General features: G+C 41.0%; 2 protein-coding genes across 8 annotated transcripts in view; both read left to right on the forward strand.

The window, feature by feature from the left end:
* The first annotated feature begins 18,751 nt into the window (after positions 1–18,751).
* lama4 (laminin, alpha 4) lies at positions 18,752–52,506 on the forward strand. Of its 2 annotated transcripts, none has more exons than XM_034579955.1 (40): positions 18,752–19,229; positions 25,037–25,138; positions 25,262–25,389; positions 25,483–25,563; positions 28,467–28,681; positions 29,213–29,313; positions 30,527–30,707; positions 31,186–31,269; positions 31,395–31,546; positions 32,128–32,238; positions 32,549–32,660; positions 32,777–32,941; positions 34,488–34,684; positions 37,915–38,028; positions 38,455–38,603; positions 39,526–39,667; positions 39,760–39,853; positions 39,934–40,050; positions 40,447–40,632; positions 40,811–40,950; positions 41,335–41,499; positions 42,713–42,858; positions 43,982–44,144; positions 44,245–44,378; positions 44,626–44,797; positions 44,999–45,130; positions 45,217–45,359; positions 46,024–46,153; positions 46,394–46,531; positions 46,744–46,877; positions 47,480–47,644; positions 47,909–48,062; positions 48,171–48,364; positions 48,487–48,676; positions 48,788–48,943; positions 49,652–49,811; positions 50,496–50,623; positions 50,712–50,805; positions 51,718–51,837; positions 51,913–52,506. In XM_034579955.1, exons 1-40 carry the CDS (start codon positions 19,122–19,124, stop codon positions 52,056–52,058), a joined length of 5,643 nt encoding a protein of 1,880 aa, XP_034435846.1. In that variant the 5' UTR covers positions 18,752–19,121; the 3' UTR covers positions 52,059–52,506. The 2 variants fall into 2 exon arrangements, with proteins under 2 accessions (XP_034435846.1, XP_034435847.1); XM_034579956.1 differs by having other exon boundaries at positions 18,950–19,229; positions 34,488–34,681; positions 37,912–38,028.
* Positions 52,507–65,219: 12,713 nt separating this feature from the next.
* tube1 (tubulin, epsilon 1) overlaps positions 65,220–72,089 on the forward strand; it is a 13,119-nt gene continuing 6,249 nt past the window's right edge. For all 6 annotated transcript variants that reach the window (XM_034580438.1, XM_034580435.1, XM_034580436.1 and 3 more), the window contains exons 1-9: positions 65,220–65,407; positions 65,572–65,645; positions 67,239–67,291; positions 67,379–67,427; positions 67,975–68,090; positions 68,895–69,016; positions 69,502–69,689; positions 69,780–69,952; positions 70,809–70,949. In XM_034580438.1, the coding sequence (XP_034436329.1) occupies positions 65,383–65,407; positions 65,572–65,645; positions 67,239–67,291; positions 67,379–67,427; positions 67,975–68,090; positions 68,895–69,016; positions 69,502–69,689; positions 69,780–69,952; positions 70,809–70,949 (941 nt within the window). In that variant the 5' untranslated portion in view covers positions 65,220–65,382. The remainder of the gene's footprint in view (positions 65,408–65,571; positions 65,646–67,238; positions 67,292–67,378; positions 67,428–67,974; positions 68,091–68,894; positions 69,017–69,501; positions 69,690–69,779; positions 69,953–70,808; positions 70,950–72,089) is intronic.

The following is a 72,089-nucleotide window of genomic DNA, read 5'->3' on the forward strand; positions in this document are numbered from 1 at the left end:
CCTGACTGACCACAGTTGTCTCCTCCCACTCTTTGTTGCTCCAAAGACTCCTACATCTTCGGAGCAACAGCACACTTGGGCTCATTTCTTTGAGCAGCTAGTCCTCCCTTTGCTGTCCCCTCGTAGGGGTGATCAGCATTCAGATATGAACAGCGAGGATGTGGCCTTGAATGTGGGACAGTTACCACCATCGCTCTCCTTTGCTCTCTGTAGCACACTTGAGGATAATAACCTAAGAACTCTCGCTAGGAGCCAGACAAGTATCCAGTTTATACGAGCACACTTATAAAATAACCTTGTTATAGTGCCACAGAGCTCATGAATTGATGGAGCAGGACTCCTTCATACAGTCTAAACTCAAGTGCAACATGGTGGTGGTTGTGCACAGTTAATGCCACAGTAATGTCATCCACAGCATTATTAATTCTTTAAAGGAGATAATGTTTCATTGTCTGTTGGTTTGTTTTAGTTGGTTTGTTTGTCAGCAGCAACATTTTAATCAGTTTCCCAGGAAATAATGCCTGGATCTTGATGAAAATGAATGTTGAGTACAGGTATATGCCTGACTGAGTGCCATCCTAGTTGGATTCAGGTGTTGTAACACAAAACACACTCTACTTAAATTACAATATATTAACTTATCCCCCAATAAAAAATAGATTTCCATGGCTTTCGCCATTCATGAAAATGCCAGCAGTCACATCACAACTCGTGATCTCCAAGGTCGAAAAGAGCCAGACCCATTATATCAAATGATTACATACTGTTTGTGGCAGCAGTATGTCAAATGTTGCCTTATCTGCCAATAAACCCAAAGAAGAAAAGCAAGGTTGGAGGAACATGAAGAAGTTAAGTGTCATGTCATCATTCTTCTAATTTTACGAATTTGTAATTTCCCAACTGCTTCAAACTGAAAAAGGTCCTTAATCATTCAAATGTCACAGAGAGTGGTATTTATTACACAAGTCTAACGAAGAGATTGTTCATGTGAAAACGAGGCAAAGGTGTTTGTAGTTAAAGGGAAACTGGGGGAGAGAGGAGAGGTGGGTGGAACAGAGGGGAGAGAAGAGAGAGAAAGGGAGGTTGAAGAGAGAGGCCATGTTTAAGCTCTATCAGACTGGTTGTTATAATGAAAATAATAATCGTGATACTTATAGATGTAATGGTATTATAAATGACAGCAGCACCTGAATGCTGTCCACAACAAAATGCTTAATATGTTTTACTGTGCTTGTATGGAAAGTGTTTTATCTTTGTGCATCTTCTTACTAAGTATGGATGCATTCACAGAGACTGAAAGATGAATAAGGCTATCAGTGTTTCAGGTAACAATAGGCTCCCCCTTGCCTCTTCATTTAAATTATTGCAGTTCGTAATTTTTAGCAGACAACTCTCCTAACCTGCACGCTGAAAAATTTAATGCTGAGTCCTGACCAAGACTTAAAAAATCCAGATCCTTCTGAGCCATTGCAGCAGGTCAATTTGAAATGTTAATACCAGCACACACAACAGGGACAGACCACAACAGGTGTCTTTAAATGGTTTTAAATCCAGCAAGTTGGTTTTAAACACAGGGCTCCCCAGGGTTGTGTTTTATCCCCCATTCTGTCCTCTGTCTACAATAATAACATCTCCTGTAGCCCTGGCCCTGTTGGCTCACCTGACTGACATTCATGCTCCGGCTCAATACCAGCCAACAGAGACTCACTGGAGCTTAACATCCTGGTATAACTCCCTCACTATCAAACAAAAAACAAAACACACATACACTTGCAGTCAATTTGTTATGGGTCTATGCAGCACGCTGTTATACCCACGGTGCTTTTGGCTGTTTGTTGTTTATGCCACCCATGGTCTTCAACACATTTGGCAAGACTGATAAAATGAAATGAATATTTTAAAATCTCATTATTTTCATAGTACTTGTTTTCAAGTCAACCTTTCCTCTACCCACTCACCTTGAAAAGTAATAGAATACAGATTAGACAGGACATTAGATGTGCATCCGAGGGAACTGTACACACGTCCACTTTCATTACCGCTGGGAGCTCCGGTCATGTTCAGACAATGAGTCAGAGTTTACCACAAGGTAAAAGCTCTCGCTCTGATATTTGAGATGGACATTTGTCTTCAGTGTGGGGTCAGTGACCCGGTGGAGGTTGATTTACAGCTCAGGGAACGTGGAGAGGCAGGCATGATAGTTGACATATGAGACTGATTGAACATTACAGCCTAATCACATGAGGGTGGCCAGGCCCAATCAAATGCTCTTACACCCCCACTGTCATCTATCTGTGTTCGACGAATAGAATACAGATATACAGTGTATGCACAGTTGTCCAGGATCCTTATAGAATTTCAGTTGCCTCTGTGTATCCACTGTCATTACCCCTTGGCAGCATACACCTTAGCATCTTATCATTACCTTTACATGTTTCCAGAGGGACAGCACAACAATCTTAAAGGACCAGTAGTAGGTACATGTAAGGGGGTCAAACATCTACCAAGAGTACAAATAGAGTTTTCCAGTGTATCTCTATAGGCCTTTACTGTCATGGTAATTTTTATTAATTTCATAATCCTAACTTAACCTCTGAATTCCCAAAGAATCTGCTGTATGCTTTAATAATTTGTATGCATCCTGAATAAACATTTAAAAATCTATTCTTGGCAGCACCCAGCACTTAAAGATCCCAAATTGATATATTCCTTCCTCAAGAATCATATACACATCTTTACAGTTCTCATGGATCCAGAGCACACAGCCGTTCAGAATCTTGACAATTATACCTTGAAAGCACCAGCCCTAACCCACTGTTATCTTTCATAGCTGTATTATTCAGATGAAGACAGAATATAACATACATTTGGAGGGCTCTAAAATCTAAAATACACATTAACATTTATTTGGTTGGTTGGTTGGTAGGTACTGTATGTATTTGGATGGATGGATGGATGGATGGATGAATGAATAGATAGATAGATAGATAGATAGATAGATAGATAGATAGATAGATAGAAGGATAGATAGATAGATAGATAGATAGATAGATAGATAGATAGATAGATAGATAGATAAAAGGATAGATAGATAGATAGATAGATAGATAGATAGATAGATAGATAGATAGATAGATAAAAGGATAGATAGATAGATAGATAGATAGATAGATAGATAGATAGATAGATAGATAGAAGGATAGATAGATAGATAGATAGATAGATAGATAGATAGATAGATAGATAGATAGATAGATAGATAAAAGGATAGATAGATAGATAGAAGGATAGACAGATAGAAGGATAGATAGATAGATAGATAGAAGGATAGATAGAAGGATAAAAGGATAGATAGATAGATAGAAGGATAGATAGAAGGATAGATAGATATATAGAAGGATAGATAGATAGATAAAATGATAGATAGATAGATAGAAGGATAGACAGATAGAAGGATAGATAGATAGACAGATAGAAGGATAGATAGAAGGATAAAAGGATAGATAGATAGATAGAAGGATAGATAGAAGGATAGATAGATATATAGAAGGATAGATAGATAGATAAAAGGATAGATAGATAGATAGAAGGATAGATAGATAGATAGATAGATAGATAGATAGATAGATAGATAGATAGATAGATAGATAGATAGATAGATAGATACAAGGATAGATAGATAGATAGATAGATAGATAGATAGATAGATAGATAGATAGATAGATAGAAGGATAGATAGAAGGATAGATAGATATATAGAAGGATAGATAGATAGATAAAAGGATAGATAGATAGATAGAAGGATAGATAGATAGATAGATAGATAGATAGATAGATAGATAGATAAAAGGATAGATAGATAGATAGATAGATAGATAGATAGATAGATAGATAGATAGATAGATAGATTTTACTCATTTAGCTGCATAATGGGACATACACTACAGCCATTTGGGGTCCACAGTGAACTTCTACAGTCCTCTGAGGTCCACATGAAGTGTAGAGGAACACATCTGTTGTGTTGTTATTGTGCTGTCTATAGAGGTAGAGCAGTCTGCTGCAGATCAGGTTATCCATTTTGATGCCTAAACAAAAAGAGGCACTGCAGAGAAAAATGATCCTCACAAATCAAATCTCTGAAAACACAATATTTATAATTCCTAGTTTGAATACACTCCACTGGCTGGATTTGTAGATTTGTGAATTGTATTTTCTGCAACACAGTATTTTTTCAGAGGGAGGCTGGCAGGGGTCCCATTGTGCAGCAACTGGGATACAAAAGAGGAAGAAAGCCTCGTTCCTTGCCAGGGGGCCCTGGGTTCACACTGCAGTCGGTTCATCCGCTTCAATCTGAGGGCAACACTGCCCTCTAGAGTGTCTGCTGCTCTAGGTGCACCTCCACACAAAAGGGAGGGAGGCCGAATACCAGCTTGCTCTGTGCTGCCATAGTGAGGCACTGACAGTTCTGGGGGGACGTCTGCTGATGATGACAAATCAGATTGTTTATCCCAACTGGGTCTGATTTAGTGCTTTGTTTTCCTGTGCAAATGTTGACTGAGCAGCAGCAACAGCGGCTGTGTCTGCATGTTGGAGAGGCATGTAGGCCTATAGTGTGTGTGTGTGTGTGTGTGTGTGTGTGTGTGTGTGTGCGTGCGTGTGTGCATGTGTGTGTGTGTGTGTGTGTGTGTGTGTGTGTGTGGCTGTCCATGCAGATACCCTTTTCTGCTCATTAGATGCTCATCAGAGACCTCTGAGGTTAATTGTTAATTAAGGATGTGATGACACACTGAAATAATTTCAAGCTGATTTTCTCTGATTGGGTGCCAGTTGTAAACTCATTAAGCTGATTAATTGTATGTGTTGACAACTTTCACTGTGTTTCTTCACACTCAGTAAATAACTTCAATCTTATTAAGTGTTCAGACTTAAACACTCGGAGGATTGAGGAGGTTTGGGACTTTGACCCTGGATGTAGCCTTTATTCTATAGGTCCATGAGAACTGTGAAGGTGCCTTGTTTCATTGCAGATTCTCTTCTTTTGGTCATTTTAAAGACGAGCGGTGGATTGTTGAACCCAGATTGTTGCACTCATGTGACTTGGCTGGCAGATATTTTCCTCTAATTTTGAGGAAATGAGAGTCTCGGAGCAAACATTTATGTTTTTCAAAACAGCTTTTTTGTCTGTGAAGTAGAAAATGTTCCGATGTGGTTTTCAAATGACAGTGATGTTTACATGCATAGTTTACCCTTGCTTGTGTTTGCACTGTAGTTTAGTGGCACTTGATATTGTTGTGGATGATGCATCATCTCTCATCTCATGTGTAACAGTGTTTGGACTTTGTATGAGGTCACCAAAATCCCTCTGTCAACAGGATATATTCTGTCTGTATAGAAACTACAAAAAAAATGGCATCACAGTGTGTGGACAATAAGCTTTAAAGTTCAACAATGTTCAAAACAGGGATAATGTCATAATGTTGACTGCCAAGAAAAACAAGACCTGTACTATGGAGCTGTAAAAGGTAATTACACTGCCTCCTCCCTTCCCCCACTGAGGGCGTCTGATCACAGTGTGGTCTAGCTTCGCCCTGTCTGTCAGAGACTACTGATATAGAGCATGAAGACACAGACAGAGTCAACAGACAAATATAGTGAGAGAATTCAATTCAATTCTATTTGTACAGCGCAAATCACAACACACATAGTAAGGTAGAGACCTTACAACTTTAAAGAGAAACCAAACAGTTCCCACAACGAGCAAGCACTTGGCAAATGTAATGAAAACTACCTCTGGCAGAACCAGACTCAATGTGGGCAGCCATCTGCCTCGACTGGTTTGGGTGAGTGGGGAAAACTGGGGAGAGAGGAGAGGTGGGTGGAACAGAGGGGAGAGAAGAGAGAGAAAGGGAGGTTGAAGAGAGAGGCCATGTTTAAGCTCTATCAGACTGGTTGTTATAATGAAAATAATAATCGTGATAATTATAGATGTAATGGTATTATAACTGATAGCAGCACCTGAATGCTGTCCACAACAAAATGCTTAATATGTTTTACTGTGCTTGTATGGAAAGTGTTTTATCTTTGTGCATCTTCTTACTAAGTATGGATGCATTCACAGAGACTGAAAGATGAATAAGGCTATCAGTGTTTCAGGTAACAATAGGCTCCCCCTTGCCTCTTCATTTAAATTATTGCGGTTCGTAATTTTTAGCAGACAACTCTCCTAACCTGCACGATTAAAAATGTAATACTGAGTCCTGACCAAGACTTAAAAAATCCGGATCCTTCTGAGCCTTTAGCCTTCTGACTTTCTTTTTTTGTACATTGAGGAGTACACTTAGGTGATTATAAAAGATTATTGACAGCATCCATTGCAGCAGGTCAATTTTAAATGTTAATACCAGCACACACAACAGGGACAGACCACAACAGGTGTCTTTAAATGGTTTTAAATCCAGTAAATTGGTTTTAAACACAGGGCTCCCCAGGGTTGTGTTTTATCCCCCATTCTCTCCTCTGTCTACAATAATAACATCTCCCGTAGCCCTGGCCTTGTTGGCTCACCTGACTGACATTCATGCTCCGGCTCAATACCAGCGAACAGAGAACAACATTGAGAAAACTCACTGGAGCTTAACACCCTGGTATAACTCCCTCACTATCAAACAAAAAACATTCACATATAACCAATCAGGCCAGGGAAATATTCTGTTCTCCTCAAACTCCACTATCTGATCTGTATAGCTGCTCAGTGATCAGGAAAGTCCCCCTGTCCCCCCACAGAAACATCTAATCCTTCATGCCATCCACAATAACCATCCTGAACTAACAGATACAGACACAGCACGCCAACCTGTTGTCACGTATGTATCTTTTGTACTTGTTCTTTTATAGTCCTTCTCATATGTCAGTACCATGTGGTTTTTATGTGTTTTGAATTTGAATTGTGTATAAGCCCTGTCGAAGAAGAATTTCTCTCAGTGATGGTTGCAAATCCCTGGCACCGTTTTTGGGGGGGGGTAGATGAGGGGTAGATACATCAGCACAATCAACATGTTATTATCTTTTCCTTATAGGGAAATAGAGTCCTGTGGTCGGAAATGATTCAAGTACTAAGAATCAGATTTTTAGTGACAGATTTTACAAATAATTTCTGATTTATGATACCTGGATTAATGTATTTATGTGATAACTTCTTCTTGTTGTCTATGCAGCATCTTCCAGGCAGCATCTTCAGCCACTGAACTTGCATGTGTGGGTGAATGTTCCGGTTGTTTTACAGAGAGATTAGTGTGTCAGACAGGGTGTGATGCTGCCTGGGATTATAGGTGGGCAGACTGACAGTCCTCTGGAGAGTGCTGCTCTCATGTGTGCGGTGTTGGTGAGTCAGATACTGCTGTGACACAATCCTATTGATTTATGACAGAGAGACACCAGGTCTCTTCTGATTCTCTGTTTCTCTCATAGCACAAGTCTCCATTCACTTACACTCACTATATATTATTGGCATAAACCGAATATGAGCAGCAGTTAATAATAGAATGTATGTTGTACTGTAAAACACAGTTTAGCAAAGACATCCAAAAGTTGTATTAATAATTAGTATTAAATCATATCCTTTAAGATGGATGATTATTAATATCTAGTAGTATTTACTAATAATTAATATGAATTGAGCAAAAGTGCAAAAACAATTGTCTGTCTCTCCAATTTCCAGCATGTTATCAGGAGTATGTTTTTAATGGTACAAAGGGGAATTAACTGCAGCAAGTCACTTTACAAGTGCAATAGTACAGTGATACAGCTTTTTAGATGAACATATATAATATATAATATATATGTATATATAATACACAGAATATAATTATCTGTGGTTCCCTTTAGCTAGTACCATAAAACAACATTAGAATAAGGGGTCAAGTCCTTCTTGAATGATGGGAGTTCCTGCAAATGGTCCATAACCAGACTCAAACCCCTTTTGCTGTTGTGATTAACCCTTCAACTTTGATATAAACTGTTTAATGTATGAGGAACATACATGATCCTCCTTAATACATGTACTATGCCATTGTACATGTCATGTGTATATATGTGTAGGCTTCTGTAGCTGAACAGTAATATAAAGACCACATTAGAGTGCCTCAGTGACAAACGGAGCTGTGTGAATCAATTGTTGGACGTTAACCCTCCTGCAGTTCCTGGTACTACACAGGAAACAGATGCCACTGAAAAGTCAGTCATCATAAAGCTGGTTAACACCATAAAAATATTTAGTGTTCTCTTTCTTTTCTGAAGCAAAGGGCAATTACAGATGCCTCTTTTGTAGTTGAATGGCCATAGTGAATACAGCAGTGTATAAAGCCCTATGAGACAAATCGTGATTTGTGAATATGAGCTATACAAATAAAATCTGATTGGTTGATTGATAAACTATATTACTATATATGATATATGAATATATAGACATAAGTACAAATAAGCCTCGCAAATTGCAATTAGTTGATATGAGGTGTTAGTTATTGAGAGGTGCTGGTTGGTGAATATTGCAAACTTTTCTCCCTCTGCTTTTTGTCTCTATGCAAAATTCCTGCTAATTACCCCTTGCTTCATATTTACTGTAGTTATGAAGGTGGTCTCAGTCTTCTCAGGTAGTTCCCAACAAAAGTGAATAAGTATAATGAAATAGTAGAACTATTCCTTTAACAATCTAAAATAAAAATAAAAATGCACATTGTAATACAATATCACTGTGTGAGTTTATTCAAGTTGCATTGATATTGTAGATTCCGTTGCTTACGTTTGTCCCTTTAGAAACTTACAAAACAAAGTTCTGTAGCCTAAAATAATATTTGCCAGTGGGCCAGGCACTCATTAACTCGTTAAAGTTCTGCCTTATTATTGCATTTTAATTCTCTGTCATCTGATCTGTTCCGTTGTGAGGTCCAAGCAGCTGACGTTCACCTCCTTAGTTATTTCTTGGCCTGATGTTCTGGTATTTCCTTCAGTTGTCTTGGGAGGAGCCAAGACTCAGACCAGATGATGAACTCGTCTTACTTTCAGGAAAACGTACAGCATCGCACAAGAGCTGACAACATTCACACGAGTGATTTGTAGCACTCTGATCTGTCGGGGAGTTTCAGTTTTTGGCTAAGACAGCTTGTGTGAGTGGAGATTCAAACATTCTATTTTCCCACGTCCCAAGTGGGACATTTTTTTAATCACTCTCTATCTTTCTCTCTCTCTCTCTCACACACACACACACACACACACACACACACACACACACACACACACACACACACACACACACACACCCCTCCTCCTTCTATCTGTTTCGAATCAACACCCACTGCTGAGAGCTTGATACACTTCCCCTGAAGAGACAACTCACAAACCTTTGACATAAAATGTTATGTGCTTGTAGTGTTTAGTACCAAAGGAAAATAACAACTGGTCCCATTGCAGGGCCCTCCCTTACCACACCCAATTCATAAAGTGTAGTGCATCACTCTGACACGTTCACAACAGCAACCAATCTTGCGGAGGGTTCAGGTGAGGGGTGGCGCAGCAGAAAGAGACAGGACGTAACGTTTTAATTCTGCTACGGAGATCTCGTGTTTTTGTTTACAGCACACGTAATAAGCTCTCTTGACATCTTCGTTGGCGTCTTCTATGTGTATGGCACCGCTTTTTCATCCGGAGACATTTGTTGTCTTCCCTTGCTTGTGATGAATCCTGCGGAGGATCTCCTGCTGCGATTTATACTAAGAGGTTAGGAAGCGAAAATCCGCACAAATTCAGGACGCTCTCACTGGGACATTTGCGTTCACACCATAGGATGAAGACGTAAAGAGAGTTTGTTGTGAGGATAGCCGACACCGGTGTCGATGGGGTGTCAACAAAACCATGTGATCTCTGCAGCGGACTTATTACGTGATGTACAGCCTCTGTATATTTTGATGCAGAATAATAAGCAGAAAAACTAAGTAAACATACCTTAGTTAAGTAGATACATAGTCTGTCAGTGTCTTTCAAAATAATATAATTAAATCTAATAAAAGGATAGTGCTGCGGAGAATGTGTGTTTTCCAGCTAAAATACAAAGCAATAAAATATAAATAGATATTTAGTTTTTTTTACATATAAATATTTGATTTTCATCATTTTGATTGTGGACCAAACATCAGCCACAGCGCTGGTTGTCTGTTTATTCAAAGTTTATTAAAAAAGAAATCACAACAGTCACAAAAAGTGCTCTTCAATCGGCCTTTGAATAAACATGTGTGTAGCTGATAAGAAGAACAGTTCTTGAGATATACAAGTCACATACTGACAGAGCTTTCTGGAATCACTAGACAGAGGAAAGGTCGCTGTTATTGATAGATTGTTCTTTTTCATTTTCTAACACATACAGGTAGATGGAGGGTGAGGAGGGGAGGGGAGGGAAGAGGGTGAGGAGGGTAGGGGGTTAAGGTGTAAGGTAGTGGGGGGAGCTGGGATGAGGGGATGATTGACAGGGCAGAGGGAGAGAAAGGATGGGAGAGGAGATTAGGAGGGTTTGAAGTTGAAGAGTAAACAAGGGAACCTCCTCCTCGTCGTCCCCTCATTCTCCTCCTTCTCTCTCTTCTTCCTTTCTTTCTTTTTCATCTTCTCCTCCTTCTTCCTTTCTTTCTTCTCCATCTTCTCCTCCTTCTCGCTCTTCTTCCTTTCTTTCTTCTCCTCTTTCTCCTTCTTGACCCTCTCCTTGTAGCTGTCGGTCTTCAAGACCTGTTCCTGAAAACACAGAGACAACATAAGTTTCACTCTTTTCTTTTTCAAAGTCTGAATCGGAAACAAATCAACAATCCAATATTATTCAATCAGAATGAGTTGGTGTAACGTACCTGAAGCACAATGTTCTGCTGGATCAGGAGTTTTATGGCGTCCTCCAGCTTGATTTCCCTTTCTAGGGACTCCTCGTGCTCGGTGGACCACCTTTCATCTAAGTCTCTCGTTTTTTTTTGCAGCTCCTCTATTTCCTCGGACCTGCCCTCACTTTTGAGCTTGTAGTGCTGCAGCTTGTCCTGCTGGAGCTTCAGGTCTGCATTCAGGGAGACGACCTCTTCCTCTTTTACTTTAAAACTCATGTTCATGTTTCTGAGCTCCTTCTCCAGCTCCTTCTTTTTGACTTTTTCAGACTCCACAAGCTGAATCAAGCTGGTCAGGTCGTTTTTGGACTTCAACAGATGTGAGGCAGAAGACTCCAACTTCTCGACCATCTTCTTCCTCTCTTCTCCCCAGGAAATATTTTTCATGGTGATCTGCTTTTTGAGAGCAGTGTTTTCAGCCCTCAGCTTCTCCAGCCGTTGGTTTTCAGCCTCCAGGTCTTTCACCCGGGCATTTTCAGCCTTCAGCAAGGCATTTTCAGCCTCCAGTCGGCCATTTAGTACCTCCAGCTCCTTCAGCCAGGCGTTTTCAGCCTCTAGCTCCTCCAGACGGGCACTTTCAGCCTCCAGCTCCTTCAGCCAGGCGTTTTCAGCCTCTAGCTCCTCCAGACGGGCGCTTTCAGCCTCCAGCTCCTTCAGACGGGTGTTTTCAGCCGCCAGCTCCTGGTTCTCCCTCTGCGAGTCCTGGAGGGCTCGGCGGAGCCTTTTCTTCATGCTGCACTTGTGTTGCTCATCTCCTGAGCTTTTGATCCTCTCCATGTCGATTAACAGGTGCTGCAGTGTAACAAGAAGGTTTCTGTAGAGTACTTTCTTCTGTAGCTGTGTACAAAAGTTTTTGTAGAGTATTCTCTTGTCTTGTGATGGTCGAAAGTCACTGGAGAGAAGTTTCTCGTGTGTCTGACGTTGGCTCACGGTCGTCGTGTCTGGTTCCACTGACAAATGTTTCTCTTAAATAGGTGAGCTAATTTGCTATGATCTGTTTCATTCTACAACACTAGTATGACTTTGAAGTTGATCAAAGGAGGATTCCTATCAAAGGAGGATTCCTTTGATCAACTTCAAAGTCATACTTTAATCACAGATGAAGACCATAGACTGTATATATAGATGGACGTAGGGTCCGTGACGTCACCCGTTGGTTTCTGAAGAGTGAAAATGAGGCTAGTAGTAGGCGTTCACCCGGCGCCATCTTGTCGGTGCTGACTCCTCCTAGTTCCTGGCTAACCAATAAATGGGCAAAGAGGAGGAGCGCGAGTGAAGACTGACAGCTGAGCCACGCCCGCAGAGCTCAACGTTACCTGGTTAGCTCAGGCTAAGGAGCTAGGCTACATGCTATCCACGGCCGCAAACCGGCTGGCGCTGCGGTGTTGTTGCTTCAGGATGGTCGCGATCTTTACAACGAACTCACTAGAGGTAAGTAACCTTGAAACTACACAACAACAAAACCTATTGCTTTATCTATTATCATAATCATATGCTTACATGCCTCAAGTGGTTTTTAATATGTAATTGTTATAAAAGGTACCGTTTATTTAACATGTGTAATTAACAGATTGAAGCAAATTAACTACACTACTACAGAGTTGTGTGTTTGGTTGTGACTTGATTTTAATTTTAATAAGTTAATAAGTTAATATCAATACGCTACATGTGTAAGTTGCATGTGATAGTAACTATGTTTCACAAATGTTCTGACACAGGCTAGTATAACCACCATTACTATTGCCACCTTGTTTATTTAGCCTGTTATGGAATTTACAGTGAATTAGACAGTTTAGATAAGATTATAATCTCCACACACCACTGTTGGTTCTCATATTTATTATATAATTATGTTTTCACACTGAGAGAAGTGGAGAGACTTGATGTGGACTGTTATAAACAGCTCTGTGGGAGATTATCACCTTGAATATTACAGATGAGGTAGAAAGACATTTTATCTATTTGTACAATGTCTTTCAGTACATTACATTTCATTTAGTTGATGCTTTTATCCAAAGCAACTTACAATATGTGCATTTAACCATGAGGGTACAAACCCAGAGCCCAGTACATTGGTTCTGTCTGAAATCTGTGGTGCTTCCAGCTGCTGAACACAGAATAAACTGTAAGAACCAGTCTTTGCTGGAACATACACAACATAAAACATACTTTTATAGTGAGTTTCTTCTTTTCATTAGATGAAGCACTGCAGCACCTGATGTCCTCAGCATCCACTGTGGCAGCAGCAACATGGTGGAGATCGGCAGCTTCAGGCTGGTCAACATGAGGACGACCTGCACCAGCTTCATCTGCACAACACTTCATGTTTTCCTCCCTTAACTAAAGATGGCCTGCAACTGTTTAGAGTTGGCAGTCATTGCTAAGTGTCATGGATAATAGAGTTAATTTCTATATTCATTATGGTTGGTTAAAAAAATGAACACTTATCAGAACAATGTTTATCTTTTACTTTCTGATTTGATACACTTTAGATAAAAACCCAGTGTTTTATTTTTCTTCTTTGCCATAAGAGACAGAACACAGTCAGCACAGCTGTGTCCTTCAGGCTCATCCGTCCCTAATAAAATGACAGGAAACATAAAAGTATGGCATTATTGTAGAGGAAGTGTTACTTATGAACAAAGTTTGTATCCTTATTTTCTGTGGATATTCAACTATGTATTTGAATATGGTTTTGGATTAAACAGTGCACTACCAAGACAATGAATGTACAGTATGGAGTTCTTCCACATTAATAGTATTGCATATATCATTTAATACATTATGTATTATGTGCAATACTTTGCTTTGATTGTTTGTAAGTTATGAAAACAGGTCTGTACCTGGAGTCAGTGTTGAAGTGATGACTCTCAGTGTTCAGTCTGGTTGGATTCCAGTTGTGTCTCATGTTGGACATCCACAGGTGCAGGCTGTCTGAGTCACCTAGAGGAACATTCAACACTAATACACAGATATGTAAAGTCATACATGTGCCAGGTTAACTCCTTAACAGACTTTTACATGGTAAAAATAAAAGTTTATTACTTCAAAGTTCATCAGATCATAATCATTTCAGCTTAGGAAATAGGTGGTGGACATCAGCCTCAGGTTCTCTATGTGACTGTCTATTCTAGTAAAGTTACACTTCCTATAATTTATTTATGTGACAAAAAAATACATTATTCTGCATGTCCACTTATTTAACACAATAATTCAGTAAAGTCTGCCTAAGATTAACGATGTAAAAACTGAATGTAGCCGACAGGTTTAGTTTTCACTAACACGTTACAACACATCAACACCAATACTCTGAATAAAGAGCTTTAGGAGACGTAATGCTACTTTAAACAGCTGCTCTTAAAAATGGAGTCGCAAGCTAACGGTGACGTCACCTGTCCATCAAGTGATAATTATTCACAATATCAAACCTCTATATAATTTAAACGAGTGAGTTAGAAAAAAATTCACCCCCCTCAGAGTTGTCATGAAGGAAGAACTTAGTGATTGAGACTAAAACCGTTTTTTGAACCAGGCTGTAAACAGGTTTAATTCTGCTCTAAAGTCGGGCTTTTTAACATGGGAGTCAATGGGAATTGACTCCTTGGAGCCAGCCTCAAGTGGCCACCCAGTGAACTGCAGCTTTTTGCACTTCCGTATTGGCCTCATCGCTCAGCCCGGGATGTTGCCCCTTGGGTGTAATACAACAGAATTCTTCTTTAATTGAAAGAAAGTAAGAAATCCTGGTGGATCAGGGATCAGGGATCATGGATAAATGTTTTTTTTTTTGGGGGGGGGGGGGGGGGGGGGGGGGGGGGGGTAGTTTTTCCTCACTGTTCGCACTGTTTAAAGCGATATGAGACAAATTGTGATTTGTGAATATAGACTATCAAATAAGGTTTGATTGATTGATTGATTGAGGTATGTGAGCTATATTTCTGAAGAGGGTATGTTAATGTAAATGATTCCATTCCTACATGTCATATTTATAACTTTATACATATATAATATTAACTTATATCTAATGTCAAAAGCTAACATTAATTTTTCTTTTCAAAGTTGTACTTCTGCTCTTCCCAGGGAGCTTTCCGCCCTGCTACAGTGTGTAGCATTAAAGAGAGGAGGTGTTTGTTGTGATAGAGGTTATAGTTTTCTCTGGTATGTGTGGAGAGTGTAAGGAGACACTGCCCACCAAGGGGAGAAGACTAAACTCCTAGACTTTCTGACCTCCAGGGCCCACTCAGGGTAGGTCTCTCTCCCCTGAGCTACAGCACTCATGAGTTTGGAGTCTTTTTTTTTTTTAAAGTGAGCATACATAAATGTGATTATTTCTGTTCCTACCATTTGGATAAAGAAGTTCTGTAATTCAAAAGGTGTTTCCCAATTTTTTGGTCAGCGAAATGTGATGGATTGTTTTGATAATAATTTTACAGTTAACATTTGTTTATTGTCTTCCACATACAGTAAGTCTGGGTGACCATAGAGGTGGTTTAAACCCTATTAGATCATATCTCATGTTTCTGGACCCGTCTGCCTTTTTTTTTTGTATTATCACTGTGTTCCCAAATCTTAGGAACAACTTTAGTGCAATGGCAACAATTTCACTGAAAGAATAATGACCAGAACTACAAATACAAGACCAAACCTGTAATATACTGACATTAGCCTGATGATAATATGAATATTGTCAGGCAAACTAAAGCGAATACATTTGTGTGTGTAACTCTGTGGTTGTGATAAGGTTTTGCTGTGCTCTACTTTTGTCAGATCTTGTAATGCTCACTCTTCATCACTGCAGTTGGATCTCTACCTGTTGTTTTTGGCTCAGATTGCAGTGTTGCCCTGTGCCATGCCTGCTGTATCACTCAGCTGCCAGTTTCAGCAGTGGCCTTAGATCACATGAATGGTTTTAACTGAATGGGTTTGCAAAGAAGACCACCCAAGACATCCTCATCCCTTTGTGGAGAAGTTAAGAAGACCATGCTGCTGTTGTGAAACCTCGTCACGCTGAATAAGGCCCTGGTCATTGAGTGATTGCTGGTGTTTTTACTGTGCCTGTGCTGAGAATAACAAATGTGCAGCGAGCCAAACATGGAGAAGTAAAACGTCCTCTCCCTCTCAGTGAGCTGGTTAAGTAAACAGATTGTGGTTCAGCAAAGCCTTACATCTGTGTATTGGTGGCTAGTGCAGTCCTATTGCCAGTTACATTGCCTGAAGGTGTTTTAGAAAGGCTGAAATTAAGTATTTAAGTCTGCAGTTACTGCAAAAACAGCCATTTAACTCTGTTATGGTAGCACTGTCTTTTCACAAGCAAATAGATGGGGAACAGTATGAAGGCAAAATTAGAGATACAGGATGGATGTTGATGCATGATTTTAGCAATCCCTACATTACTCCCTGAAGTGTTGAGACAGGATTACCTTTTGTTGTGAAAGAACCACAGCTAATGCTGGTCAGACCCCTTCTCTTCTATAACATAATACTGAGTTTAGGGGCTGCCTGTCACTACCTCTTTTATGAAATATGTCTGTGTCATTTAATGCTAATCAAACTTTCTAGGTATTCATAATATCTTTGTTTTTCCCAGATGAGAGATGTGAAATATCATCTCATCTCCACAGCGAATAAAGTTATCTAACAATAATTAAAATATGCTCACTGTACCCACTGATCAATGGACAGGCTCCAGGAGGCTAACGTTAGCAAGTAGGGTGAACTACCTGCCACTTTCCAATGGAAGCTAGTTAGCCTGGTCTTTAGCTTTCCACGTGGAATACAAACTTAACCAACTTGTCAAAATGTCAAATGTTATTAAGAGATGTCTTTTACTGTTATTGTCACATAACCAGTAGGGTTGTTTGAAAATGGGGACAATGTCTTCTGGGGTATTCAGTTGAAATTCAGAAAAGTCCAGATGAAGATAATTTCCTCAAATTTAAGGAAATTCTTCAGACATCATAATGTCTAACTAGTGTTAGGATTCAGTGCATATTCATTATTTGTATTAATGAAATATTTACATTGATATATTAGATGTATCAACGTCTGTGCGTAGTCAACAAATGAAGTCAATTTAAAGAAAGTATGACGCAAAAGTAATATTTATTGTCCTCAAATTAAAAATAAATTGCTCTTTTTTCATGTCAAATAAAAGATAGGTGCATGTTATGGAGTTATAAAAGAAAGTTTTTTTAGTGTTGATCATAAATAGTATTTCTATTTTTTTCTAGTAAAACTAAAGAAATATAAAGTACAAATGATGTTTGCCTCTTCTTCCTTTTGAATCGGGGCTGGAATGGTGTTGTGTTATTTCCCATTGATGCTTTTAACAATCACAACGGTCTCAGGACATATAAGACATATAGTTTTGGACCTGGTCGTCTGAAGAATGAACATGTAAGAGTCTGTCCAGTTTTGATTAGAAACTGTGTTTTCAGCGTTGTCTCTTTATAGAACACGCTATGTGAGGTTCATTTTCCTACTTTTCTCTGACTCACTTTTCACTGTCTATTCTCTCTCCTCTTGTCTCTCCACTTCCGGTCAGAGTGCTCATCAGAATTCACAGATTTAAATGGCTGAGTGGTATCACATGAGTTGATTTACAAAGCATGCCATTGGTCGGTGAGTTTCCTGGGCTGCTAAACCAGTGCTGTGAAGGCCAAACTAGCTGTTCAAATAGAAACGCTCCGTCAAAATCTGACAATTCTTAATAATGTATTGGTTATAGGTCCAGAGAAGATGGCATCTGTGTCCAGATCTGTCCTAGAGGATATATAAGGCTATGACCTGCTCCCAGTAGCATACCATGGAAATTGACAGTTACCGTGTTGCTGTATCAACACCACTTCTCAGATAACATGAGAAATGCTTTCCCCAGCAGCTTTCCTCAGGGGCTTGGACTTACATGCTCTTCCAACAAATATGCCTAACTTTGTTTATCCTTTTTTTAATTGGAAAACATAGCTGCAGTAACATCATATTTGATATTTACTGACACACAAATTTAAGATTGGTATTTCATTTCAATTTCGAATGTTTGGAATAATAAATACAGCCTGAAGTCTTGTTTTGCGCTAGTGTGGATCACATCTCTGCCATAGATAACTGGAATGTGACAACCTGTTTATTAGTCACTTGAGACATATAACTTCCTCATGGTCCCATGGGCTGGGACAACATAACTTGGATGTATTTGGAGCTGTGATCATTGTGGAGCAAAGAAAAGTGTGACATGTCTGCACAGGGTCATGAGTTTCAACAACTTCCAATCGGCCTTCACTGTGTCCAGCGAATTCATATGTTAGGAAACAGTATCTGACAAGACTTTGTCTGTGCTGGAAGTGTGACAGTCAGGCTCTTCCTTTTAAGAGTCTCACATAATGGCCATAAATTCAGCAGCTTTTGATGATCTGACCTTGGAAAACAAACAAAAGCTCATGTCTGAGGCTGCGAGGTGGAGGGGGAGCCGGGATAGCACCTGTTTTTTCTCTGCCTGTGGAGAAGAGAGTGAGTGCTGAAGCTTTAAACCCACTGCCCACCATGGCCGAGCAGAGTGTGTGTGTGTGTGTGTGTGTGTGTGTGTGTGTGTGTGTGTGTGTGTGTGTGTGTGTGTGTGTGTGTGTGTGTGTGTTTGTGTGTGAGGGGGGGACAGAGGGAGGGGGTGTAGCCTGTTGAGCCCAAGGTGAAAGGGTACCACAGACCTGCAAATGGAGACGAGGACCTAACACTCAATCTGACTTTGCCAGTCAAGGGGGGGTGGGGTGTGGGGTGGGCAGGGGAGGGGGTGTTGGTCCGGGTGCCGTTTGGATGTGTGCACTGTCTGCCAGAGACAGAAGCCCTCTGTTGCTCAATTGACTCTATGTCATTCTTTCTCTCTCTTCTCTCCCCCTCTCGCTCTTTCCCTCAGTTTCCAGCCTTCCCATCTGTTTGTGATTTAGGCTCAGGCTCAGGGGAGAGGCAAGTCCGCTAGGGGAGAGGAATCAGGGCAGGGAGGGAGGGAGGGAGTGAAAGAGAGGAAGTCCACACAAGTTTGTTTTACAGGACGCAGCTCGGGCCGGGACTAGGCACAGTGCCGCATCTGGAGGTCGGAGCAGCAGGAAAGTGAAGGCAACGGGTGCAGCCGAGCAAGAGGAGCTGCCCAGAGGTTTTCCTACGGCCAGGACACACTGACAGAGACAGGAAAGGGGGATCAGTGGTCCACTGGGCAAACACACAAATATGGCTGCTAAATCTCTGTCCTGCCTTTGCCTTCTTTGCATCCTCTCAGTGATTGCCTATCCAGCTTCTGCCGCCGGGCTCGGGGAACAGCAACAGTTACTCCTGAAAGTAAGACAGATTTGGTTTTCTCTTTTTGGCTGCTACACGCTGCATGCTAGTACGGCTATATTTAGTCTGTACATATACAGAATGTTATGGGGCTGATGATCATGTACACCAATGATTATGTGAAAAGTGTCAAGGATGATTTGGGAGTGGTTATCTGGGTGAATTTCACAATGTTCCTGACCTGTGTTCATCCATGTGTGTGTTTGTGTTATCAGAGGTACCCCAAGGCTGAAGCTTAGATAGGCTCTGAGTTTACTGTCTGCACCACTGTCATGCCCCTCCCTGACAGTTCCTTAATGGAAACCAGCTGCCAAATGTTGAGCAACACCCCAGAGAGAAGACGAGACTGAGAGAGAGCACAATAGACATTGAGGGCATGAGAAGCACAACAGAACAGTTGGCGCAGAGGCCAATGTTTCCTTGGTTTAGTATAGCTCAAATAGTTTGAGAGGTCTATCCATAAAATCTCCTGACAATTTTCATTTCATACAATTTAACTTGTTACATCTTTTTCAGATTGTGGGTTTATCCGTCTGCTTTTAAGTTAGAACCGGAAATCAATCAAATCAAACCCGTCTTTGCGAGTGTTTATGACCAAAGAGCCATAGAAGATATTTTCAATACTCTATTTACCTCCCCATGGTGCTTTAATTGTTGCTTGTAATAATTTTTTACTTAAATGATTGTAATTGCATCCCCATGCACAAAAAATAAAATAACAGGAAGTGATGCATACATGTACTGGACATTATGCTGAAGACAAAAGCCACTGCATAAACATGATTCCAAGACATTATCTTAACTACATGTATAGACAGGGCTCAACACTACCTTGTAGGTTGACAATGTTGATTGTCATCTTCAACCATTTATGGTTTGTTAAATTATTAATCCTCTCATCCTCCCACTGTCTGTTTAACTGCACTATAAACTGAAACAAAACTTCTTCTTTTTTTTGTTATATTTGTTCACATTCCAAACAATACTCTGGAACAAGTATCTGTTAAACGAATGTGATGGTCTCCTGATCAACCAGAATTGTAATCCAGTATAATTTAAATTTATTTTGGGTGATTGGGTGTGCGCACAAAGGTTATTGACTAGAGTTTCTAATGGTTTTTATATTTTATTTGATTTCTGGAGATAATCTTGCAACTCCCCCTTGGTGTCTTGCAACCCCCCCCAGGGTTCAAACATTGTAAAACATATTATTTGTACATGTGCAAGCTGCTTGTCACTGGAAATAAATGGATAAAGTTGTAGTTTATAAGTGGCCTGACATCTTGAAATCTTCTTTAATGCTGTGACTGTCATTATGTGGTTGCTGTGGATGCTTTTGAAGTTAATGTTCATCTACTTGGCCCATGGAACTGCACAGAAAAGCCCAAACTTGAAAGTAACCTTTCTCTGGAGTAATCTGTACAAAAAGATATTCTCTGGAAAAGGGCTGTGGGTCAAAAATGTCAAAGAGAATGTGGAGGGATACATTCCCAAAGCTTGGCAGTGCTAAAACAGTGGAACTATTTATCGAAGCACATGTTTATTTCTTAACATCTGAGCTTTTTGTGTGGCTGGTCCCCTGAGAGCAGGCCTCACCCCTGCAGCCAGACTGTCTGAGAAGTTATTGAGATGGGATGAGATTCCCATGACCCAGGATCTGTCCCATACTCAGGGCTGTCGGAGGAGTTAGCATGACTAAATCCAGTGTCTGAACCCTTCTTCAATGTCAGTACAGCAGCCAGCTTTGGGAGACTAAACGGAAATGAGACTCAACCTTCAAGCATTAACACTTAATCCACTTACTTCTCCTACTCTTGGAAAACTCTGTCAAGAGTTGAGGCAGATTTATACAGTACAGGACACAAGTACAGGACAAATTACAGAAGAAGTTTAAAAAACAAACTTTTAGAGATCCAACTCCAGACACTCCATAATAGCTGTATGGCTGCACAGTTTTGAAGCTACATAACCAGAGAATGTGTTGCCTTTGGATATCAGACATCAGCTCGATCTAAGCTTCTTTTTGTTCAGCTCTGTGTCGCAGAGAAGGAGACCAAAGGTCTAACGGCAGGAAATATTGTACACTGAGAGAGTGAGAGAAGAACAGAGACTGAATCAGTGGAAGAGGCAGCATCACATGAAAACTCTGAGAGACTTTATAACATGTTGAATGTCATCTTTGTTCTCCACCATAGTGGGTACAGTGAAAGGGCCACAGAAATAGTTCACATTACTGAGTGTGCTCATGGTTGGCAAAAGGATGCTGACATCAATTTTAATTCCATGAGTTAAGAGGTATGTCCGCCATTTTGAAAAATCGGAAAATTGGAAAATAATAGATCAAAATTTGGAGAATTGCATATATATTCTTTCTTCGTGGGAGTAAGTTGGCAATATTGACATTTCAGTCAGACAACTCACGTTCAAACATTTATTGCAGCAGTAGAAAAGGTTTAGTGTTTGGTGTCTAGACTCCAACTTAATCACTCCCCCATATGATTACACAGGTATGATGGGAGTGATGAGCAAATAATGTACCCCCCCGTCGGAGCCTACAGGTGGATGCTGGGGTGGTGGAGGGGCTGAAGCAACTGGTAGCAATACTGCAGCAGCAGCAGTGCGAGCAAAGGGGATAATGGGAAATTTCTCTCTGCTTAAATAGACCACCTAATAAGGTGGGTGTGTATTATAGATGATTGTGGAGAGTGAGGTTTGTCACATGATGTTTGTCACATGATTGGAGCAGCGCAGCTCGAGTTGGCTGCCTGAACTAGCTCGCAGGCGTTGCTCCATTTATGCCGTCATCAAATGGAATTGTGAGCTTGTGGTGACGGCGTGGGAAGTCGTGTACGCTTGTCATTGAAATGGTTAAGTGGTGAGAACACCTCTTTAGCAGTAAATTCTCTCTCAAGGTTTTTCTTGATCCCTTGTGTCAGATTTACAGCACTGGACATGTGGAAAATGAGCTTCACATGATGCAAAAACAGTGGTATTCCTTTAAAAGATAACATAGACACCAATATTTACAATTTAACAAGATATAGGTGGATAACGTAGTACAGTAAATTAAAAGGCAAAATGATGGATAAAGATAAAGATGAGTATCTTGTAAATATCAATATTTTCCTCAGTTATTTAATAAAATTACAAAGAAAAGCTCTATACTAATTTATAATATACTTACTTCCATGGCCTTAGTCATGAAAATATGAAAAAATCAGACACATAAAAACACAGTGTATACTATCCTAAAATATAACATAAGGTACATATCTTATAATGCGGTCATATTAGTATTATAGTCTTGTAAGATTTGTTTTTCTTATGTATAACATGCAGTGGTAACCTAATCTATACATCCAGAGTGAAGCAGCATAGCATTAGATTTTATATATTATGATTTTGTGCAATACAAATTTTATTTATTGGAATTTCTTTTGTGATTTTGGAATTTAACATGCATTATAAACATAATTAAATATAAAAATAGAAATTATGTATAAAATGTTAACAGAAAATACAGCGTGAACAAGCACATATAAGATATTGATTTCTTTTATCTTAAAATGTAAATCATGGAAACATGGGGAGAAACGTGTTGTTCCACAAGCTGCCGGGTTGTATACTTGAGATGCATTCCTCTCAATTTCGAGAAGTCTAAAGGGTCCACATCCTTCTTCTACACCATCTGCTCCTGGTCCCACCAACCCTTAACTCCCCGTCCTACACTCCCCTGTGTATACACACCGCAGCTGTTCTCACCATCAGCAACTGTCACACAGTTAGGTCTGAGCCATTTCAAAACTCCTTTAAGTGGCTTTACAAATGGTAAACAGCACTGGATCTCTGTGGTTTTCCCATAAATGTGTGGTTTACTGCTCCTAATGGCTGGGACTACCATTTGGGGATAACATTTCGTCTTTCTCCCATTTGCAGCATTAGTTGAATTTTCAGGATGTGTTGACATGGAAGGTTCCCACATTGACAGTTTAAATGGTGAGCCTACTCATGAATATGTCCTCTTTCAGTGTATTTGCACGTGGGGACAGGGAAAACCACAGGAAATAGGTCTGCAAGAAAACTCCGTGCTGCTGTTCACAGGATGTTTCACATTATCTGGCTACAGCAGCATGTTGTAGGGTCACAGCCCGTCTGTGAATAAATCAAAGGGAATTATGAATCGCATGTAGGCCTTCTGTACTGCATAACTGGGGAATGTTCCATCTTCTGGCTCCCAGTATCAATGTCCCGTTGACTGGGTGGAACAAGGAGGTCAAAGGATGAAGATCTTACAGACTGCTGCTATTGTATGTTTGTATGACTCATTGAATGGTGCTCCCTCCAATGCTCAAAGGGGAGAGTGTGTGCATGTGGGAGTGTGTGTGTGTGCGTGTGTGTGTGTGTGCACGTTTTGAGGGCCTGTTTGAATTTTAGACCTTTGTAATGAGGACCAAACATCGCTTTTTGACACAACTTTGACTGTTTGAGGACTGAGACTTAAAGTTATGTTTAAGTTTTAAATCTGATTGTCACAGAAAGGGTGAAGTGTTCAAGAATGCAGTATTTCAATGAGTGTCCTCAGAACTGTTTGAAAAAATGTGGGTGGGAGAGTATGTATGTGTGTGTGTGGTTGGGTGGTGTCGGGGGGGGGGGGGGGGGGGTGTACACGGCTGTGAACGCTGACATCACACCATCCTGAGAAACTGTGGTGAACAAACATCAGACAGGATGCAGGTTTTAAATTGTCATTCTGCAAAGAGGGAACGGCACAATTCAGAAGAGTTTCCTCTGACTTCACTTTGTGCAGTTATAAGAAATACACCTTCTTGCCTGAAACACTCAAATCAATGCTTTCAACTAATTGATTATCTATTGTCAGTATTTCATTACATCTACATTGATGTTTATTGTATTTCTAACAAGATTACACCATAAACTGCTGATCTTATCAACTACATTACTTTTCAAAATGGACTGACAACTGCTTTCAAACACATTAAATATCTTTGTTTTTTAGTAAGATACATTAGTAATAATGTAATTAATAAATTATACAAAAATTACTAGTAGCTTATATGCAGTTAGTAGCTATATATAAAAAAAGGATTAGCAAAAAATTCAGAAATACCCAAGTATAAGTTTGTATACTGTGATTAGTACTGAGCCTGCTGATGACATATCTGTGAAGGTTCTCAGTCACCCGGGTCAGGGTATCTATAAGAGTTGTACATGTGCACATTGGCAACTGGACTTTATTGCGGATGAGCATGTCTATTTCCTGAAGACTTGTTTATGACAGTCTCTGGCTCTGGCCCCTGAACATTTGGGCGTGTTGGCCTGTGCAAGGTGCACATGTACACTGATGTACTAAGGTGAGATTTGTAAAACCAAGAGTTAAATATTTAGGAGATTCACCGAGTTTGTACTGGAAATACAGTATCGGGTAGCATGGCTACTTTCAGTAGTCATAAATACTTGGTCTCATGTTGCGTCTCTATCTGCTTGAGAGAAAGGGATTCATCTATAATTGCTTCTCCCATGATGTTCTTGTTTCCTTTTCTTGTGTTCTAAGTTGTTAGAGGATTATTTCATCTCAGGCTGGCTCAGGACCTGAAAACCCTTTTCAGACACTATACTGTATGTTTGGAATACATAAACAAACATCTTTGTCCATTGTAGTATTTTTGCCACCGACCATTGGGATGTATTTATGTTAATGTTGGTCAGTTCGTGGGTCAATCTGCCCTCGTTTTGACACAAAATATGAATTAGAAATATGAAATTCAACATTTCTGTCCCCCCTGCAGGACTGTGCCAAGGGATTTTTCCTCAGTGAGCAAAACATATGCTTACCATGTAACTGTAAAGGCCATGCTGACTCCTGTGAAGACATCACTGGCATTTGTATAGTAAGTGTTCTGTGCCGATTATCATGCTTTAAAATGATCAACTATTTCATTCATTTTCATGAGACCAGCTTTTGCTAACGCTGTGAGAAGCAAGGTACCATTAGTTTACCCTTTCCCTTTCAGGACTGCAGGGACCACAGTACAGGCGATTTCTGTGAAATGTGTGAAGATGGTCACATGCTGAAGCCCAGCATGGATAGACAACACACCTGCCGACCTTGCGCCTGTCCCCTCTCAGTCCCCTCCAACAAGTAAGTCAGTGTGTTCTTGTTTGTTATTCAGTGCTACATGTTGGCAAGCAGTGTGTAATCACTGAAATGCCTTCCCCCTGTGTGTTTGGACAGCTTCGCAGTGCGCTGTGACAGAGGAAGTGGCATTCTGCGGTGCAAGTGCCAAGAGGGCTACGCCGGACATTTATGTGAGAGGTCAGTGCTGACAAGGGTTCAAACAAGCAATTGAGAAGTTTTCATGTCTAAGGTGTTTTACTGTAGGTTATACAGCAAGTCACAGTAGAACTTGCCTTGAACAGGAACTATGATTACAAATTTTTTCTAATGACTTAATGCATTAATTAGAGTTTGAGTGTTACAACTCAAACTTTCATAACAACTTATTAACATGCAGACTTGATGCATTGTAAGTATGAAACCCATATTTATACATTGCCAGCATACATACAACTACATTTACGTACATGTACACCAGCCAAAGGGTTTCATCGCATCCTTTAAACTCAAAACTGTTTTTAAATGGGGTTTAACAAATATACACTACCGTTCAAAAGTTTGGGGTCACTTAGAAATTTCCTTATTTTTCAAAGAAAAGCACTGTTTTTTTCAATGAAGATAACATTAAATTAATCAGAAATACACTCTATACATTGTTAATGTGGTAAATGACTATTCTAGGTGGAAACGTCTGGTTTTTAATCAGAATCAGAATCAGAATCAGAATTCTTTTTATTGCCAAGTATATTTACACATACAGGAAATTGCCTTGGTGTGGTTGGTGCCTTTGGACATAAAAACAACAAATTGGACATAAAACAACAATATATACAGAAAAAACAATTTTTAGTTTTTTAATTTTAATTACTAGTTGAGTAATGAAATATCTACATAGGTGTATAGAGGCCCGGTTCCAGCAACTATCACTCCAGTGTTCTAATGGTACATTGTGTTTGCTAATCGCCTTAGAAGGATGATTAGAAAACCCTTGAAAACCCTTGTGCAATTATGTTAGCACAGCTGAAAACTGTTTTGCTGGTGAGAGAAGCTATAAAACTGGCCTTCCTTTGAGCTAGTTGAGTATCTGGAGCATCACATTTGTGGGTTCGATTATACTCTCAAAATGGCCAGAAAAAGAGAACTTTCATGTGAAACTTGCCAGTCTATTCTTGTTCTTAGAAATGAAGGCTATTCCATGCGAGAAATTGCGAAGAAACTGAAAATTTCCTACAACGGTGTGTACTACTCCCTTCAGAGAACAGCACAAACGGGCTCTAACCAGAGTAGAAAGAGAAGTGGGAGGCCCCGGTGCACAACTCAGCAAGAAGACAAGTATATTAGAGTCTCTAGTTTGAGAAATAGACGCCTCACAGGTCCTCAACTGGCAGCTTCTTTAAATGGTACCCGCAAAACGCCAGTGTCAACGTCTACAGTGAAGAGGCGACTCCGGGATGCTGGCCTTCTAGGCAGAGTGGCAAAGAAAAAGCCATATCTGAGACTGGCCAATAAAAAGAAAAGATTGATATGGGCAAAAGAACACAGACATTGGACAGAGGAAGATTGGAAAAAAGTGTTATGGACAGACGAATCAAAGTTTGAGGTGTTTGGATCACACAGAAGAACATTTGTGAGACGCAGAACAGGTGAAAAGATGCTGGAAGAGTGCCTGACGCCATCTGTCAAGCATGGTGGAGGTAATGTGATGGTCTGGGGCTGCTTTGGTGCTGGTAAAGTGGGAGATTTGTACAAGGTAAAAGGGATTTTAAATAAGGAAGGCTATCACTCCATTTTGCAACGCCATGCCATACCCTGTGGACAGCGCTTGATTGGAGCCAATTTCCTCCTACAACAGGACAATGACCCAAAGCACACCTCCAAATTATGCAAGAACTATTTAGGGAAGAAGCAGGCAGCTGGTATGCTGTCTGTAATGGAGTGGCCAGCGCAGTCACCAGATCTCAACCCCATTGAGCTGTTGTGGGAGCAGCTTGACCGTATGGTACGCAAGAAGTGCCCATCAAGCCAATCCAACTTGTGGGAGGTGCTTCAGGAAGCGTGGGGTGACATTTCTACAGATTACCTCAACAAATTAACAGCCAAAGGTCTGCAATGCTGTAATTGCTGCAAATGGAGCATTCTTTGACGAAAGCAAAGTTTGAAGAACAAAATTAATATTTCAAATAATAATCATTATTTCTAACCTTTCATTTTGCAACTCATTTGATAAATAAAAGTGTGAGTTTTCATGGAAAACACGAAATTGTCTGGGTGACCCCAAACTTTTGAACGGTAGTGTAGATAAAACATTATTAAATACTTTATGAAGCCGTCACTTACTACCTGCAAAACCTTTATAAAGTGGGCCTCATGAGAAAGTGGTACTGTTAATTGTACTCAGAATAAAACAAACAATAATCTACCTCCCTCTAAAAGGGAGTAGGTTAACCAATCTCAGTACACCAACACACACAGCCTGGAAGCTGTCAAATGGCCCATTGCCCCCTGCAGCATCCCCTCTCCCAGCCTTTGAACTGACTCGGGTGAGCAGGTTGTGTGAGGTGTAACAAGCGGCTGAAGGAGGGGAGCTGAATGAGACGAGAGAGGAACTCATTCATCAAGAAGATGACCTTTTGTTTGCCCGTTCCTTTGCTTGCAGCACTTTGAGCCAAAAGTAATGCGCATGACAATATATATATATATATATATATATATATTGTCATGCGCATTACTTTATTGTGGAATAAATGTGAATGGTCTTCCACTGGAAACATAACCAAAATACATTGCTTCCACAAGATGCAGCATTTTTACTGGCTTGAAGAAAAATCAGCCACTTATTGCATTTCGCATGCCATCATTATTGCTTCCTATACTTAGACTTGTAATAAGCAATTGAATGCACAAATGGTCCCTTGTCCGTGTGTTCCTTAAAAAAAAACTAAAATAAAATAGACAGGGAGCAAAGTTAATTAAAAATCTCCCCACAAAGAAACTCTTCACACTGAAGATCAAAGACACCATCCGAAAGGGGGATAGTTCCTTAAATGTTTCATTGCAACAGGCAATGATATTGTCAGCCATCTACACTTCTTCCCATCCAGGTGTGCACCAGGTTACTATGGCAACCCCATGGAGATTGGCAATTCCTGTAAGAGGTGCGACTGCAATGGGAATTCCGACCCCAACCTGATTTTCAATGAGTGCCACAACATGACAGGCCACTGCCAACACTGCTGGGGAAACACCGCCGGGGCCAACTGTGAGAGGTGCGCTCCAGGTTTCTACGGCGACGCCATCAGTGCCAAGAACTGCAGAGGTGGGGGCAATGGGCAAACTCCAACATCTTTAACCCTCATTACAACATGTTTGATCCACACTTTAATGACTCTATGTGTGTGTGTGTGCTATAGTGAAGATATTGTTGTTGCTTAATGTTTTATGAGACCCTCACACACCAGGATGTAAAATTAAAGCAGGAAAAGTCATTTTGTTTGTTAGTTCGTGGTCAATTACAGCAGATCAGCAGTCTTCCATGCCAGTGTTGGATATTAAGTTATGAAGTCCCACCATATGATATATCATTATGTTGAATTGCTGTATAATGATCTGTTTTTATTCCTATAGTCAATTATTTAATAGTTGAGAACTATCAAATATCAAGCACCTAACATTTTAATGGCTTTGTGGTCTAATAGTGTTCAGTGGAAAAATAACACAAGGTCACAATCCAGGATCCAAGGACTGGGTTTTCCCTTTTGAGGCCCAGGAAGTCCAAAAATAACTGTGCTTGTGACACAATTTGACCTCTGATGTTCTCATCACTGCATGTGTCCCGTGTCTGTCCCAGAGTCCGTGTGCAATAAATGCGGCACCTCCTCATGCGACGACAGGACAGGAGTGTGTCACTGCAAACCAGGTGTCAAGGGTCGACTCTGTGACCAGTGTGAGGTGAGCGAAACCGTGGGACTCTGCACAGATCCACTGGTATCTCTTCTCAGGGACCCTGTATGAAGCAGGGTTAGAAGACAGTGTAGATGAGATTCATTACAACCCAGGTACTTTCATTGTATTGATTATACAAAACAAATGATAACAGTATGGTTGGTAATGACAAAATTGCAATATATAAGGTAATATTTTGCAAATGCAGAAATGGCTAAAATGTAGTACGACAGGGCAACAAACAGACAGGGGATAAGAAACACCTCAGGTTAACCAAATATATTTGGATGGGGAAAAATGTGAAAAATTATTATAAAAGGATTATCTGAAAAAATGTGCTGCTGGAAATGTGCAGTTGAGACACTTTTGAAGTCGAAGCACTTAAAGATGTGAAAGAGTTTTAAGTTCCTTGAACTTTAACGAACTGAAAGGAGTTGATTTGTCATCAGGAGTGAACGCTCTGCATTACTGTGAATTGTTGATTGGTGGAGTAAACGAAGACCTAATTTTAATATGACGCTTTAGCTCATACCATGTTCTGAAAAGAGTTGAAATGGTACTTTATTTGTTATTTAAGAGGTATGACATGAAAATAAGTGAGCGGTCAGCTAAAGAAGGAACTCAACTCAAACAATTTGAAAGCAGTTGAAATGTCAGTTAAGGTGGAGGAGCGTGGGATTATTCTTATGTCTATACTTAAGACAGTGTTGCATGCGAGCATTGAGAGCAGTATAACAGCTGAACGCTTTTTAAATTGTCATTTGAAGAGCAGAAGCTGGAAGTACCCTAAAGGTCACCTTATGTGTAAGCAATGTTTGGAAGAAAAGTGGAAATGTGGAAAGTAAAAAGATTACACAAACATGTCCTTTGTAATGTCCAGCAGCACCAGGTTTATTGACTGACAGATACAAATTTGACACAGGATCCGCTCCATAGTTGGGTGGTCTAGATAATTTGAATAAAGAGGTAGGGTGTTGACAACCAGTCCAGTAGTCCGTCTGTGTGTTTCTTTCCAACCAGCTTTAGTAACGTCAGTAATATCAGTGCTCTGAGGTCACAGTAATTACTTTAGGGTGCATGATTGAAATGGTGGCCAAAATAAAACCCAGCTGTTAGAGATGAGAATGATCCTTTCAATGATACACGACAAAGTGATTCAAACATAACTTAAACAGGCAGATGCTGGGATCTAACAGCGTTTCCTTTGTTTGTAATCTAGGAGGGCTACTCAGGTTTCTCCAGCTGTCAGGGCTGTCGGAGGTGTGAATGTGGGCCAGCTTCCATTCGCTCCACCTGCCATCCTCTCACCCACAGCTGTCCGTGCCGCCCGGGGGCCGGCGGGCGTTACTGCGAGCGCTGCCTCCCAGGTCACTGGGACTACAGCCCCTCCGGCTGCCAGAGTAAGTCTTCTGACTGTCATACAGCATGTCTTTTTCTCTTTCGAATAAAACGCCCCCGGATCACTTGTCGAAACAATCAGTGCAGTTATCACTTTCCCAGTGGAAGAAAAAAAAAAAAGCTACAGTAAGGGTTCACATTCCCACACCCACTACCACAGTAGTACACATGATGTCAGAGAAGCATCTGCTGAGAGCTGTGACCCTGTGGCCGTAGACTCTCTCTCCGGAGAGGCGGAGGACTTCAACACGGAGCCCAAATCTACAGTATTCACACAAACAGCTGCTAAAACACACCCTCACAAGAGAGACCACGAGACAGATGTGCAGGACTGAAGCCAAGATGCCATCTGCGGTCTCATATACAGTATATTTGATGACGCTACTGAACCATTTCCAGCTGGTCGAGAATTTAAAGAAATGTGTAGAGCTTTCTGTCCAACACTGTATGATGAAATGCATCTGCATCTGTTTTTCATAGAGTGCGACTGTGAGAGCGGCCACTGTGATATGCACACGGGAGAGTGCATGTCAGAGGCTGCAACAGTAAACCTGTGCAACATCAGTAAGTGGAGTTCCCAACCATAGCTGAGATATAGAATATATAATAAGCAAAACAAAACTTGGTTTGTCTTTTCCGCCTCAAGCTGTTTGAAACATCCCAAACTCACGTTTCTTCTTGGGTTTCAGATTGTGATGAGTGCATTTGGCATCTGATTGGGGACTTACGTGAGTCAAATAAGACACTGGATCAGCTGAAGGTTGGAGTGTTGAACATCTCCACTGGAGCTGCTGCTAACGACAGGCTCAAATTCTACAACTACACAGCACATCGATTGCAGGTACAAAGTATAAATAGAAGAGTTGAAGCTGCTCAAATCAGTATTTTTATACGAACAATGGATGTGTGTGCTTTGTGTCAGCTCTAATGCTCTACAGCGCTTTTTAGTTGCTTTTAGCTGTTTTTAGCTCATTGTTTTGATGTTATGACCAACATATTTACTGTCTTGGTTCTCTCACTCTCATCAGCAGAAGGCAGCTGCTACCTGCCCAGCACCAAAAAGCACTTGAACAGCTTGCTAGATAACTAGAAGTAGAATAGGTTGCAGCTACAGCTAAAACATCAAGTATAGTTTCTCTGCTGAAGTACATGTCAATGTTGCTCATACCTGATTTGTCAGACCACAGTTTTCTCATGTGTTAACTCTACAAGATCATAACATGTTCAACATCTACTCTCTTAATATGGAGTTGGAGTCAAAGTGTGTAAATTTAAAAAACCATAACGTGAGTAGACATATGGTGGTGCTGTCTAGATTAGGGAAACGTGGCATGGCATTGGTTTGTGTTGTCTTTTTGCTTTGAATGTTTATGCTGCGTTGAGCTCATTAATAATCATGATATGTAATATGGTGATTTCCAGGCTCAGTTTCAAGGCTGGAGAAACAAGTCATCTGCAATGAAGGCGCAGACTGGGGAGCTGGAGGAGGCCACAGACGCTGTGGTGTTAGAAATCAAACAGCTGGGAGAATCGGTCAGAATCAAAGTCATTCATTCACTTCATGCGCACTTAGCATTTAAAAGTCCCTGGAAGACTTTAGAAGTTCGAGCCAATGTTTTTCAGTGCAGCAGCTGTTCCTACGTGGCCATTCTTTATACAGACTATTAACAAATTCTGTGTTTATAGTAGGTGGATTTTTTTTACAATATATAAAGTAGAGTTATATCTAACTGATTTTACAAGACACCCAGGAGTCATAGTGCCGTCTTTAAAAGCCACTGATTTAGCCACTGATTAAAGCTACCAGCGGGCATTGATTAGTATGTGTTGTGTTGTTTTTCAGGAGAGTGTGGTGATGACTTTGGGGAAGAGGCTTGAAAATGAAACGCTAGAGACCCTAACCCTGGCTGACCAGCTCAGTACAAACCTCACTGACCTCAACATTCGCATCGAAGGTACCTACATTCTGGCTGACTCACACGTTTGACTACCTAATGCACACACTGGGTGCAAGTTGCATACTGTAATTACTGTGTCCGTGAATGCTAATGTGTTTTGCGTGTGCGTGCAGAGATGATCCACGACTGGGAGCTGTACAGTGTTCAGCAGGATGTGGACCCAGAGGTGGTCAGACGCAACACAGACAAAGCCCAGTTAATGGTGACCAGGATGAGGAAAGTGGACCTGTCCCCACGAGAGCCTGTTGCCACCGACGAGTCCACTGAGGCTCATGACTGTGAGTACAGACAAGAAACATGACAGAAGAAGAGAGAAAGAAGAAACACCCACATACAGTACACAAAATTACACAAAATGACATGTTCTTATCCTCCTCGGAATTGATATTGCACGGCACTCCTGACACTGAATGTAACTAATTCACTTTTGACCATTGTAATGGAAATTGAAGGTTAAGCAACAGTTAGAAGAACTGTAACCTCATGTTAAAAGCCCCCACATGTTCAGCAACTGTGTGCTGAACAGCAATTGGTGACTTTCAACCAATAATCAAATCGATCAATGAAACCAAAAGGATGATGGTAAATGCTATGATAACAGTAGCTGAAGAATTGTTATAAAGTAAGAAACATGATGTTTTTTATAACAATATTCACGCATCTTTGGTGATGTTAGTAATACTGTTGCAGCAAATCCCCTCAGGGTGTTGATTTGAGCAATGTGTGTTTCATTTATTTATGGCCAACATTTTATCTATAAGCCCCAAAAAAGAATAAATTCCAGACAAGCTACTGTGTTTTTCTTTAGTTTAAATATTACAAAAAGATAAGGATCCAAAAAACATCCAGGCAAAAGATCCATTTTTCACCAGAGGAGACCAACCGAGCATTTACAGACCACTATGAACACCAACAAAACTAAGTGAAAGATGGCAGCTTTGTAGATTGTGCTAAATGCTACCATCAGCATGCAAACATTCTTACAATACAAATGTTAACATACTGATGTTCAGCAGGAAATGTTCATTGTGGAAATGCTTAGAGTCAGCATGCCAATCATCTTGGGCTGCGTCCACCGATTTAAGTTTTTAAATGCATCATTCTTGCTACAGTTGAATTTTTGACCATTTGACCACCGTAAAACCCTATAGGGTTGCATTTAAGTCTGGACAGACAAAAGTAGAGACATTTTGAAACAATGATGTGGACACCCACCTTTGCTTTCTGATTAGTTATATCTGTCATGACCTAGCTACCAGCAGTGAATGCAAAGTGTTGCTGACACTTACTGTCTGTAACAGTTCTACTTCGTTGTCAGTCCAGGAAAATACATCACTGTTCTTCTGCAGGGTAGACAAGGCACTTCCTGTTTACACCGCTATGCACATGATCAGTCAGAGTGAATGATCATGTGATATTTGTTTATAAGTGTGATATAAATGTGTTAGCATGGACAGAGATAATCTCTTTTAATATGTAAATGTGTCAATGTTAGCTTAAGGTTAGTGCTTTAGAATGCATTTGCTTTTAAGAACTATCAAAAATATAACAGATGTTGATTGGACCATTCTGACCTTTGCTGGTATCAGGTAATAAACCAAAGTACTGGACACACTGAGCTTCATCTGATGTACAAGAGGCATTGTCTCACCTCCAATCCATGAAAGCCTGTTAAAAAATGTATGGCAATCAATGCAATACTCCTACTCTTCAATGCACACATAGAGAGGGACAAGACATATTCAAATTACAAGCTAATCTAGATTTCCCCTCAAATGTTAGACAAGTGACAGTAAAGTGATGTGTTCCTGATTGTGTTTTCAGTGCTGAGGCGTATCCGTCAGTTGGATAAGAAGCTGATGGTCACAGAAGGCCGACTCTCCCCTGTCAGGGAGATCCTCTCACGCTTCTCCACCAAGCTATCAGACGCTGAGACCTCTCTCCAGAAAGCAGCTGGCAACGTGCAGGACACGGAGGACATGAACAGAGCCAACGTCCTCAAATTCCAGAGGAGCGAGGTGAGTGCTCCCCTCTCATTCTGTTTGTTACTATAAATTCATTTGGATATAGTCTTGTTTAAAAGCTCACAGACTTCCCTCCTCGCCATGGGGGGATGTGCTGGCATGGGAATTGTTCTTAAAGTGCTGTGCGCTTCATCTCAACTCAAGATGTTGAGCTATACTCAGTCACGCAGAGGTAGCTGGTCTGAGAGGACCTTAGTCTGGTGCTAAATGCAGTGTGAGGGAGATCTGGCTGTAGTTTGCCAGGCAAGTCCGAGAAGCATATCCTGCATGGTTTTAAGTACAGAACAGAAACACTAAACCATCTGTGGGAGCTTTGGACTGTTACATTAGGAGGAGGCCCACAGTGGGGGGATGAGAAATGCTGCAGTGCAGTTTTTTTTCCCATGACAATATCTAGAGCTTGCACAAGAACATCAAGGCTTCCCATGATGTAATATGCATCCAAAACGCAATGTAATTACTGTCAGAGGAGATTCAGCTTCTCTTCTGCCAACTTTCGGAGAGTAACCCAAATCATAGTCATGCATTTAGACTGCCCAGCAAACAGTTTACTGCATATATGGTTGACAGAGGTGTAGAGGTGCGTATATGCAGATTTGTGATATTTACATACACCTGGGCAGGAAGATTTCCCTTATAGCTTAATTCATCCAGAGATACATACTGTATTAAAGTTGAACTTTACCCCTAAATTCTGGTTGAAGTGCCTCTCACTGGAAATTCAAAAAAATGCCTTTTGAACACAGTGCTGGGAGACTCGACTGAGATACATATAGTCAATTTGTTTGTTCATCAATGGCGTCATATCCCCTTTGTGCATATATCAGAAGCCAGAAGCATCAAAACTGACTTTTCATCCAGTTTTAATTCACATTTTTATGATACAGTTATTTAATCTTGGTGGTTTTGAACTGTATGTTTTATCTGGATGAAGGATTGTCGTGATCAGATGTCTGTATATGGACCAGTTGCACATTTAGCTACTAAAAAAAGTGATATCTTAGCTGATGGTTGGAACCAAACCAGAGGTAAAAGAGATGGAATTTTGGGCCGACATGTCAATGCTGATAAAATGTGACAAAAAATACTACAACTTATGAAAAACCTTCATATAAATATGGATTTATATCAGTTTATGGATTAATAACTAAGTAGAAAATCAGATTTGAAGCTCATTGTGAACTGCAGTATCTGAGAGTTCAAGTAAGTTTATGTTCACAGTGCAGTGGGATGTAGAAATCATTGGCTGCCTGCTGGACAGGGAACATAATAAAACATCTAGACAGCTTACAGCTGCCTTGTACAATGTTTGGCAGTGATGTAAGTATACAGGGGTTTAAATAAAAATAAAATTCAAGAATAATAGTATCAGTTCTTTAGTTTATATGGTGTATTTAAATGTCATCATCTTGGATTTGTTGAATTTCAACTGTGTAAAAGCATGTGGTTGGAATTTGGATCCAGGAAGTTGTTACCATGCCCTAGTTGACATTGTGGGTCTGCTGCACAGAACAGCTGCGGCTGTACAGTGTGTGTGTGTGTGTGTGTGTGTGTGTGTGTGTGTGTGTGTGTGTGTGTGTGTGTGTGTGTGTGTGTGTGTTCACATGTTATCAGTAATGGGGATCTCCATGACCAGGGTCTCCCATTCAGTGCCATGAATGCTGCTCTAACAAAACACAGAGCGTCTCCTAATCTGGGTCTCTTCAGCACAAACCGGTTGACACTAGCTGCAGCCACAGTTTGCTCACTGCTGAGTTACCACAGCCAATCACACCATCTCAGCATTGTGCCATATTTAGTCATGCGGTGGTCAAGCAAAAGGGTCGGGTGTTGGTAGTGTCAACTTCAATCGCAAACATCCAAATACCACAAAGGTTAATCCACTTACTGTACAGTATGTGAATTGATCATTTGAAGGTGTTTTGTGTGATTTGAACTTTAAGATGTTAAGCATCACAACGAACTGACAGTGAACTGGGAGCACAGAAGACTGAATACACAAAGGATAACTAAACACAGGTCAACACATTAGGACAGGTGCAGACAATTCTAACTGCAGGAAAAGGGACAAAGACAGGAAATCAGAATCAGCTTTATTTGCTATGTATGTGTACAAATACTAAGAATTTGACTCTGGTGTAGTTGCGTTCAGTAAACCTACACAATACAACTGACAACACACTACCAGAAACTAGCTAAATAAGTGTTACCACTCTCTGCAATAAACTGTACAAGACAGTAGTGCAACGGGAAACAAAATGTGCAAGGATGGACAAGAAACATTTAACTACTAATTATGACCAGAGGACAATATTGCAGTGGTGCAGAGTGCAAAGATGCTGAAACAAATATGGATCGATAACATACAACGACAGACCAACCAAGTAAATGACACACGAGGAAAGTGGCCTCAAAATAAAACTGGAAATAAACTCAAGGAGTCAAACAACTGAAAGTCTAAACAAAGAATTCAAGAAGCCATCAACAATATAACAAATATAACAATATATTCAGTCTGTATAGGAGCAGATCTTAACATGTTCAATATCTGTTTTTGTCTCCTGGCATTGTGGCTTGACTGGATTGTTGCCTGTGCAGAGAATAAGCAGGTGTGATGTGTAAACTTGAAAGCCCGATATCTATTTGTTAAGTGAAGTCAAGAGCCCTTACTTTAGCATAGCACAAAGACATAAGCATGAGTAAACTAGAACACATACCTTCTTCTTTTCACCACCATATGGAAAACAGATACATCCAGCTCATTATCCAGAGCCGTACCAATTGCACACAGTATTAGATATCAACACTTGCGTGATTTCTGATATTCTGAGATCTCTCCTGAGACCCTTAATCCAATCCACAGTTAACAGGTTCTCGAGTTTCAAAAAAATCGGTTCTGTAGTTTTTGTGTAATCCTGCTAAAAGACACACAAGCAGCAATGTGAACATAACCTCCTTGGCGGAGGTCAAAATAATGTGGTTTATGTGGCTCATGTGATTCTGGTTCTCAGCTGTACTCTTTTAAAGATCACAAAGTAGATCCTGATCTCAGAGATTAAATAAAGGCTGTATGTGTATGAGTGACTACCCCGAGTTAGGTTGTCACTACAACTCTGAACATGCAACCAACGCTTTTCACAGAAATGGGGAGAAGGTTGAATGTTCCAGCATGTAACTACTAACACCACAAGCTGTAGTTAAGTATTATCTCCCTGTGCCCCCAGGCCAAGCAGCTGCTGCTGACAGAGGACCACACTGCTGTCAATGACACACTGGAGGCAGCCGGAGGTTTCATCTCTGACACAGAAAGGACTGTGGCTGAGGTGGATGCTATGGTGCAGGTGAGGCCTACATTACTGTGAGGACTGTGTTTACCTGAACCCACAGTGGTTTCATAAGGTGGGTGCAAAGGGTAAGAGAGGAATTATCAGTGTCCCTGCTGTATAATGATGTTCAGGTTTCCTCTCACTGGATGAGGTAGTATTATAACCTAATAGACTGTTCTAAGGGGTTGCAGTATCTCAGGCCTTGCATTGGATTTATTCACTCCTGGGATTCAGTCTATGCCAGATTCTAAAGCTGGTCAATTTGATTTGGATGCAGTTTATGGATTGTCTGTGATTGAATCAGCAGTGTTCTTCAGCAGCCCTTTTTAGTGCAGGAGTTCTGCAAAGTAAATGATGATATTTGTGAGAACAACACCTGTGCAGAGATGACTGATTACTGGTGCAAGTCGGTGGAACGCATGTGTTCATTTATCTACACAGAATGTGACTGAGTACCACGCAGCGATCGATGGCGCCAGCCAAAGCCTGACGGAGAAGACGGAGCGTCTCTCTATGGCCGACAGAGATCTGGTTCAGAGGGCAGACGAGCACGCCGTGGAGCTGGAGAAACAGGCCAATGAACTGGAGGAGTAAGACATACTTTCATACACATAATCAAGCCCATGCACATCAGCAAAAATAAACAACACATGCACATTAGTCACCCTCTCAAACTTTATGTAATATCCCTCTCAATATTTCTTCACCCTGTTTGCAACACTGAGGATTTAGCCGACTGATTCCTAGTAAAGATCTAAACCTTTGAAAATGAAATATTGTGTACTTTTACTTTTGAAAATGGATCAGGTGACCACTGTAGTTTATAAAAAAATATTACCCAAACAGGAGAATTAGTGTATTTCGAAGGGAGCAGCAGCACATTAATAAACCCTTTTTGAGCCAGTGAGCCAACAACAACCAAAACCCTAAACAGAAGTAGCTCCATGGAAATTGCAATCATTCATTTTGTTATTTACAATCCTGCTTATGGTTTTGTTAAATGTCAAAATGTCTACAGGTGCAACAGCAGAAATCAAGAATACAGTTTAAGTGCTATTTTGTATTTGGCTCTGAAAAAACAGCTTTTGAAAAATTGAAAGAAAAATTTGACACTTGATGGCACCAGAAAATGCTGAAAACACACTGACATAACGTCATCAGTGTGTAATGCATAATGAGCAAGCCAACATATTACATACTCCCACATGCAGAGGTCACAGGGCAACATTAGCAGTCATGTATATGCTGCTGGAAACCAGGTTGATAGGAGTATTGAGCAGAGACGGAAAAAACACTAAAATCTTCACAGTCGGAATGATGATTCTCTGTGGGGCTGTTACTACGAGCAGCCCATTTAAAGGAAGTCATTTGATTCATTGTCATCCTTTTCTCCGATTCAATTAATGCATTTTTAATGTGATGTCCATGAGCAATGGGAATTTGTTATCATTTTATGTGCAATGTAGACACATGGAATAAGATGGTAAAGTATTACCCTCCTGTCTCCTCCAGGGATCTGAGAGCGAGCGATGCCAACGGCTTTGTACAGAGAGCCATAAGTGCTGCCAACGTCTACAACAACATTGTGAAATACATTGACGATGCAAACATCACCTCGCTCACCACCTTCAACTTGTCCCAAAGAGCTGAAGACGTAGGTTACATCGCAGAGCTCTGCAACATCAATCTGCTGTAATTTAAAACTGATGCCGTACTAGGTTTCACCCTGTGTGCTCTGTGTTTAAGGTCGTCGAAGGGATCAACACTCAGCTTGGACTCCTTGTGACACAGAGCAACAATGTTTTCAAGGAATCTGTGTCATTACACTCAGAACAATCTGGTATGGTATGGTTTATTCACAGATATAGTTATAACCAAAGTCCCAGCTGGATGTCATTTACAATTTGTTTTCTTTAACAGAGGTTGAAACTGAGGTGATTGACAAGCTGAAATACATTGAGGAGACCAAAGAGACCATGGATAAGAACACCAAACAGCTTGCAGACCTAGTGCAGGATATCGGTGGAATTCAGAGAGGTAAGATGGCACTTGCTTGTTTTAAAGATAATTGTGTTAACTGTGTGTCCTGTTTTTAAAGAGTAGCACGCCAGTGGGAGAAAGTAGCCAGCTGTCGGAGTCTGGGGGCAATCCCCAAAAATGAAACAGGAAAACTATAGTGTGGTTGTCGTTCACATGAAACAAACTACAATTATTTGGATGGAAAGATAACATGTTTACATTTAATGTAGATGCTTTAATGACAACTAATGGATATAAGAAAGATGGCCTCTTTCATATAGTCAGAGCATCATCCATAGAGCTGAGTTCTGCTCCGTTGAATGATAACCCACTTTTCACCATCAACTACATGTTGCAAACCCTGTAGTACTATTCCAGGATTTAAGCTCTTTCATCCTCTGCATCCGTTTCCAGACGGAACAGCACAGCGTCTGGAGTTCACCCTGGAGGTGGCCGAGGGGACGCTCAACCACTCAGCAGAGGTCCTTCAAACCATCACGCCCATTAGCAGCAAGGTTGAGGAATGGGCCAAAAACATGAGAAACAATGATTACTCTGTAGCTGCTTATGAAGAGGCCGTTTCCTCTGCCGGAGAAACAGGTATCACACTCAGGGCAACACACATGTATCTTGAATGTTTCAATGATTCTCAGCAGGCAATTAGTATTAAACCATTCATCATGTGTCAACCCTGCTAACCATTCAATCTGCTGCACTGACGGTCTCTTAGTATAAGCATCATGCTGAAACTGTCTCTTCCTGTTGAACTGTTTTGCAGTGGAGACCCTGAACGTGCTCGTCCCCGAGCTGCTGAACAAACTGAGGGTGGTTGAGGAGAAGAAGCCTGTCAACAACGTGACCACCAACATCATGAGGATCAGAGAGCTCATAGCCCAGGCCAGGAGCGTGGCCAAGAAAGTGAGCTGTCTGAAAACATGGTTAAAGTGCAGTAGATCTAGGAGACACATGCTTAATGTTAGCCCAAGAAGCCCACAGCAGCAGTACAGACTTGTTGTCAGGACATAGACTTGTGTATAATTTACTTATAATATTACTTTTGGAGTCAAAAGTGTGCATACTTGTCCACACATTTCCAAACCTTTTTTTACTGTACACCTCATGTTGATATCTGTTTTCTTTATTTCCTACACAATCATAAACTTCATTAAAATACAGGCCGTTTATTCATAGCAAGATGCTAATAGCGATGCAATTCACTCAATCTGAATGACAAAACAACGGCTCATACAGTATTGAGCTCACCCTGAGTTACTGGTCTCTGTGGTTTGATTTCAATCCCAGGTCCAAGTGTCCATGAAGTTCAACGGCCAGTCCTCGGTGGAGGTCCACCCTCACAGTAACCTGGAAGAACTGAAGACAGTGACAACAATCAGCTTGTTCATTAGAGTGGACCCTGACAAGGATCCCATTGAGGACCGTTTCATCCTTTACCTGGGAGACAGAAATGTGAGGAGAGAATTAGTTGCTCCTTAGTTAATTAACAATGCTCACCAGGAAGAATGCCAAGCAACAGCAAGTAAACTGCATTTACTTCACAGATGTTGAATGCACCAAATGTAAGTCGCTTTGGATAAAAGCGTCTGCCAAATGATATGTAATGTAATTTAATTTACTTGCTGTTATTAAGCCAACTGCTTAACAACCAACTGCTAAATGTAGTGGCTGGGTATGTGACCCACAGCCGTTGCTAAGACTTTACAGACCAGCACACAGTGGCTGAGGTCAATGATGAGATGCAGGGAGCAGCTTGTGGATATGAATAGTTTGTTGTGATCGTGGGAGCAGGAATAACAGCCTTTGAAAAATGCACAGTTGCCCCATTCAAAAGGTCTCCAAGGGACGCCTGTGACAATGCTGCATGTGAGTAGCTTCAAAGTTAGAGTTCATTTGCATAAATACCGTTAGCCCGCCCACCGGGGGCACAGAAGGAGAGCAGCTACACAATGTGAGGCCTCTGTGTTCTGTGACATTTTACCTTGGAGATTTCACTGCCACTGAACTGTACTGCAGGCAATGGCGTTGGTCTACAGCTTTTCTGAGTGGCCTGTATTTCAGGGAAAACCAAGGTTTCCCTGGAGAAAAATCATGTTGTAAAGCAGTGGGGATAAAATATATTGCGGGGGGGGGGGTGCTTCATCGAGCTGCTGTGTAATGCAAAGCCTGCCGCAAAAATGTTGCCTCATTGTGTTGTCTAAATGACTGTGGCAACTCTCATGCCGTTTGCATTTTTCAGAGAGATGTTTTGCATCTCACACCCCGTCACAGTAACTCCCTGCCGACACTTTGAAACAGCAAACAGGGGAAGCAATACAAGTTATTACTTCCACCACATCCAGTTAGTCGTCTCTGTTTCTCAAAACTCTTGTTCTGAGAAACACAGTTTACACATCCTCATCACTTGCCGGCTGCTGAATCTGTATGTCTATGTTTTTAGACGAAAATTAACCAAATACAAATTGAAAACAACTTATTTTGAATGCTCACAGGCACTTACGGTCTACTAGGAGCATTGTACGAGTAAATTATTATATAATTAAATTATGTTAAACATGTTTATTGGTGGGGGCGCCCCGTATTAACCAGCCGCCACTGTTGTAAAGTAAACAAAGGCCATGGTGGGAAAACTCACTGTGTTGTTTTCTGGTGATTATGCCCTCAGGGTAGGAAAGACTACATGGGTCTGGCTATCAAGAACGACAACCTGGTGTACGTGTACAACCTCGGGGGTGAAGATGTTGAGATCCCGCTGAGTTCAAAGCCTGTCAGCCAATGGCCTGCAGTCTTCAACTACATCAAAGTAGAGAGGTAATGTAAATGGGCCATAGAAACATCCACTTTGTGCAAGAAGCACTTGTACAAACAGATCTGTTCAAGTGGCACATACAAATGATTTAACTTATATGTCAGATTCCCTAGTTTAATCTGATTGAAGCTGAAATTGAAAGATGTTACTGCAAAACCAACCACTTTTAAATACCCTGTAGATTCACTGGCCACTAGTAGCACGGTGGAGCAATGTTTCTTTAAGCAATACCTTTGAAATGTTTTACAAAATACTTTTAGTTGACAAAAGTGTGTTGGAAACACTTTAAGCACAAGCTGCCGCAGTAGCTCACATCTCGTTATTTTATTGTTTTTTGACAAGAAAAGCAGTGAAGAAGAATATGATTGCTTGCAAGCAAAGGTTGTCTGAAATCACTCCTCATTTATAACCCCACGTCTAACAAATACTCAATAAATAAATAAAAATCAACTCAGTAGTTTACTCAGTAGTGAACACTAATATTTGATATTTCAGACTCTAATCATCCAGATGTCATTTTGTTTCAACACATCCGGATTTTCATGTATGTCCAAAATGGGACACTGCTCCATGGGATTGTTAGCAGAACGTAGTGGACTCACATGGACTCTATTTTTCTATTTTCTGTGCAGGAACTATACAGTGAAAACCTGAATACACCAAGACTCTTTGTAAATGTATTTTTGTTAGACCTCAGAGATACTTACAGTAGATGAAGGCGAGAAGCACTGACTTCAAACATTAATTAAACTTTAACTTTAAATATTTTATTTTTATATTTTAAAATGTACATTTAGCAGTTTTTCTACTTAACTTGAAAAGCACTGTCCATGCAGACCTATAATCATTTACTTGAGTAACTTTCCCAACCAGTTGCCTTGAGTGAAAAGTTAGGAGAATGGATTATGCTAGTGATGAAATCAAATCTCAATTTGGCAACATTCAAACAAACCACTTATAACAAGTTTGTGCACTTTTTTGCTCCGTCTTACTTGAAGGACTTATACAAGCTAGTTTAAAAAAGAGAGATCCATGGTAAAAAAAAATCAAGCCCATCATCCCACGTGTCTCTTAGTGCTAAAATGACTTTTGTTACCTTTGCCTCTTTGTGATTTCTGCCTGCAGGCTGGGCAGACATGGAAAAGTCTTCCTGACCGTCCCCAGTCAGAGCTCCACAGACGAGCAGAAGTTCATCCAGAAAGGCGAGGCTCCAGGCACAGACTCACTGTTTGACATTGACCCCAAGGATATTGTGTTCTTTGTTGGTGGTGTCCCACCAGATGTCAAGGTAATATATTTCAAAAATGCCCTTAATACAAATAAATATTTATTTAATCACCAGTTTCTATTTACGTGTGACTGTGTTGTTGTATTTGTTTTCAACCTAGCTTCCTCCTCCTCTGAGTCTCGCTCCTTTTGTGGGCTGCATCGAGTTGGCCTCGCTCAACAATGATGTGATCAGTCTGTACAACTTCAAGGAGGCTCACAAAATGGATGTGGTGACATCATCACCATGCCCCAGGTACACATTTGCATGTCTGGATTAAGTCATCTACATTCCACATTCTCTTAAAATACAATCCACAGAGCAGACTAAAGAATATCTGCCTGTGGCTCACGTCTAAATGACCACACTAAAATCAGTCAGTAGGATAATTTGGCTGCAGTTTGTTGTGCTGTTGAGATGTATTATTTCATTTGGATAAGTGACTTTGGTGTTGTTCTTTGGTCGATCAAATATCCAATCCCATTTCTCGTTTTTCTCTTAGGTACAAGTTGGCATTCTCACAGAGTCGCATCGCCAGCTATCTCTTTGATGGAACAGGCTACGCTCTCATCAACAATATTGAGAGGAGGGGCAAATTTGGTGTCGTTACGAGATTTGATATTGCAGTACGAACCGTTGCAAACAATGGCATCCTCTTCGTCATGGTCAATGGGGTAAGTCCAAAGACTGTAGTCCCCCTTTAAGACTCCACATGTGTGACATCTTGAAATGTATTTTAAGACAGGAATTTGCCCTATACAGCAATTTGTGTGGTATTATATAACATTTCTTTCACATACTATAACGGTTTAAGTAGAAACACATTTAATTATACACTGCAATAAATTAGTATGCATTTTTTTTCTACTTTGCAGGACAATTACTTCCTTTTGGAATTGAAGAATGGCTTTTTGCGACTAATGTATGACTTCGGCTTCGCCAATGGACCAAGGGTTTTGGAGAATAATTTACCAAAACTGCAAATAAATGACGCACGATACCATGAGGTACATTTCACATTTGTAATACAGTTGGCTGAACATGCATGAGTTATGTTTTGCTGTAACTGTCGGTGTTTGGGGTTTGTGCACAGTTGTCAATCATCTACCATCAGTCAAAGAAGGTGATCTTGCTCGTGGACAAAAGCCATGTTAAATCGTTGGAGAATCCCAAAACCACACTGCCCTTCTCAGATATATACATCGGTGGGGCTCCATCAAGCATCCTCAAATCCAGGTGAGTACAAATAAAATGGCATCAGAGAGAAACTGATTTTATTTCTGAAAGTCTGAAGATAATTCATGTTTCTACCTCAGTAATTACTCTCCTTGTAGCTCTGCTTTGGTCTTCAGTAACTCTAGTTATGCCTCCAGCTACAGCTGTGGCTGGAGTTTCAGTTTCTCCGTACTCGTGCACAGACTTCCCTGCCTTTCTCTGGAACACAATATCTCAGAAATCTTCAGATTTGGCCCAAAGTTTGATTTCGTCTCAAGGATGAACTGATTACATTTTGGCGGTCAAAGGTCAACGTCTCAAAGACCTCACAACACATGTTTTTTGTCACGACAAAGGTCCGATAGGATAAAATGATGAAGTGATAACATATTTAATTCAAAGGTCAAAGGTAAACATCACTGTGACATCATAATAGTTTTCAAAAACTCTTTCACTCTGTTGTTTATTATTTCATATACCTCAGGTACAGACATTTTGGCAATAATTCCTGCAACTTGCCTGGTTGGTGAGGCCAAACAACCACAAAGCAGTAACTACAGTTAAAGTCACAACTCAGGAACAGGCAGACACTGTGCCCTTTATGTCCTGCATATTGACGTCTTGTTTTGAGCATCATAGAGATTCTCCACTTAATGGTGACACTACTATGTGTGTATCATCACAGGCCAGAGCTGTCTGCTGGAGTCGGCCTTAAAGGCTGTGTGAAAGGTTTCCAGTTCCAGAAGAAAGACTTCAACCTGCTCGAGGAGCCCGGCACCATTGGCATCAGCAGTGGCTGCCCGGAGGAGTCCTTTGTAAGTGCTCCCTCACATCCCCTTCTCACTTTGTCACTGATGGTGCACTGTTTATGTCCCTCTTGAGTCAGTACCTCATAGATCAACACACTTCTGCACCCACACTAGCTTTCACTGTCAGGTGAGAGAAAATAGTTGCCCTCCAGCTTTGTTTTGAGTTTGTCAAATCCTATCCGTAGGCTGCATGGTGAGTGAACGCTTTGGGGTGATGAAAGTTACATGTGTTTTTTGTTATGATAGATGTCCCATAAGGCCTATTTCACTGGAGAGAGCTACCTGGGATCCACAGGAAAGATTTCACCCTGCGACAGCTTTGAGGGAGGACTCAACTTCAGAACTCTTCAGCCCAGCGGACTTCTGTTCTACCACAGTGAAGGGGTACACACAAATCCATGTTTGCATTGTGAATCTGTTAGTTGAGGACAATTTAATTTCAGGATTGTTTCTGTTGGTCTAAGAACGCTGTGATGGAGAACAGGACTTTTTCTTTTGAAGACCTTCTTGTGCTGCTGGATGACAAATATATTCCATAGTATCTATAAAGCTAGTAACAAAATTGTAATAACTACTTATATTTTCTCCTTCTACAGTCTGATGAGTTCAGCATCTCCCTGGACAACGGAGCAGTGGTGATGAACACCAGAGGCACAAGAGTCAAATCCCACAAGAAACAATACAATGATGGAAGGACACACTTCTTAGTGGCCTCAGTGAACAATCAGAAGTAAGTGTTGACTGAGCAGCTGCAGAATCCTGTCAGCAGTTGTTCAGACCCCATTTGCATCATATTTCCACATTAATAGATGAAGTTAAGTCATCAGACTTTTATTCATTTTCCTGTACTATTGGTTTATTTTTCTTGTGTTGTCCCGTCATTTTTTCATTTATATTATCGTTTATGACATTTTTGTGGCATGGCAATTCTCTTATTAATTTAATTGCTTGAGTGCTTAACTACTGGGAGTTTTAATGACAAGCTTTCATGTGATCATAGAAACTTTCAGATCTTGTTAATCAAGTGCATTGTTTCTAGTTTCATTCCAACCCGTATGACGTTAACAATATGTGGTGCAACCCATGAGTATTGTGTAACCATATAATAATGTAATAATGGTTACTGACTCCTCAGTGGTCAGAATGTCAACATGTTGATGGCTAGCTGTGATCCCATCGCAAGATGGTCTCTAGTTTAAATATGCTGCGATAGAAAAGGGTGGTAGGTAAACAGATGTTAGGAAAAGTGGGTCATGTGTACACTTAGGCAGGTAGTTAGAAAATTTGTATCAGAACCGATAATTCGTTAACTGGTTGAACTGTGCACTTTAGGTATTCTCTGTTGGTGGATGACAAAGACAAGCAGGAGAAGAAACGTCCGTCATCAGCCACAAGACCCTCATCAGGCTCTGCTGTAAAGACCTTCTACTACGGAGGGTCTCCAAGCAGCAGCTTCAAGAACTTCACAGGCTGCATCAGTTATGCTTACATCAACAGGTAAATCACTACAGCTTAGAGTAGGACTGGAAGGAACATATTTATTCTTCTCTTTATAATAGGCAAACTGCCCGCTTCATATCCCTCCAGACTGTAAAAGTGAATGTTTAACTCTAGTCGCTGCTTATTTTCTCAAGATGTCACTCTCAAATGAAGTAGGTTAAGGACATGGTGTGTTGCAATGAAGACATGATAGCATCTATAACTTTTACATGGCACTTTTGTACTCATGCACTCACACTGCTTCTGTCTGTGTTTCTGTAGACAAGACCGGGACATTGAGCCTGAGGACTTCCAGCGGTACACAGACAAGGTGCAGACCTCCCTGCAGGACTGTCCAGTCCAGCGCCCCCCTGCTGCTCTGCTGTCAAGGCAGAGGGAGAACATCTCCAGGGCCAAACATGGCCAGTCGCAGCAGGTATAAATGAAAGATTGCCTTCCATTAAGAGTTGCTTTTTGAGGATGTATGCTTTTCACTTGGTTTGTAAATATTTGAGCAACACTGACATTTAATAAACTCTTAAAGGTTACCAGGGATAAGTCCAGCCTCCCTCTAGGCCTGATGGAACTGAAGAGTGATGACCAGGAGCCATCTGAGCTGAACATTGAGCCCTGCTACCTCTCCTCAAGTCCCAGAGCGTCTCACCAAGCCTTCCACTACGGTGGCATCGCCAACAGCAGACAGCACTTCACAGATCTCCCAGACTCCCTTTCAGAGAGGTACATGTAGCAGAACTATAATTAACCTCAAGGTCAAGTCCTTTTAAAGCTCACTCTCACAGAGTCTTTCAAGGATTTCTGTATGTCGACACGCATGACTAAACGCACCTTTCACCTCCCAGGTCCCACTTCTCCTTGTCCCTGAAGACTTACTCATCCTTTGGGCTCATCTTTTATGTATCTGATGTCCAAGAGGACAATTTCATGGCTCTCTTCTTGGCCCAAGGGAAGCTGGTATACACCTTCAATGCAGCAGAGCAGAGAGTCAAAATCAAGAGTGAGGAGAAATACAATGATGGTGCATGGCACAATGTAAGTTTATGAAGGTATTCCATGTCAGTAATGAATCTATGGTTGTGCAAGTGCTTGTTTAGGTGTGTGGCAAGATTAGCAGTGACGACCTTCTGTTTTCTCCCACTGAAGGTTATTTTTATCCGTGATGGGAGAGTGGGGCGTTTAATAATTGATGGGCTCACAGTCCTGGAGGACAGAGTACAGGAAAGCAACATCTCCTGGCATGTCAACAGTCCCCTCTATGTCGGAGGAGTTCCTCCTGGGAGAGCTCTGAAGAATGTTCAGGTATGGGTAAAAGCTGATTTGGTTTAAAGTTTTAAAATTAAAAACATACACAGCAGGGATCACTTGAATCACATGAATATTATATCAAATATCCGTGATTAAGAGCCCTTTGGCATCTGCTGGAAAACACATGATATAGTAACTCTGCTGTTCACACTGACATAAGGAAATCACCACTGCTACACTTTCCCCTTACAATTCACCATCCTGATTTTTAAAGATGCATGAATACATTTTTCCCTCAACTGTCCCATTATCACTTAATAAAAAAATGCAGCAGATGCCAAATTTTTTCCCTCTCTCTTTAACATGACAAGGTAGGGCGTTAACCTTGGCGATGATATGTGCTCTCCAAGCACCCCTCTAGTTACGACTACAAAGGGGGTTATGTTTTCATCACAGTTTGTTTATCTGTTTGTTTGTTAGCAGGATTACGCAAACACTACTAAACTAATTTCCATTATTTTTGGTGGAAGGGCGTAGCTATGGCAAACCCATTACATTTTGAGTGGGTCCATATAAGTGGACAAATCCAAGATGTTTGTGTTTTTTCACTGTCTTTAACATGGCAATAGGGAGTTAGCCTTGGCAGTGGCTATGCGCTTTCTGAGCACCCTGCTAGTTGCTTATGATCTCACTTTAATTTCTATTCTGCCCTATTCTGTTTGTTTATACCTATGATATAAGTTTCCCTGCACTCCTCTTTAGAGAAACTCGGCATACAGCTTCACCGGCTGTTTGAAGAACCTTCAGCTGGATGGACTGTGGCTGCCCTCTGTGACCGAGACGTTTGGGGTCACTCCTTGCTTTGACGGACTCTCTGAGGCAGGAACATACTTCTCAGAGGAAGGAGGATACATCGTGCTAGGTAGATGTCTAGTAGGCACAGGCTTGTTAACCCTCAAGCTCCAATCTGAAAGGAATTGAATACTACTTTTAAATCTTACATTTGCAAAGTGTTGCTTTTTTTACCGTCTCACAAAGAGTAACACTAAATTAGTTTTGGCACCATACACATCCGTTTGGAGGAGGATGGGGGGTGGCAAGGTAAAGCTCTGAGGAACTTAAGACTGGAGCTGCGGCTTTTGAATTTGTCAAGTCATTTTACATAATAATATTGATAATAATAATAATTATAACTTTATTTTTATAGCACTTTTCAAAACAAGTAACAATGTGCTGTACAAAAAAAAACAGGAACCAAATAAACATAACTAAGAGATAATAAAAGCAATAGACATCACATGATAAAAGCTTTTTTATTCAGATATGTCTTAAGAAGTGAGATAAAATGTGTAACCGATTCTGATAGTCTAATCTCTTCTTGTTTTTCAAATCATTTTCAAATCAATCCCAAAATGCAGCCAGTGCGAGGATGCTAAAACAGGGATGATATGGTTACATTTTTCGGATTATGTTAGAAGCTGAGCGGCAGTATGCAGCATGCAGCGCAGAGAAACATGGCTGATAAATGCAGTAAAAAGCTGGGTTCCAGAAAGGATAAAGTACCGTGAGCTCACTTCATCTTGTTCTGTCTGCTTCTCTCTCTCAGATGACTCTTTTAACCTGGGGCTGAAGTTTGAGCTGGTGATGGAGGTGCGCCCCCGTGTGGCATCTGGGGTGCTAATGCATTTGTTCACAGACGATGGCTTTATTACCATGTACACTCATCAAGGAGCAGTAAGTTATTTGCACAGTTATACAGAAAACTGCTCACACAATGTATCGTTTTTTCAAAAGCATGGACACAATTTTCCTGTTTTTCCAGGTTGAGGTTCTTGTGAACGATGGAACCCATGAGTTCTCCACAAAGGTGTCTCCAAGACAAGGTCTGTGTGCTGGCAACTGGCACAGAATTACAGGTGAGAATCTTCTTTTTTACCCTAAATAAATAATAATGAATCCTTATACTGAACTCTATAGTCTCTTTAAAGAGTGTTGGAGGGCACTTAGCTTGTCACTGTCACTTGCTTGTGCTTTTTGCTTAATTGATACTTTGTTGTGATTAATTTAATTATTCATGTGATTACTGGGTTCATAAAACAAATTTATAAAATTTGTTTGGAAAGTTGGATGTGTAATAATGCAAAATTTAATCATATCCAGTGTGGAAGAATAAAAATTCCTTCAAGTCCAAATTCTGCTGCTGGTTCAGATTAATTGTATTCACTGCACATCGGAGACAGGCATCACATCAAAGCAATATAATTCTGTCTGATGGTCAACATTCAGTGAAGGGAATCATTTGAAATATTTTCTTCTACAATAGAAAGTAATTTGACAGAAAGAATATAGAAGTACGTGTTTCCATTCGATGCCACCTTTATGCTGCTTTGTATTTTTCCATCTTCTCTTCTGCTTTTCAGAAGAAAACAATAGTACTTTTTGCTCTTTACTTTGTAAACACAGCTGTAGTGTGGTGGCAATTCCTCTTCATTAAAGACCAAAGTCAGTGATGGACTCACAAATGTATAGTCAATTACATGAGATCTGCAAATGAGCACAGAGACAAGCAAATGTGAGCATTTCATACCTGCTGGTTGAGTCAGGACTTTGGCTTGGATGAATATTTTACTGGGAGACATTGCTAACCCCAACCCTTTCTTGAGTAAAGTATCTGAACATTTTTATCACCACTGGAAATAAATGAAGTAGTCCCAACAGTAAGTCACAGCACTTTGGTTTCAATAGAGAAACGGCCAGCCTTTACCACAGATTGGAGATTCTGAGGAGCTCTTTGACTAAGCTATTGCATCTGTCCTGTATGACCTCAGTGATCCGAGATGCCAATGTTGTCCAGCTGGATGTGGACTCTGAGATCAGCCACGTGGTGGGACCTCTGAATGCCAGCTCCACGGACACTAGAAAGCCAGTGTTCATAGGTGGAGCTCCAGGTGAGTAAAGAGCGTAACATCTTCTGATTTCTACTTTCTCATTTCTGATCTTGCTGACACTCTCTGTCCTTTCAGATCTGTTCCTTCCAGAGAGCCTTCCCACCAGAAAGCTCTACATTGGCTGCATGAGGAACCTGACCATCAACAACAGCCCAGTGAGCTTGAGCAAAGCTGCCGTGGTCAGTGGGGCTGTCAGCGTGGGAACCTGCCCGGCAGCATAACAGATAACATTGTCAATGCAATCACTATCCCCAGTAGAGCAATGACCAAACACAGTAAACAAGTCTCTGTCTGTTAAACATAACCATTAAGACAAGTACTGTCATTCTTTTCAGTCTGTCAGATTTTTCTTTGTTTATGTCTTGAATATGTTTATACAGGGAATTGTCCCACTCATGACCAAATCCTCCAAATGTAAACATGGAAGAACAACATCCATAAATCTGTCATCTCTGTAAGATCAGGATCAGAACCTTCCCGAGTGATCCACAGTGTGTCCATGATTCCAACTTTTATTGTTTTTACAGTCTGAAAGACACATTTGATGATATGACATTTTATGGTCCACGACCCAACTTTGTAATTTCAATGGCACATTTTTATACGAGCTAAAAACCTTCACATTTTTTTTTTTTATCTCTGATTGAATAAATAATGTGTAACATCCAAGCCTTGGCTTCTTCCCTGTTTATTTTTAAAGTATTAGAAGTCTGCTATTTTTTGTTTGTTGTTTCTCATAAAATGAAAGCATGAAGTTTTTGTCTGTGTGGGTTAACAGCCTTCATCGAACACTTGTGTTATGTAGTTGAACGTAGTAGTGAATAAGTATCCATGCTCATCCATTCATCAGTTTATAGCTGTTGTATTAAAATCGTAATACAAAAACTAGACGTTCTTTTTTTAATGAATATATTTCACTGCCTTTTCTAAAAATGTTTACAATACACTTAGTTGTTTAAAACCTCTGACCAACCGTCAACCTCATATTTAATGGATCTGAACAACGCAATACATGCAGACGCAAACAGTCACAAAACACTAAAGGGTTTAGAGTATATTATACTGTATATATATAGAGAGAGAGAGACAATCTTACCACAGGCATCTCACAGGACAAATACTGCATATTTCTTACACCATTTTCTTTTTTTAAAGAACTTCAAACTGATCGGTCTATGTCCCTGATCACTAAATAATGCAGGCTTCAAAATCAGCTGAAATAAGTACTTTACCTATAAGCACAGGCAGGATGAGGAGAAACTAGGTGGCTCACCATGGTGGGATGAGAAGCAGTGAAGAGTAGAATAAACAGGTTAGCTTTTCTTGGGGACTTTGAATTGGTGGTTGGCATAAACTGGTATGTAACTGGATCAGGATGGCACTACAGGTAGTGAATGGAGATGATGAAATGGATTTTGATGACTGGACTGTTTTTAGAGGCAGGGAAGTAAAACAAATAAGAGGCTCGATGAGGATTTAGGAGCGTCTACCAGCCAAAGGAGCAAAAGAGGTTTAGAGAATAGTTCAGATGAAGTTGGCCATTTTGTTCATAGAAAGGTGGAGAGACAGGGATTTAAAATAATACTTAAATTAAGGGAGGAAGATGAGAAGATAAATGTGAGTCCAATTGCGTTGTCGAGGGAGCTGACAAAGAAGTTGGGGGATTTAGAAATGGCTTAGATTCTTTGAGATGGGAACTTGCTGGTCAAATGCAGAGATGAAGGACAATGAAATATAGCGTTGCATGTTGAAAGCATCTGCAAAAACGTTGTGTAAGAGAAAAGTTCTGGGTGAGAATAAAGTTTTTCGTGGAGTGATAGCTGGCATGAGGATTTGAAAAAACAGAAACAAAGTATTCATGGAGGCGAGATGAGGAGGCTCAGGAGGTTGTTAAGAACTGTTAACGGGGAGAGCATTTTAAGTTTGTCGGTTCTTCTGGAGTTTCAGGACTTGGTGCTTCCTGTTAAAATAAAGATTGGTTGCATGAGTTTCCCAGTCAGGCCTTGTGATCCTCCTCCTCTTCTGTGTTATAAATGTCAGAGGTATGGGCATAGAGCAACGGCCTGTAAAGGGAAACGAAGATGTGCCAAATGCAGAGGCCAGCATCGATTTGAGGACGGTGGAGATAATGGTTAAATATTGTAACTGTGGTGGCCAGCACAATGTGGCATATGGGGGCTGTGCAGTCAGGATTATAGCAGTGGAAATCCAACCAGTGAAAGTAGCTAACAACATAAGCTTTGCTGAAGCAGTGAAAAGAGTGCAAGGACAAATGGTAAGGGAAGAAACAAACAGGGTCAATCAAAGTTCAAGATCAAGAGGAAATCAAGGAGAACTAGGGCTACGTTGTAGCACTAACGGGCCCGAGCACAGGCATTTTGAAGCCTGTTGCGGTTAGTGGAGAGAGCGATCAATGACCAAGCGCACGTCTCCACGTTGCATGTGTTTTGCGCACTGCGGCAAGGACAAACGCTTCACTTCCTGCGTCCGTCGAGCGATGTCGATCCTTGCCTGCTAATTGCTCATTACGGTCCACGCTATCAATTGCACATCACACTGTGAAAATTGTATGTAAATCGAATGATAGTTGTAAAACAAAGCTTACTTCCTGTTGCCAGTAGGTGGGGCTATGACACTGAGGAAATATTGACACAGAGCTGTTCAGGCTTGGACTCTAATCATGAGACAGAAGTTTGGTAGTGATAGGACTATGCACACTGGAGTTATGACAACATCGTGTCCTTTGGCGAAGGATGATCCTTCGCCACACCGCAATGTTTACACGGTTTGAGGAAATGTCACAATTCTGACCATGGTCCAATGACTTGTCTCAGCTCATTTGAGCTGTATATTGTTAAGCAGCCAGGAGCAGTGCATCAAAGTATAAAACATGGCACTTCCTGTAGCCAGCAGGTGGCGCTGTGATTTTAAGAAATGATTTCTGTGTAGATGTCATCAGGCCGGGATTCTTGTCTTAGATGTCTAGTTTGGAGTCGATTGGACCTTGTATGTCCGAAGTACAGAACCTCATGTTTTGATGGCGTGTAATCAAACTTTGATGCCACGCCACGGTCACACCGTGTGATGAAAAATCGATCTTTGAGTTAGTTTTTATCTCCATCTTGTTGTGATGACACTCATCTCAATTTGAAGTTGATCAGATGAAAGCCCTGGGACAAGTTCGTCAAAGTAAAAATGCATTTACAAAGCAGAAGTTTTGTAGATTAGAAGTAGAATCCATTGTTTCACCTACATGTGCTGATCTATCCAAGGAGCGAGGGCCCTTTAATACTCCTCGCACCTTTAACTTTACATTGAAGTTCTTAAACCATCATCACAAATACAACTTTTCATCACTGTGTTGGGATAGAGTCGTGATTGCCATTTTGTCTGTGATTCAAAGTTTGAAAATGGTCTGTTCATGTTTGTTTACACCCTCCATGTCTTTACCTCGTGTGTTGTTTTTTTTTATGTGCCTTTTACCAAATAGAATTTTCCTTAATCTTGTTGATAATTTGCAACAAGAATTTGATCAAGTGCCTTTCTGAAAAAGATCTAAAACTTATAAAATGTTATGTTTCCATGTAAATAAACGTTGTATTTCATTGGCTCTTTTTGTGAATGTAAATCAACGAAATAACCAGTGTCTGCCTGTGGAATTACAGGATTTAATCTGAATTTGTTTGTTCTCTAAAGCTAATGTCCGATGTTTCCTCTTCACATTTGCAGTATGTTGTCCAACATCAGAGTTTAAAGGTTAACACTGCATCAAATGATAACATGAAGTCAGCTTAGAATCATGTTGAAAACTAAAGAATGTTAAAAGTTAAATTTGTTCAGTTTGATATCTTTTATTTCAGACTGTCAATTGTTGTATGGTCTACGGTTGTAAAATAATCAGATCATTTAAGTCAGATCAGTTTCACTCGAGTCATTTTGTGTCATGAATGGATTCATATAGAGACAACTAACTAACATTATTACGCTAGGGTCAGGCACATCCTCACTGGTGGTAAAATAAGTATCTCCTAAGGTAGGTATACGTTGATACACAACCAGATAATGCCTTGCAGCAACACTAGAAACTAAGTGAACTGCTACCAATGCCTTGCCATCCAAAACATCGAATGCAGTTTAAAGGACAACATTTATCCGCCAGAGGGAACAGGGAAAGAGAGGGCCTCCTCCACTGGCCAGTAGTGGTCAGTTGGAGCAAGTCCGAGACTGGGAGATGCTGGTGGATGTGGGCCAGCGACTTACAGTCCCATCACATATTGTCACTACCACCCTAAGACCTGACCTGATAATCTGGTCTAATACCATGTGCATCGTCTACTTTTTAGAATTGACAGTACCCTAGGTGGATAATGTTGATGAAGCAAATGAGAGGAAAAGGCTGTGGTATGCAGACCTTGCATTTGAGGCACAGCAATGAGGCTGGAAAGCAATAGCTTGCCCTGTGGAGGTTGGCTGCGCCATTAGGTTGCACAAAGATCTGGAGATCCATCGACAAGCCCTGCGCCGGACCATAAAAGAAACATCACACACTGCAGAACGCTGCAGCCAATGGCTCTGGATCAGGAGGAAAGATCCCAACTGGGCCCCAATATGCTAGGGACATGCACCCAGGTCTGATCAACCTGTGGTGGGCCTGCCTTAAAAGAGGATGTCTTGTGATTAAAAGGCCTAAACACCTGATGACGCTAAGGTACTCAACTGAAGATATGTCCCTAACATCCGCTGGTGGTCACTAACATCCGCTAACATCATCTGGCAATAGGCATTAATTGCTGCGGTCGAACGTACAAGAAATATTCTCCATCTTGTCCTATGTTCTAAAATGGTACAGAGTTTAGTTTAAAAAGGCTAAAGAGGTAATGATGTCTGATCTACTGAGCAGCCACATGGCTTTCATAGCACTGCCATAATACCCAGCAGCCAGTCAGATTTACCTTTATCCTCAGCGTACCCTCAAGTTCGGCCTGTATCATTGATCAGAAGGTCAAAACACTTGATGACGCTAAGGTGCACAACTGAAGTTATGTCCCTAACATCCGCTGGTGGCCCCTAACACCTGCTAACATCTAATGTTTTTTTTGTGGTAATTTGTGCAGAAGACCTTCAGACGTACAAGGGATATTCTACATCTTATCCTCTATATTAAATCATATAAACTCTTGTTGCTTTTTACATAAGTGAGATATAAAAAATATGTTGCAGTTGTAATATTTCCATCTTCCTGCAGAAATTTAACTCCAAAATTGAATTAGTTGAGATCTCAAATTTCCTTCAAAATTAAGACAAACACAATCAAGTAACACTGTATCGATTTACGGTGACAGCAAAACTTTAGTCTCAGTGGAATAAATCCTGAAAACAAATTATTTGATTTTGAATCTTTTAATAATTGTTTTAAATATGGGAGGGAACCGGAGCACCTGGGGAAAAGCCACAACAAGACTTAAGTCTGAGTGGAATAAATACTGAGAGCAAATAATTCCATTTTATACATTTTATTCATTCTTATAAATGTGGGGATAACAGGAGCACATGGAGAAAACATATTTAAATTTGAAAGTGAAGCTATCGGAATAACATCATCCACCTTTTATCTCCGGAAGAAGGAAGAGAAGCCTGCTCTGAAAGAGGAGAAGACGCCAGGCTTTTTGCACAGGCGTCTTTTCAAAGAGGAGCTAATTGATATCTCAAGTTCTGGATCTCTTAAAAGAAAGGAAACCAATAGCATCTCTGGACAAGGCCACTTCTTACACAACTCCTTGAAAATGACCTCGTCAAGGATTGTGTTGGGGTTGAAAGTTGAGTCAATGTCTTTGACCTCGTCCCATATTCTCTCCAGCAGATGATGACTTGTGTCTGTTATGTCGACATCAGTCCTGGTCACCTTTGCCTTATTATAGCTTCGAGTGATGAGCTGGTCCAAGAGAACACTGACATACATTTTACATCTGTCTGCTGCCAGCATCTTTGCAATCTTCTCCCTGGAGTTGCTGTCTGATGATGCTGAGTTCTCCTTTTCTTTGCTGACCTCTGATGATGTTGTCTGCTTCGATCTTTTCTCCTCAATGCTGCTGACCACTGCTGGTGTTGGCTGCTTAGATCTTTTATTCCCACTGCTGCTGACCACTGTTGACTGCTTCGATGTTTTCTCCTCAATGCTGTTGAACTCTGATGATGTTGACTGCTTCGGTGTCTTCTTCCCTCCGCGGCTGACCTCTGATGATGACGTCTGCTTCGTTCCTTTCTCCTCAATGCTGCTGACCTCTGCTGGTGTTGACTGCTTAGACCTTTTATTCTCACTGCTGCTGACCTCTGATGATGAAGTCTGCTTCGATCCTTTCTCCTCAATTCCGTTGAACACTGCTGGTGTTGACTTCTTCGGTCTTTCATTCCCTCCACTGCTGACCTCTGATGATGTTGACTGCTTGTTTGTTTCCAGTGAGTCGATGGCCATAAAAGCCTCTGACACCCTTTTTGTGTGGCAGTTAACTTGGTTGTTCAGCCACCAGCTTATCAAGGACAGAAAACAAAACACCCTGGTCTGAATGTCTGCATATATGCCCCTGTGTGCATCAGGAACAGCCACCTTTTTCACTGGACCTGAATTAATGTCTGAATTCCTTCCAGGTGCGATGTGCGCATAGATGAGATCTGAAAGCTGTTTTGTGAATACAAGAACCTTTTCAGATGGAGGCTTTTTCAGTGTTTGGAATGCAGAACTTTCATTTCCACCTCCCGGCTTCTCCTTCTCCAGAAGCACAGCGTCAATACTAGCCATCAATGACTGTATCGTCAGCCTCCTATTGACTTTGGTCTCCTCCTTGAATTTTTTCGCGACCCCTGTCAGTATTTGAAGCGTCCCTGCTGTGGCAAAAGTCTTTATGAAAAGACTATTGATCGTCCTCATTCCTTTACTGATTGAGAGGTTTGGCTGTGGAGATTCCTTTCCATTTTTGCTTTCCTTATTGATTGACTCAATAATTTCATCTAAAGCCATATCAATCTCTGGAGAAAACGATGAATTGAGAAAGAGGCTGTCATTGAACTCATTAAAGAAGTCTGTGATGTCAGTCAAACTATTGTTGATTGTTTCCTGGACAAGCATCTTCCCACTGTCCATACTGCTTGTTGTTGAACCTCCCTCTGAGGAACTACCTGACTTGGAGCTGACTCCTGAAGAGTGGGAGCTTGAAGAGGTCCTACACATCCGAATGGGATCATCTGAAGCGTCCTGTTCCTCTGAGGAAATGGCCCGACTTCGCCTGCGCGATTGACACTCGAGCAAGAGTTGGATTTTTGCATCTGCCTTTAACGTCTCGCAGGCATAACAGATCATCTTCTGGACTTTAGCGGGGTTAATGAGGCGGGTTGGTATAGGCTTCTCAGAGCTCACACAGGTGGAGCTTGCAGACAAGGTGGAGTTGACAGTCTTCGTCACCTCCTCTACAACCAAGTCTGTGAGCTGATCCAAACTCTTAGACTTTGTTGTGCCTGGTGAAAGACTGTCGTTGAGAGTGTCGCCCAGAATGGACCGAACTTCTTCCTCAGACAAGGGTGCATCGGGACATCGCTTTGCAATGGCATTTGAAACGGTCGTCATTAACTTCAGCAGAAGATCTGCCAACATAAATGTTGTAGCTTCATCCGGTTTGCATGACTTCAACAGCTCCCACTGCTCTGCAGTGATCTTCGTAAAAAAGGACTCGAAGTACGGGCGGACAGTCTCTACCTCTATATCCATTTGTTTCACTCTCCGAGTGATCTCCATTGCGACTGTTGTTTGTTTCAATGTGTGTTACGAATTGTTATTTTCGCTGTTCAAGATGTGTTTTCCAAATTCTCATGAAAAATCTCTTATCTTCTTTGTTCTACCAATTCGCTGGTTAGTGCAGACTGATTCTTCACTTCTTATTTTTCTGAGATAAAGAGCACCTTTAAAGAATAGAAAGGGAATTGATGCAAAGGAGTTTAAAGGAATTGAAGCAAAGGGGGTTAAAGGAATTGAAGCAAAGGAGGTTTAAGAAATTCAAACAAAGGGGGTTAAAGGACTATGATGTGACTAATAGATCAAAGGAAACCATAAACTGTTTTGCCTGCTGCCGTCTGGCCGACAGTACCGCAGCATCCGGGCCCGCACCACCAGGCTCAGAGACAGTTTCATCCCCCAGGCCATAAGACTTTTAAACTCCTCCAATCTGCAATAACTCCACTAAACCAGCACCTTAGCATATTTGCACTATTGCACATAATTGCACTGTTGTTTTTTTTCTTTAGGTGTATGTATATATTTAGATATATATATTTTATTTTCTATTTTTAATTTTTGATATTCTATTTTATATTTATATTTTACACCAAAGTTGGGATCTGCCATTTTGTTTTATGGTTTGTATTAAGCATATATTTAACAAAGCACTTTGTCAACTCCAAATACAAATGACTTCTGAGTCCTGTTTTCTATTGCTTTTTTCAAAATGTCAGTTTTTACTATGTATGACTGATCTGTGGAGAAAGGCATTTTCTTCTTCATCATTCCTGTGTATGCTGAGTGAATATTATAGAAGTGACACTAAATCTGATTCTGATTGTGTTACAAGTTGATTTAGCGCAGCATCGCACAAGCCAAGAAGTTAAAACCTGAACAATACGAGCTCTTCACAGAAATATCAGTAGTGGCATATGTACCAACCAGTAACTAACTAAAAGCTGAAGAGCAGGTTCACACTGAACACATGGGGAACATTATGCTGCCTGTACATTCTACACACTAAACCTTTAAGGTTTCTACATTCTATTGGCCAGGTATTCAGTATCCTAAGCATCCACATTTAGATTTAAAGATGGAAAAATAATTACATTACCAGAGTTTAAATTGATAAAAAATAAGAGTCGGGTTCGCAACTACTGAGACAACCTATTTGAGAAAATAGGTTTAAGAATAGAGAGGATGACTGTGGTTTTTCCGAGCATGGGAAGTCTGAGTTTAAATCAGTTATAGCAACTCAAAACTAAACTGCAATGTGCCGGATTGGGGAGCGTATGAATGTTGTTTAACTGAAGTGGATATCAGGGACTGAACTAATCTCCAAGTCTCAGTGTCTCCGACTACACCCTGATCTGGACTCAGCTCCACCAAGAGAACAACCACAGCCAGCAGTGGTGCAGCCTGATGACCAGTCGGACACTCAGCTGCTACCGCTGCAGAGGGCGCAGGCAGCAGCTCCAGCCGTCCCTAACCTCTATCCAGACTCCGACCTTGTTGCAGCGGAGGATGTGGACAGGCTTCCAGCATACACCACTCCATATGTGGCAGCCCATATTCCACGGCAAAATGGAAAAAGGACAATTCATGGCCTAAATGCAACCTCGCAAGCACCGAGGGGGCGCTAGTCAGTTATTTTGCCACGCCCATTCCTTAAAACCATCTGAATGTCTGCAGGGGGGGGCTGTTGTTACACAAATGTAGTTTGAGGGAGGTTGAACCTCCAACACCGAAGTTATAGTAATTTTGTGTGTCACGGCGAGTTGATGAACTTTGACGCCACACCACTATTATGGCGTTTGACAAAAAGTCACAGTAATGTTATGCCTACATTATCAATGTCTTGAGACCCATTTGATACAGTTTGACATGGCTGCGAGCAGTGGGTGAGGAGGAATACCTCCAAGTGTAAGACGTTCCAAAAACAAGACATTTCTTGTTTCCACCAGGGGGCGCTGTGATTTTAAGTCAAGATTTCTGTGTAGATGTCATCAGGCCGGGACTTTTATTTTACATGTCTAGTTTGGAGTCGATTGGACCTTGTATGTCCGAGATACAGAACCTCGTGTTTTGATGGCGTGTAATCAAACTTTGATGCCACGCCACGGTCACACCGTGTGATGAAAAATCGATCTTTGAGTTAGTTTTTATCTCCGTCTTGTTGTGATGACACTCATCTCAATTTGAAGTTGATCAGATGAAAGCCCTGGGACAAGTTCGTCAAAGTAAAAATGTGGAATATGGCCAATATGGCCACTAAATGCAAAATGGCCGGCTTCCTGTTGCGTTTTTCGTAATGCCCCTTGAGACTTTTTTGTATGACTGGTCACGATACACCTGGGCTACGATTTTTGTGAAGATCGGTCAAAGGGAAACCTAGGTGCTGCGTTCCAGGGGGCGCTGGTGAGCCACTTTGCCACGCCCATTTCAAATCACTCCAAAACGTACATTTTCACCACTTTCTAATTTACTGCAAACTTTAGAATATTTTTGAGCATGTTGAAGCCCTCAAAAAGCCCCTTCTTTTGCCTGAATAATAATAATAATCCTTTCAATTTCAATAGGGCCTCCCACCGTCGGTGCTCGGGCCCTAACAAGTTAATATGCCTCCAGAAATGAAAAGATAATTCTATTCAAAGCATATGGAATCAACTGCACGGATCCAGTAAAACACTAAAACAGAGAAAATTGAAATGATTGAAATTGGAGCTTCTTGGATATGAAAGATATATCTTGGGAACAAATTAACAGAAGGCTTGAGACAGATGGGAGGCCAGAATGAACCACATGATTATTCTGCAATGGAATGCAAAGATTTTAATAGCAAATGGTCTGAAATTTAAAGGATTTATTAAAAGTCTCAGAATTGAACCAGAAATTAAATGTATTCAAGAAACTTTGAAAGAAAATGATGCCAATGGCGAATGAAAGAATGTGAAAGTACAATAAAATCTTGAAATAAAGCATTTAAAATATTAAAAGGAACTCATTGTTCCAGAGTCGTATTGATACAAAAGGTTGCAAGCTAATGTGAGGAAGACAATTCAAAAAAGCAAAGACTGCCTTTTGGAGGACATTTTGTAATTCAGTTGGAAGAGAAACAGAAATTGGTCAAGTGTTGGAAATGATTAAAAGACTGAATGGAATCAAAAGAGAGTATGGGTATCTAGTCTGGATTTACAATGGGACTGAAGCTGTAACAGATGAGAAGAAAACAGAAATCTTGGCACAGACTTTTCTCAAAGGTCATGGTTCTAGTAATATTACTGAAGGGGGGAGAAGAAGAAGGGAAGCAATTGGCTGATGCATACAAGTCTGTTTCGTAAGATAAGATAAGATAAGATAAGAAAATCCTTTATTAGTTTCACAAAGAGGTGCTAAAACCATTAAGCAGTGGACCATTGACAGCATTTCAACATAACAAGGATGCTTCGAGTCCACCGATTGGAATACCCTCTTAGCCCCCTCCCACAACGTCAACAAGCAAGTGGACTCTGTTTCATCATACGTTCTGTGTTGACAGCATCATCCCCACCAACACTGTCACAATCTTCCCCAGCAATAAACCCTGGATTACCAAAGAGCTCAAGGAGATCATCAACAGGAAGATATGAGTCTTCACCAAAGAGGTCAAACGTGCCATCAAATCTGCCAAGTGGAAGTACAAATAAAAAGTGGAGGAAAAGTTCACACAGGGGATCCTCCGCTCAGCTTGGCAGGGCCTGAAGAACGTGGCTTCCGTGAATGCTGCTGTCGCCAGCCACAAAACCATCCAGGTTCCAGGCAGCAGTCCCACTCTAACCTGGTGACCCTGGACTCATCGCACAGTGGATGTGGTGAGAGCCCTCAAGAGGACCAGAGAGAACAGCTCCCCTGGTCCAGACAACATCAGTGGTCGTGTCCTGAGGTTCTGTGCTGAGCAGCTAGGGGGCGTGTTTCAGATCCTGTTCTAGAGCTCCATGGGCATCGGCACAGTCCCCCAGCTGAGGAAACACTCCACTGTCATCCCAATCCCTGAGAAAAGCAGCACCAGAGCTCTGTACGACCTGGATACTGGACTTTCTCAACAACGTCTTATCCGATCTCCGTTTCACCTCCACTCGCTCTCCTCCGGGCTGTGTGCTCTCACCACTGCTCTTCATCCTCTACACAGATGACTGCAGATCCACACAGACCAACTGTCACCTAAGTTCTTTGCACTGGCTCCCTGTCTGTCAAAGAATTATCTGTCAAAGTCCTTAGTTGGTTTATAAAGCACTGAATAGTTAAGACCCTAAATAAGTTTCTGATCTCCTGCTGCATTATGAACCATCCCTCAGGTCGTCTAGAACATATCGGCTCTCTGTCCTCAGATTCAAAACTAAACTTGGAGAAGCAGCGTTCAGTTTCATGCTCCACATTTGTGGAACAAGCTTCCGGAGAACTGCAGGTCAGCTGCAAATCTTAATTCGTTTTTAATGAATGCTGAAGACTTTCCTGTTTGCCACGGCCTTTTATTAACTCTGATAATTGATAATTTCTTACACTGCACTGTTATTTTAACTATTTATTTCTTATCCTATGGATTTATTCTTATATTTCATATTTAACTTTTTTAATTTATTTTGTAATGCTTTTTTGTATTGTATATTGTTGCTTTTACAATTTGTCATGATGCCTTTAGTATTTTATGTAAAGAACTTGGAATTGCCTTGTTGTTGAAATGTGCTGTACATATAAACTTGCCATGCCTCTGCAGCTCTCACTCACCTATTGGTCGCTGGCTCGTTACTCCACCTGCAGTGTGGAAACCTGCCTTCCATTACTCATAAGCTCCAGTATAAAACCCTGGCTGCGCAGCGTCTTGTAGTTAAATTCTTATGTGCTCTTCTCATTCCTTGTGCCTTTTTGCTCCTTGGCTGATTGTTTTTCCCCCTCATGCCTCAAGACCATTGACCACCAGCCTTCTGCTGTTCCAAGCTGCTCCCCTGCCCACGCCATGACTCTCCACCATCTTCTCCCTTTTCCATGCTTTAACCAGCCTGCTCCTGCTCCCACACCTCAGGATCCTCTCCACCGTCCTTCATCCATATTCAGCAGCTTCTTTCTCATTAAAACCTCTTTAAAACCTTCTACCTCTGTCTCTGTGTCGGTGTCTGTGTTTGTGTTTGTTACATAGTACATAACAAGGTTACATTTTACAGGATTGAACAGTGCATTACTTATAATAGGAAAACATAACACAGGAAGGTTTGAATTTTGCAATCAACTGTCCAAAATATGAAGTTGAGAGAAGAGAACTGATACTGAACCTTAAAAAAAAAAGCTGAATTATGATTCATGTGATCTTTAACAAAGAAGTGGAGGAGAAAAATTCTATCAATATCTCAGAGGAACGAATTTGATAGAGAGAATATGAATTTATTTTCCTATTTATTTGTTATTTTACTTACATATATATGATAATAAGAATGAGTGAATATAGTTAGGTTCCCGATCCACATCCATACCAGTTGGTGGCGGTAATGCTCCATAACGTTGTTTGTCAACCGCCAAAAAACATCAGAAAGAAGAAAAGAAGTAGGTGTTGCCCTGGCAACGTCTCCAATATGCCAGTTTCCATATTACGTCATCAGCAGCCGACCAAACACAGCTGAGGCGCGCGTTTAAAGAAACATTCAAAAGGTTTTGTCAAAAACAATCTTCATGACGGACGGTTGTGGATAAATGTGAACATGAAGTACTGAGGTGTGAAGGTGTGTGAAGGTGTGTGTGTCGGTGCTGCCATGACACAGTCAATCGTTGTCCAGGGTGAGTAAGACACTCAGAGCAGCTCTTTGAGGTGGACGTTAGCTTAGCTAGCTGTCAGCTAGCTGCTGTGTGCTGGTCGATGGAGCAGCTGCTCTGCTCGTTCACTTGGTTCACGGCTCATTTAACGAATCCTTTCCCTAACTAATGACACTCGTGTTCCTCAGTTGGACAGTGCGGGAACCAGGTTGGCTGCAGGTTCTGGGATCTTGCTCTGCGAGAACATGCTCACGTCAACAAGGTTTGTGCAAATACACACAACAGAACTCAGTGACAACTCAGTGAGTGACACAGAACACCACAGACAGCTCACACTGCGTCCGTTACTCTGTAGTTGAGAAGACATGTTACACTAGGGAAACCCATGTGAAAACGATAACATTGTAGCTGGATGCATTCCGTTTCCATGGTGACACTTGAATGGAATGGTGCAAAGATGAATTCATGTTTTAACTTGGTCTGCCAGCTATTGCATGTCCACAATGTATGTGTCTGTAAGTCCCAGTATCTCACTCACAGAAGACAACTGCACTGAGCTGAATTCTGTATTTACATAAAACTTAGCAACGCAACATCTTCCAATAGGTTGTTTTCGTGCTGTCAAACATAACCACTGTGAAACAATCAGAAAATTACGGTTCATGTCTTTGTTTCACTGCTTTGTGTTCACTATCAGTGCTCCCCCTCTTCATTCAGCCTATAGGTCTCTCGACCACCACTGCTCTCGCTCTCTCCCTCTCTCTCTCCTCGCTGAATCAGGGAAGTGACAGTCGTGTGAACATGTTACATGAAAACCTCAACGCAAACTTGTGTAAAGCTGATTTAACATGACACAGCAGCAACATTACTGCGGAATCAACCTACAGTTGTTTACGATCCACCAGTAAACCGAGAGAAGAAGAAGAATGTCTCCAACATGTTTTCTCTTCAGTGATGTTGTGCCGCTGTTCCATGTGAAATCAGCTTGGTACATTTTGCAGCGGTCTCTTAAGACTTTAAAGTCAAGTGTTCTGAACGGTTTGGCGAATAGTCTCCACTTTATCGTTAGCTGTGTTTGCATCGACATTTTTCAATCGTTGACTTCAGAGAGCAGATGTTGTCGTCACATGATCTACACAAGGCATTGGATTGGCTGGTTTACTGCCCCCGACCTCAGGAGATTGTGCGAACAGTTTGTGCCGTACATTCCAACAGACCCAACTAATTGATTACTAATTTAGTTGTCAACTTTTCTTTTAATCGATTAAAATCAATAAAATCGGCTGCACTTCACTAATAGCTGCAAAGCCTCATTTGATCTGAATACAGCCCTCTCCCCCCGACTTTTCATTTATAATAAAATTAATCCACTGGGTCTTCAAATCCTCAGATTTACGGAGAACAGGGAGACTTCTGATTTGGTTAGCGCAGCCTACAGAGCTGTGGGCCTTCTCCTCATACCTGCTGCAGCTCTGACTACCGGAGCTCTTTTAGCGAGGAAGTCCATGAAGGCGGCTGCGAGGTAGATTTACTCGGATACTGTGGGTGGAAGGAACGGGCAAATCCTAGCTCCGGAAGTGTCACTCAACCTGGAGCCCATAGGACCAGAAGGAGTCGTTTGGGAACATATTTTCAGAAAGGTGGAGCAAGCAAAAGAGGGAGAGAGAGAGTGTGTGATTCTCATTTTTGGGGGATCTGTTGAGACGTTTAAAAACCATGAAAGTGTATTTTGCATAATATGGGACCTTTCATGGAAGCCTATCCTTTTTTTTGTCTTATCCTTTATAGACAGAAATGCATCAGGCCCAACAATGTCTAAGCACATTCCTAACAGCCTTCTTTGTCTCCTATTCAGATGGGAGAGTACGATGAGGCCCTCGGTAGCTTTTTCCGGAATGTGGACTCAAGGTAATCGCAACAGTTACGGTTACATGGGTTAAGGCAGTGTCTGCCAGAGTGGTCTTAACGTAATCCTTTCCTCACTGGCTTTTCCAGGAATAGAGCCTGTGGTGTCGGCGGGAGAATCCAACACCTTAAGGCCAGAGTAAGTCCTGTCAGTTTCCAGGAAACAGCTTGAAAGAACCAGCTCGGGAAGAATGGTCAGGCTGTAACAATCCAACAACAACAGCATCAAGATCCATGCAACAATTCAATGATTAATGATTCAATATAGTTCATATCGCTGTCTTTAATATTTTGCCTCAAAGAAGAACACTGTTGGATTTTATGACTTGTCAAGATCCCGTAGTGGGATAGGTTACAAACAATGATCATCAACAAACCAGTGATTATTTCGTACAGAGGTGTTTGTTAAAGTATTTACTCGTACTATCTGCACTAAGAACATTTAGAACCATTTTGAACTGGAATTTGTTATTTTGATTTGCTTAAGATTTTTTTTTTACCCCAAGTGAAACTGAATAGTCTGGACCCTATTCTTCGGAGAACCTCCGTGTGGATTTTTTAAAGCTCAACTTCAAAGAGTTTTGGGAGTGGATCATATCCATGGATGATAGTAGTGGATCAAATGAATGTGCTGAGAGTCTGGAAATTAATCTGTAGGCCTCATATTCGCATATTTAAATCCACAGGCGGTGCTGGTGGACATGGAGGAGGGTGTGGTCAATGAGATCCTGCAGGGCCCACTGAGAGAAGTGTTCGACAGCACTCAGCTCCTCACAGACGTGTCAGGTTCAGGCAACAACTGGTGAGAGACAGACGAGCCATGGGATACCACCTCATGAGCTCACATGGCCTGTAGCAAGTTTTCTAAACCATAGTTTTTAACATAGGTGCTTGTCGCACATGCAATTGCACTATTCATGTAATGATGGGGTGTTTAGGGTTTGTCAAAGTCGGTGCAAAACAATTTCCCTTGGTTGAAAGGATTAATTCTGCTTTCTTATACAACCAACACACTTTGAATTTGAGAAGAAAAGAGCAAGAAACATACATGGCGGTAATGCACCTTGACGTTTGGTGCCACCTGCCAATAAACCGTACAAAGAAGAAGAAAACGTTTGTAAAAGCTTAGAAGTGCTTGTAGAATAGTCTTTTGTCCCGTTGTCCTCTCTTAAACCCATCTCATACAATTTAGGGGAAAGGTCAGTGGTGTCTCTCAACAAGGCTGGTGTGGATATTCCCACTATAATTTCTCCTTGGCCTGACAGCCACAACAGCTCAAACCTTTTTTTATCAGTATTTTACAGTTTCACTATGAAAATTAATTTGTATTTTTGGATAATTTTTGAAAATCCTTCACATTTCGTTTGAGTCTTTGTTTCAGATAAATTCATTCACACTACTGTCAACTCCTCACACTTCAGTGACATTGAAATTTGTGTCAGTTTATTCTCAATGGAGTAATTTAAATGTGTGTGTCAAAACTGATTTAAATTTCTTGATTATTTTTTTAATCAATCCCAATTAAAACATATTATAATTTGAATTTATAAGCAACACTACTCATCATATAAGAACTTGACAGTAACATACCTGCTTGCTTGTTCAGGGCGGTTGGACACATGACATACGGCTCAGCCTACAGGGAGCAGATAGTGGATACCCTGCGAAAGGCAGCAGAGCACTGTGACTGTCTGCAGTGCTTTTTTCTCATCCACTCTATGGGAGGAGGTAAGGCATGAAAGTGTTTGAGCATATGTATTAATGGATGCTTAAAACATTACCTCCATTCATTTATTTTGCAGAGATTAAAGTCCAGATACATTTATAACAATCAATTTCAACCATATTAGCGATGCAAGACATTGTTTCTTGCAGTTCATACTGTTAATCCACTGCTCATGCGTGGAAACAATCATGTTTAAATTTTCCTGTGACCAAGTTTCAGCACTTAAATCTAAAGAGTCTTGAACAAGGACTCAGTTCACCATTGCTTGTACTGATGTTTCCTGCCATCCCACAGCAAAGCTGTCACAGCAATTATTTCCTCAATGAAATTCCTCAAAAATTTGATCAGGTTACCACCACAGTCGGAAAACTTGTTTTCTTTGATCCTCTACCCTGATTTCAAGGTGTTTAGATGTTTTCAGGATCAGGTTACTGGTTGAGAGAGCTTCCTCCGTTAGTGCAAGTAATTCTTCCTGACTGGCTTTGAGGTACTGGTTCGGGCTTGGGGACCAGAGTGCTGAGCCTGCTGGAGGAGGAATTCCCAGAGGTGTGTCGAATTGTTACCGCAGTCTATCCATCTGCTGAGGATGACGTCATCACCTCCCCTTACAACAGTGTCCTGGCCATGAAAGAGCTGACCGAGCACGCTGACTGTGTCATTCCAGTGGAAAACCAGGTTTGTTCATGTGAACATCTCTATTGTATGTATGTATCTTAACAATCAATAACTATTGACTTTGTGGTCCCCCGATCACTTCTCCTCCAGTCATTGGTTGACATTGTGAGTAAGATTAAACACATGTCTGACGGTGGAATGCCGGGGCGGGTGATCAAGAGAGACAGCACTATCATCTCTGGAGAGGGCGGCCTCCGCGGAGCAGAGAAGCCCTTCGATGCCATGAATAACATTGTGGCTAACCTGTTGCTCAATATTACCAGGTATAGTATTACTGTGCGTGTGCTGAAATAGAGTCAACCCCTGTATGCGGAAGGAGTGGAGACTATGACAATATTTACTTTACTACTGGACATGCTGACATGTTTTTTTCTTTTCGTGGTGATGACAAGTGTAATATATTAAAGCCACTTCTATAAAATGTAATACTAAACTACTAATATAATAACAAAACTGAAACGAAACCAGACATAGAGCATTTTAGTAAGTTTAACAAAGTCCGAGCTCCTTGTCATTAGATTGTCTAAGTCTTTGGAACAGTATTTGGATAGATGTGGTTGAGGGATGGTTGTGAACACAACATAGGATTTATGTTACTACATTCAGTGAGAACCTGAGACATGTATAAATGTGTTTTTTGTTTATAAGTCACGTGTTTTTCTTTATTTGTCTCTAATCTTATCAAGAGAGGGCCACTAGTAGCACAATGGGGCAACAGTGCATCCCTGTTTCGTTTGTTTGCACATTGCACAACCACAATCCTGGCAATGGATTCACACTGTTCCACTGACTGATAATGCAACACAGCAATCTTCAAAAACAGATAAGAAGACAGCCTGTATAAAATGTAAAAAATGCTCTACTAAGATTTCATGAGATTTGAAATTTGTTCAACTAGTGTGTAACACCTCAATGCTACTCATAATGCATTTTGGTGATAAACAGTGAGTGCAAACACAAACATTGTGTATTTATTTTACTAAAACATTTGATCGTCACACAATGAGAATTGAAAATTTCCTGATAAAGTTACAGTATATCTCAATTACATTTTCCGTGTGTAAAAAAGTTTCTAATTTGTCCCATGAAATGTCCTGTGTTATTTATCTTGGGTTTCAGCTCAGCCCGTTTTGAGGGTTCTCTCAACATGGACCTGAACGAGATTGCCATGAACCTGGTGCCTTTCCCTCGTTTACACTACCTGGTGCCGAGCCTCACTCCTCTCTACACGCTGGCAGACGTCAGTATCCCCACCAGAAGGTCGGCTGGATGGCTGCCATGGCTGCTATTTTTACCTCACAGTTGTTCAGACTCCTGCAGAGCTCTGGTTTACTGTAGCTCACATGAACTCCATCATCATCTTAACATGAGCCTAATGTTGACTTCAGTGATGAATGATTGGGGAAGCCTCTCTAGTGACAACCTTACCAGTGTGAAATGAAGAATGTGCATTGTCATTTGATCTGTGATGAAAAGGCAGGACACGACAAGAATATTATTCTGATATCAATATATATTGTGATTGAGCAAATGCAGTCAAGTCAGTCATTCTCTTTATCTTCAGGCTCTGAGCTCGAGCACATTCAGTTTGAAACAAGAGCTTTAATTTGAGCAGGTTTACATCAACATAGGAAGAACTGTGTGAGAAATAGAACCCACACGTTAGGTGGCAAAATGTATTTGGACTCTTTGGTACCAAATAGAGTTTTGGTGGCTGTTGTTGCGTCTGTGGCTGTGGCTGAGGGGTAGAGCAGTCGTCCTCCAACCAGAAGGTCGGCAGTTCGATCCCAGTCCTCCCCATCTGCATGCCAAAGTGTCCTTGGGCAGGATGCTGAACCCCGAATTGCCCCTCATAGATATTTCCTCTGATGCTAATAGATGCACAGTATGAATGTGTGTGTCAATGGGTGAATGGCAAACTCTACTGTAAATTGCTTTCAGTGGTCATCAAGACCAGAAAAACACTATCAATACAAACCATGTACCATCTTTTTCCTATGAAAAACATAGCAGTGAATTTTTCTTCTGATCAGAAGCATAATCTTACCAAGAGGCAAAAGATTCTCAGAGCCTGGCTTTCACTTTATCAGGCGAGACTGTGGCCACTTCAAGTTCAGGGAGAAACAGCATCCGACCCACCACCCAACCCACCACCTCATAAACCACTGCCATGAAAGTGGCCTTGTCTGAGCCAACGAGAGCAGCTCATTGGTCAGACAGAGTGGCGGCTGCACTGAGTAACCCCCAGAGCTGAATCTATGTGACTGTATGAATGCGGAGCAGAGCTGGGTGTTTCTTAAAAATATCTTGCCTTCTCAGCAGAACTTCACTGTATAAATAAAGGTTCCAAAATTCTCCTCTCTCAAACATTGCCCCATTGGTCCTAAGTCAAACTCAATT

The sequence above is a fragment of the Hippoglossus hippoglossus genome, chromosome 24 (genome assembly GCF_009819705.1).
Source record: "Hippoglossus hippoglossus isolate fHipHip1 chromosome 24, fHipHip1.pri, whole genome shotgun sequence".
Classification (NCBI taxonomy): domain Eukaryota; kingdom Metazoa; phylum Chordata; class Actinopteri; order Pleuronectiformes; family Pleuronectidae; genus Hippoglossus; species Hippoglossus hippoglossus.

Coding starts and splice junctions, on each gene's coding strand:
- lama4 (XM_034579955.1), top strand. CDS start 19,122: ATGGCTGCTAAATCTCTGTCCTGCCTTTGCCTTCTTTGCATCCTCTCA. Junction 38,029..38,454: donor AGGTGGATGCTATGGTGCAG/GTGAGGCCTACA, acceptor TTATCTACACAG/AATGTGACTGAGTACCACGC. Junction 48,063..48,170: donor AACATGGCCAGTCGCAGCAG/GTATAAATGAAA, acceptor AAACTCTTAAAG/GTTACCAGGGATAAGTCCAG.